Consider the following 72,089-nt stretch of genomic DNA (forward strand, 5'->3'; position numbering starts at 1 on the left):
ATCTTGAGCAAGAAAAGAGAGGAGAAGCAGGACTGTGGACACAGGTTTCCATCAGGTCCGCTTTGGTTAGGAAAACGTGTTTTTGGACAAATGTGTTTTCTAACTCTTTGGCTCGGTCTGTACTCAGCATAGCTGAAGGGAGATCTTGAGCTAGGAAGAGAGGAAAAAGCAGGACTATGGACAAGGTTTCCATCAGGTCCGCTTTGGATAAGAAAACATATTTTGTAGCATGACTCCTGACTGACAGGTTCAGTACAGTAGAAGCATGCGTTGATTGACAGAATGTGAGGTCATCTATCTGCTTGTTCAGTTTAGTATGACCCATGTTTTGTTCCTGCCCACTAATCTCTGGGATTCCATTGAGTGAGTGAGGCGGTCTACCGCGTTCACAAATGTAGAGTGACATTTGGTGTCATTCCATTAGTGGTTGGTAGTGTTTTCACAGGATATTGAGGCACATCTATCTGCTAGTACAGATTAGTATGGCTTCTATTCTGGTGATCTGCCCACTAGTCATTGGCATTGCCATTGGACTAGGTGGGGCGGGTCTTTAACCAATGACGCGGTATATTGTGACGCCCGTAGGGGTTTTTAGTTGCAGTACTGCGGGACTTGGTTGCAGCCATTGCCAGGCCTGACCTTTTCGTTTCGATGGGAAGTGTTAGGTTCGGCAGGGAGTACATTTTGGAGCGCTACGCTCCGCCTTAAACCACTAGGAGCAGAGCTCCACGATATAGAACGATTAGTTACCGGAGTGTAACTCCAGTTCTATGAGTGGAGCGGAGCCCCATAGGACTTAAGGCCCTGCCGACCCTCTCTAGTCTCGCTGAAGATAAATATCTCGGGAGGCTGATTGAGGGGAGGCATCCCCTCTTATAGGGACACCAGTGCTCCTATTGGCTGCAGGTGTGTGCATAATTTTGTCTCAGGCTGTTGCTGCCTTAGGGCAGAGGGTAAACCACTAGGAGCAGAGCTCCCCTATGGGGCTCCGCTCCACTCATAGAACTGGAGTTACACTCCGGTAACTAATCGTTCATTAGAGTTACCAGCCTCAGAAATTGCAGCCCAAATAAATGCTTCAGAGTTCAAGTCACATACACACCTCAACATCAACTGTTCAGAGGGGACTGTGTGAATCAGTCCTTCATGGTTGAATTGCTGCAAAGAAACCACTACTAAAGAACACCAATAAGAAGAAGAGACTTGCTTGGGCCAAGAAACACGAGCAATGGACATTAGACCGGTGGAAATTTGTCCTTTGGTCTGGATTCCAAATTTGAGATTTTTGGTTCCAACCGGCATGTCTTTGTGAGACGTGGTGTGGGTGAACGGATGATCGCATGTGTATTTCCCACCGTAAAGCATGGAGGAGGAGGTATTATGGTGTGGGGGTGCTTTGCTGGTGACACTGTCTGTGATTTATTTAGAATTCAAGGCACACTTAACCAGCATGGCTACCACAGCATTCTGCAGCGATACGCCATCACATCTGGTTTGGGCTTAGTGGAACTATCATTTGTTTTTCCAACAGGACAATGACCCAACACACCTTCAGGCTGTGTAAGGGCTATGTTACCAAGAAGGAGAGTGATGGAGTGCTGCATCAGATGACCTGGCCTCCACAATCCCCTGACCTCAACCAAATTGAGATGGTTTGGGATGAGTAAGACCGCAGAGTGAAGGAAAAGCAGCAACAAGTGTTAAGCATATGTGGGAACCCCTTCAAGACTGTTGGAAAAGTATTCCAGGTGAAGCTGCTTGAGAGAATGCCAAGAGTGTGCAAAGCTGTCATCAAGGCAAAGGGTGGCTATTTGAATCTCAAATATAAAATATATTTTGATTTGTTTAACACTTTTTTGGTTACTACATGAGTCTACAATGTAGAAAATAGTCCAAATAAAGAAAAACCCTTGAATGAGTAGGTGTTCTAAAACCATAGGTGTGAATACTTACACTACCGGTCTGAGTCAATACTTTATAGAAGCACCTTTTAGCAGCGGTTACAGCTGAGTCTTTCTGGGTAAGTCTCTAAGAGCTTTCTAAACCTGGATTGTACAACATTTCCCCATTATTATTTTACAAATTCTTCAAGCTCCGTCAAATTGGTTGTTGATTGTTGCTAGACAACAGTGGCGGTAAGTGCCGTTTATGATGAGGGAGGACACTTTTTTATATTTTTTATGAGAATTGGCCTTATTTCTATTACAGCATGTCGGATGACTGTCATTCATATTCCATTCACCCAGTTCAATGTAACATCGATAGGTTTAGGCTACTACATGATACTCAAATGTTCCCTATTCCCATCATGAGGTTGCTACAACCTAGTCTATGAATGAAAGTTTACAACGTAGGTGCACACAGGTCGAGAGAAACATTTGAGATGACAGACAGTGACACATGGACAGACAATGACACTTTCAATACCACCTTGCACACTCTTGCCTGCATCTAATCTAGGGTGTAATCATTTGTCAAATAGTTGCAAACAAGTTTCTAATGGACAAATTCAGGTATGTTTATCCCCGTTTCGTTTGCTTCCGTTTAAGAAATGTTTTTTCAACAGAAATCGGCGGAATGAATACACCCCTGATCATGCATAAACAGTTTACGTTCATAACAGCTACGTTGTATTCATTCTAGCCTCTATGCACTCTCCTCCTCTCACCTTCTCCCTTCGTTTGTGGACTTCAATGAACAACATCAGCTGTATGTGACCAGGCTAAAAAAAACTTTCCAAGCCAAACCGCTACACACAGCCTACATCAAATTATCAGTCTATAATTTTAATGGTAGGTTTATTTGAACAGTGAGAGACAGAATAACAACAAAAAAATCCAGAAAAACGCATGTCAAAAATGTTATAAATTGATTTGCATTTTAATTAGGGAAATAAGTATTTGACCCCCTCTCAATCAGAAAGATTTCTGGCTCCCAGGTGTCTTTTATACAGGTAACGAGCTGAGATTAGGAGCACACTCTTAAAGGGAGTGCTCCTAATCTGAGCTTGTTACCTGTATAAAAGACACCTGTCCACAGAAACAATCAATCAGATTCCAAACTCTCCACCATGGCCAAGACCAAAGCGCTCTCCAAGGATGTCAGGGACAAGATGTAGACCTACACAAGGCTGGAATGGGCTACAAGACCATCGCCAAGCAGCTTGGTGAGAAGGTGACAACAGTTGGTGCGATTATTCGCAAATGGAAGAAACACAAAATAACTGTCAGTCTCCCTCGGCCTGGGGCTCCATGCAAGATCTCACCTTGTGGAGTTGCAATGATCATGAGAACAGTGAACAGTGAGGAATCAGCCCAGAACTCCAAGCGGGCTGTCGTGTGGAGTTGCAATAATCATGAGAACAGTGAGGAATCAGCCCAGAACTCCAAGCGGGCTGTCGTGCCCTTTACTGAGGAGTGGCTTCCGTCTGGCCACTCTACCATAAAGGCCTGATTGGTGGAGTGCTGCAAAGATGGTTGTCCTTCTGGAAGGTTCTCTGATCTCCACAGAGGAACTCTGCCAGAGTGACCATCGGGTTCTTGGTCACCTCCCTGACCAAGGCCCTTCTCCCCTGATTGCTCAGTTTGGCGGGGCTGCCAGCTCTAGGAAGAGTCTTGGTGGTTCCAAACTTTTTATATTTAAGAATGATGGTGGCCACTGTGTTCATGGGAACCTTCAATGCTGCAGAATTTTTTTGGTACCTTCCCCAGATCTGTACCTCGACACAATCCTGTCTCGGAGCTCTACGGACAACTCCTTCGACCTCATGGCTTGGTTCTTGCTCTGACATGCACTGTCAACTGTGGGACCTTATATACAGTGGGGGAAAAAAGTATTTAGTCAGCCACCAATTGTGCAAGTTCTCCCACTTAAAAATATGAGAGGGGCCTGTAATTTTCATCATAGGTACACGTCATCTATGACAGACAAAATGAGAAAAAATAATCCAGAAAATCACATTGTAGGATTTTTAATGAATTTATTTGCAAATTATGGTGGAAAATAAGTATTTGGTCAATAACAAAAGTTTCTCAATACTTTGTTATATACCCTTTGTTGGCAATGACACAGGTCATACGTTCTCTGTAAGTTTTCACACACTGTTGCTGGTATTTTGGCCCATTCCTCCATGCAGATCTCCTCTAGAGCAGTGATGTTTTGGGGCTGTCGCTGGGCAACACATACTTTCAACTCCCTCCAAAGATGTTCTATGGGGTTGAGATCTGGAGACTGGCTAGGCCACTCCAGGACCTTGAAATGCTTCTTACGAAGCCACTCCTTCGTTGCCCGGGCGGTGTGTTTGGGATCATTGTCATGCTGAAAGACCCAGCCATGTTTCATCTTCAATGCCCTTGATGATGGAAGGAGGTTTTCACTCAAAATCTCACGATACATGGCCCCATTCATTCTTTCCTTTACACGGATCAGTCGTCCTGGTCCCTTTGCAGAAAAACAGCCCCAAAGCATGATGTTTCCACCCCCATGCTTCACAGTAGGTATGGTGTTCTTTGGATGCAACTAAGCATCCTTTGTCCTCCAAACACGACGAGTTGAGTTCTTACCAAAAAGTTATATTTTGGTTTCATCTGACCATATGACATTCTCCCAATCCTCTTCTGGATCATCCAAATGCACTCTAGCAAACTTCAGACGGGCCTGGACATGTACTGGCTTAAGCAGGGGGACACGTCTGATACTGCAGGATTTGAGTCCCTGGTGGCGTAGTGTGTTACTGATGGTAGGCTTTGTTACTTTGGTCCCAGCTCTCTGCAGGTCATTCACTAGGTCCCCCCGTGTGGTTCTGGGATTTTTGCTCACCGTTCTTGTGATCATTTTGACCCCACGGGGTGAGAACTTGCGTGGAGCCCCAGATCGAGGGAGATTATCAGTGGTCTTGTATGTCTTCCATTTCCTAATAATTGCTCCCACAGTTGTTTTCTTCAAACCAAGCTGCTTACCTATTGCAGATTCAGTCTTCCCAGCCTGGTGCAGGTCTACAATTTTGTTTCTGGTGTCCTTTGACAGCTCTTTGGTCTTGGCCATAGTGGAGTTTGGAGTGTGACTGTTTGAGGTTGTGGACAGGTGTCTTTTATACTGATAACAAGTTCAAAAAGGTGCCATTAATACAGGTAACGAGTGGAGGACAGAGGAGCCTTTTAAAGAAGAAGTTACAGGTCTGTGAGAGCCAGAAATCTTGCTTGTTTGTAGGTGACCAAATACTTATTTTCCACCATAATTTGCAAATAAATTCATAAAAAATTCTACAATGTGATTTTCTGGATTTTTTTTCCTAAATTTGTCTGTCATAGTTGACGTGTACCTATGATGAAAATTACAGGCCTCATCTTTTTAAGTGGGAGAACTTGCACAATTGGTGGCTGACTAAATACTTTTTTTCCCCCGCTCTAGACAGGTGTGTGCCTTTCCAAATCATGTCAGGGCGGCAGGTAGCTTAGTGGTTAAGAGCATAGTGCCAGTAACCGAAAGGTCGCTGGTTCTAATCCCCGAGCCGACTAGGTGAAAAATCTGTCGTTGTGCCCTTGAGCAAGGCACTTAACCCTAATTGCTCCTGTAAGTCGCTCTGGATAAGAGCGTCTGCTAAATTACAAAAAAAAAAAAAAAAAAATGTCCAATCAATTGAATTTACCACAGGTGGACTCCAATCAAGTTGTTGAAACGTCTAAAGGATGATCAATGGAAACAGGATGCACCGGAGCTCAATTTTTAGTCTCATAGCAAAGGTTCTGAATACTTATCTTTTTGCTTTGTCATTATGGGGTATTCTGTGTAGATTGATGAGGGGAAAAAATAATTCAACCCATTTTAGAATAAGGCTGTAACATAACAAAATCTGGAAAAAGTCAAGGGGTCTGAATACTTTCCGAATGCATTGTTTACAATAGCTTTCAGCTTGATGAGGCAAACGTGACATTGACTCTGCACATGGCTAAATTGGAGGAGAATTACATTTTAGTACTATTATTAGTTTAACTGAGGGTGTGACATTTTAGTCATATCTTACTCACACATTTCTTTATCAAGTTTGGACTCACCTACTCATTCAAGGGTTTTTCTTTATTTTGAAAATGTTTTACATTGTAGAATAATAGTGAAGACATCAAAACGTCATACACATTTTACTGGTTGAAAAATGTGACGGTTTACTTTCAAAGTTACGTACTACGAAGAAGAAAAAAAACATTCAGGCGCATCTGGATGGAATTTAGCTCATGTTAACAGTTAGGTAGGTAGCTGATAGTATGATGGATATTACAAAGTGGCTTTGACGGGGCACAACGGCAGCATTGTCGTTCTGGATAACAGCATCTACTAAATGACTAAAACATTTTTAAATAAACAACTCGTAGGTATGGAATATTAATTTATGTTATCACACGCAGCGTAGTATGACACTCTTGTGGGAAGACAGCTTGGTAGCTGCGTCCAAGCTGCATTGTACCGATTAGTCGTTGGTAGTGCATTGTACATTATTGTTTGCTTTCCGCGATTGGAAATGCATTGTATTGGCATGAGGAAGTGTTATTACGGTAATTAGCAACTGTTTTGCATTGGATTGTTGGGTATTGTGCATGTAGCTGTGTAGCGTTGTCATAAATTGCTATTAATGAATTGACCATGTTTGTAAAGCAGTGCAGTAGCCTGTATTCTTGCTGCAAGACAGCCGTGCGTGGCTGCAAATACATTGAGTTTAATTGTACTATCGATTATTATCCATCCTGTGTTATTCGCAAGCGAAAATAGTTGAGCCCCCCTTGTCATTTCTGATGCCCCCTTGCCGAGTTAATCCTGCCTCCGGGCCTGGCTACGAGTAACCAGCTAAACTACACAAATTATTTTCCAAAAGTCAAGGACCATTAAATGCGCGCAGTGTAAAAGCAGAAAGTAGGCTACAAAGACCCTTATAAAAATGATTAAATTAATCTAAACTCACCTGATTTATTGTAGAAACGTGTGTTTATGGTCGATTGCAGAGTTCAGGCGAAGTTAACTAGATGTTTATCTCTAGTCTACGGACCTTTTAGATCAGGGAGGTAGAGGACCGAGACGTTATATTTCAACATGTGACTCTCTGCCTAAAGTCAAAAGACAAAATGGAGAATAGAGAACATGTGACTCCACATTCACTTCCGTTCACGTGAAAAATAGGACTTCCGCCAACATACAAATAATACTCCAGCAGTAGTCTGCTTAGCTCATTTTCAAAAGTTACAGTCCGATATCATTTTAACATTCCTCCTTTGTTCAATCATGTTGTCTGGTGTTCTACTCTGCACGGAGCGTAAAGTCACAAGAGAAAAGAGCCAGGCTCCGCCTTCACTTCCGTTCAACTGAAACGTTGGGATTCGGCCAACATACAAATAATACTCCAGTCGTAGGAAGCCTTCTGCTTTTAGTAGCTCATTTTCTAAAGTTAACGCAGTTTCTCTGGACCCCGCAAGGTTGGACTTTGGGCTTCTCCCTAATATTAAAATAAAATCGAATGTTTCAGCCAGATAACCACTCACAAACCGATCGCTGTACATCGTGCTGAAATACCGACATGTCAATGCGGCTGCATGCCTTATTAATCGATGATAGGGTTCCTGTGGTGCAAGAGAATGTAAAGCTTTGCTTTAGCTAATGGATAAAGGTTTATTCGTAGGCCTCTATTTGATCGTCATTTTCTCATGTTTACATTTTAGTAATTTAGCAGACGCTCTTATCCAGAGCGACTTACAGTTACTGAGTGCATTTGTTTTGTATATACTGGCCCCCGTGGGAATCGAACCCACAACCCTGGCGTTGCAAACGCCATGCTCTACCAACTGAACTACACGGGGCTTAATGTTTCACGAAATCTATACACTGTGTCATAATGCTGCAATTTCTTTTGACTGCTGGCTGGTGGCAATAATGTCATTACTTGTTCAGTAATTAAAGCTGGACATTCAAACATTGCAGATTTTTAAATAAATTGTCCATGTTTACTAATCAGCTACCAATTGATGTTTTAAATAATATACAACTGTCCTGTAGCTGCTACCTGAACCTGCATGACATGAACCCTCCTCGTGCTCTCTCCCAGCTTGGATAGAACGCTGTTGTGCGTAAAACTAGTCTATTAATGCCAAATAATACTGTCAGCACGCCCTCGAAACATTAGCTTACTAGGGATTGTTTCATTATTCAGTGTACTATCTATAGCTACTGTGCCTTCAGAATGGATCCATACCCCTTGACTTATTCCACATTTTGTTGTGTCTCTCACAGCTTGGATAGAACACTGTTGTGCATAAATATATTTAAATTAAATACAGAAATATCTAATTTACATACACTACCGGTCAAAAGTTTTAGAACACCTGCTCATTCAAGGGCTTTTCTTCATTTTTACTATGCTCTACATTGTAGAATAATAGTGAAGACATCAAAACTATGAAATAACAGAAATGGAATCATGTAGTAACCAAAAAAAGTGTTTGTATTTGTATTTATTAGGGATCCCCCGTTAGTTCCTGCCAAAGCAGCAGCTACTCTTCCTGGGGTCCACAAATCAAAACAAATCAAAATATATTTTATATTTGAGATTCTTCAAATAGCCACCCTTTGCCTTGATGACAGCTTTGCACACTCTTGGCATTCTCTCAACCAGCTTCATGAGGTAGTCACCTGTAATGCATTTCAATTAACAGGTGTGCCTTCTTAAAACGTAATTTGTAAGGGGGGTACACAGAAGATAGCCCTATTTAGTAAAATACCAAGTCCATATTTAGAACAGCTCAAATAAGCAAAGAGGAACGACAGTCCATCATTACTTTAAGTCAACACGGAACATTTCAAGAACTTTTAAAGTTTCTTAAAGTGCAGTCGCAAAAACCATCAAGCTCTATGATGAAACTGGCTCTCATGAGGACCGCCACAGGAATGGAAGACCCAGTTACCTCTGCTGCAGAGGATAAGTTCTATATCGTGGAGCTCCGCCCCATAGGGGAGCTCTGCTCCTAGTGGTTTACCCTCTGCCCTAAGGCAGCAACAGCCTGAGACAAAATTATGCACACACCTGCAGCCAATAGGAGCACAGGTGTCCCTATAAGAGGGGATGCCTCCCCTCAATCAGCCTCCCTTTATCTTCAGCGACTGGATGACTAGACTGAAGAGCCAAGAAGAGACGAAGCACGAAGACTCAGGACGAAAAAACGGCGATGATATTCCAGTCATCAATGTCGTCTAAATGAGCACACCGGGAGATTTTCCACCCCCAAAAGCTATTTTCAGAGCTCAGTGCAGATGCACTTCCATGGCGGCCGGTGACCACCACGACCTGTGTTTCGTGTGTTTGGGATCCCAGCATGCCAAGGAAGGCGTCTGCAGTCCCCCGATTGCGCCTCCTGCGCCCTCCTTTCTTTAAAGGAGAGGAAGCAGCGTTGGGCGTTTTTCAGGGAGGACATCCCCCTTGAGGACTTGCTGTCGATACTAGCCTCTGCTTCAGAGGCGTCGTCCGACAGTGCAGACTCGGGGGAAGATAGGGACTTTGAGGAAGGGTCTGGCATTCCAATGGAACAGTCGGACCCCATCCCTCATATTTTCAAGCCCCCCTTTCCTTTGGAGAGCGAGAGGGCTTGTAGTCCCTATAGCGAAGGGGATACGAGCTCAGAGATCAGAAGCTCTCTCTTTCGGGTCTCATTGAGAGAGCTGCGCAACGTCTGGAGATAGGGCTGCCCCCTCTTCCCTCCGCACCGGAGATTGATATGATGGAGGGCGGTCCTTATTCCAGGCCAAGGAAGGCGGCAGAGCCAGTGGCTCCTGCCATGCCTTCTTTGGCTAGGTACGTTGAGGGCTCGTGGGAGGCACCTTTAGCGGCGCGTTCACCAGTAAAAGCGTATCTCCCATTCACGAGAGTGGAAGGTTAGAGAGCGCCATATCTCGTACCGGGTTCGAGCCCTTGGCCCTCTTCCAAGAAGGCCACGTTGCCATCCCAGAAGGACCGACTCACAGCGTCGCTGTTAGAGAAGTCCTTTGGGTTGGGAGCCCAAGCTGTAGCAGCAGCTAGCAACATTGCCCTCTTGGCGGCCTCTCTGTCCCGTTTAACCACGGGCAAGACAGAGCTGGCACCGGAGGAGGTGGAGGAGGCGTCCAGAATTTCTGGCGCCATACTCCACCTGACACAGGCGTCCGCAGTCTGCGCGGGGAGGTCCATGGCCACTTTGGTGGTCGGGGAACGACACCTCTGGTTGTCCTTGACATCCATGAAAGAGGCAGACAGGACATCTCTCTTGAACGCCCCCCTCTCTGACGACGGCCTCTTTGGGGTGATAGTCAAAGAGGCGACTGAGCGTTTTTCCAAGCTAGAGGAGGAGAAGAAACAGCTGGCCAAGCACCTGACGTTGGCAGGACGACTCGGCCCCGCTCCATCCCAAAGGCCATCTACCTCCGCCCCTCCAAGTAGACCGGGGGTCTACGGCGATGCGGCGTAATCGGCGTCATCTGGCGGCCAAGGGAACGGGCCCCGCCCTTCCAGCAGCTACGGTAGCCCCACTACAGCCGGCGAGGGAGGTGAAGAGGACGCCGACCTGGCCCTCCAAGGGAGGCAAGAGGAGGCGTACGTGACGGGGGGGAGTGGATAGAGGACGCATCGATGGTGTCGAACGTGCCCACTGTTCCCCCCCATCCTTCGGTTGAAGGGATGGGTGTTGATGTAAATGCCTTTGTTGATGTATTTAATAAAGAGTTGGCTCCACCTGACTTTGTCAAAAAAGAGCCTCTTTTCCATAATACGTCCGAGAGCGTTCAAATCTCACCCTCACTTCCTTACCACTCTAAGAGCCGTTCAGCCCACCGAGGGTGCGTTGCTGAACAGGCACTTAGAGTAGGTATCCATAAGACCTCAATCAGGTCGTCACATCACACTTCACGTATAAGAAATGCTTTACATAGAAGGCAGCAGTCCCGGTCAGATTCTGACATGAGGACGCAGCCGCTATTTGGGGATGGCGCACTAGCACAGACTAAGGTCTCCGCTAGTACATGCTGCGTTCACGGAGGGCCCGAATTACCGCGGTCACGAAGGTGTCCAGAGTATCGGCGCACCCAGGCATTGTAACACAGCAGCTATCTGGGGACGGCGCATTATCGCAGACCAAGGTCTCGGTTAATGCGATTCAGACCCATGCTACGTTCACGGAGGACCGGATTACTAGGGTTATGGGTATAACCAAAGTATCAGCTCCCCTGACAGAACGAGCCAGTACTCACCACACTGAGCGTGAATCAACCCACCAGGGGTGCAGAGTTGAACACACACAGAAGGTGAAAGTTAAGAAGGTATCAAGGCACCGCCTTGTTATACCTCATAGACACCTCATACTACAGACTTCTAGGAGTACTGTAGTGAAGGGCTCTGATAGCGAATGGCAGTCACCTAATATGACGCAATCACTTGCTGGGGATGGCGACCTGCCGCAGGCTGTGACCTCGGTCAGCGCAATTCAGACCCTCGATGCGTTCAAGGAGGGCAGGAATACGACGGTTACGGGTTTAAACGACGTCCCTGCTCCTCTTTCTTTCTCAGAACGCATTGATGGTTCCTCTCCCTTTCACGGGAGGCCCACCTTGGGCTGTTCCACCACTTCAATGTCGGGGAACAGTGGCGGTAAGGGCCATAGAGGAATACAGGTCCTTCCTACTGGATGCACCACAGCTTCGTGCTCAGTCACTTTCTCTGCATTGTTGGCAGTGGCGAAGAAGCTGCACCCTCTCACGCTGGCTAGAACAGACGTTGCAGAAGGGTTATGCCCTCCAATTCCACCGGACCCCACCCCCGTTCAGGGGAGTTTATTTTTTATTTTTTTTATTTCACCTTTATTTAACCAGGTAAGCCAGTTGAGAACAGGTTCTCATTTACAACTGCGACCTGGCCAAGACAAAGCAAAGTAGTGCAACAAAAACAACACAGAGTTACATATGGGGTAAAAAAAAAAAAAAATCAGAGATACAACAGAAAATATATATACAGTGTGTGCAAATGTAGCAAGTTATGGAGGTAAGGCAATAAATAGGCTATAGTGCAGAATAATTACAATAGTATTAACACTGGAATGCTAGATGTGCAAGAGATTATGTGCAAATAGAGATACTGGGGTGCAAAAGAGCAAATTAAATAACAATATAGGGATGAGGTAGTTGGGTGGGCTAATTTCAGATGGGCTGTGTACAGGTGCAGTGATCGGTAAGGTGCTCTGACAACTGATGCTTAAAGTTATTGAGGGAGATAAGAGTCTCCAACTTCAGAGATTTTTGCAATTCGTTCCAGTCATTGGCAGCAGAGAACTGGAAGGAATGGCGGCCAAAGGAGGTGTTGGCTTTGGGAATGACCAGTGAGATATACCTGCTGGAGCGCAGACTACGGGTGGGTGCTGCTATGGTGACCAATGAGCTAAGATAAGGCGGGGATTTGCCTAGCAGTGATTTATAGATGGCCTGGAGCCAGTGGGTTTGACGACGAACATGTAGTGAGGACCAGCCAACAAGAGCGTACAGGTCACAGTGGTGGGTAGTGTATGGGGCTTTGGAGACAAAACGGATGGCACTGTGATATACTACATCCAATTTGCTGAGTAGAGTGTTGGAGGCTATTTTATAAATGACATCGCCGAAGTCAAGGATCGGTAGGATAGTCAGTTTTACAAGGGCATGTTTGGCAGCATGAGTGAAGGAGGCTTTGTTGCGAAATAGGAAGCCGATTCTAGATTTAACTTTGGATTGGAGATTCTTTATGTGAGTCTGGAAGTTGAGTTTACAGTCTAACCAGACACCTAGATATTTGTAGTTGTCCACATACTCTAGGTCAGACCCGTCGAGAGTGGTGATTCTAGTCGGGTGGGCGGGTGCTAGCAGCGTTCGATTGAAAAGCATGCATTTAGTTTTACTAGTGTTTAAGAGCAGTTGAAGGCTACTGAAGGATTGTTGTATGGCATTGAAGCTCGTTTGGAGGTTTGTTAACACAGTGTCCAATGAAGGGCCAGATGTATACAAAATGGTGTCGTCTGCGTAGAGGTGGATCTGAGAGTCACCAGCAGCAAGAGCGACATCATTGATATACACGGAGAAAAGTGTCGGCCCAAGAATTGAACCCTGTGGCACCCCCATAGAGACTGCCATAGGTCCAGACAACAGGCCCTCCGATTTGACACACTGAACTCTATCTGAGAAGTAGTTGGTGAACCAGGCGAGGCAGTCATTTGAGAAACCAAGGCTATTTAGTCTGCCAATAAGAATGCGGTGGTTGACAGAGTCGAAAGCCTTGGCCAGGTCGATGAAGACGGCTGCACAGTACTGTCTATTATCAATCGCGGTTATAATATCGTTTAGCAACGGGAGTGGTGGAGACGGTGATGAAAACGCATGACAAAGTGGCCGCTCTGATGACAGAGATTACGGAACTTTTGGCGAAGGAGGCGGTGACAGTAGTTCCCCGGGAGTAAAGGAACAAAGGGCTATATTCGCCTTATTTCCTAGTGCCCAAAAAGACGGGGGGAGTGAGGCCGATTTTGGACTTACGCATTCTCAACGAGAGCATAACCAAACGGCCCTTCCGAATGCTAACGACAAAACATCTGCTGGAATGTGTCCAGAGAGGGGACTTTTGTACGAGCATAGACCTAAAGGACGCATACTTTCATGTGCCGGTTCAGCCGCGTCACAGGAAGATTCTGCGGTTCGCCTTTCAAGGGGTGGCGTACGAATACACGAGGATGCCATTTGGGTACGCCCTGGCACCTCGCACATTTTCCAAATGTGTGGAGGCGGCATTGGAACCGTTGCGTCGTCAGGGAATACGGCTACTAGCCTACCTGGACGATCTACTGGTTCTCTCCCCTTCAGCAGAGCTGGCGATCACTCACACAACACAGACAGTGATGCATCTCACAAGTCTGGGGTTTGCTGTGAATTGGAAAAAGAGCGCGCCCTGGCCCACTCATCAGATTGTCTACCTGGGGATACAGCTAGACACTGTGAGGATGAGGGCTCGAATTTCGGACCCCCGAAGGGTAGCCTTGTTGCTAGCCCTGAGGAAGTGTCGTCCGAATCACACGGTGACGGCGCTGTCGATCATGTCACTTTTGGGTCTCATGTCGTCAGCCCACTCTGTGGTTCCGCTGGGACTCCTGCATATGCGCAGGATGCAGCGATGGTTCGCCCAACTAAGACTAGACCCATTGCGTCAACGTCATTGGTTGGTGGTGGTTCCCCTCTCGCTCAGTGCAGATCTGAACTATTGGAGAAACCCGCGCGTTCTCACGCACAGAGTCCCAATAGGAAAGGTGACCTCTCACATCCCAGTATTCACGGATGCGTCCCTGACGGGATGGGGAGGGACATGTCAGACCCAAGCGATAGGAGGTGTGTGGCCTCAATCAGGTCGTCATATCAACCTCTTGGAGTTGGAAACGGTTCGACTGGTTCTGACCCACTTCACGTCTACCCTTCGGGGTCGCGATGTGCTGGTCTGGTCAGACAACCGGACCACAGTAGCTCACATAAATCGCCAGGGAGGAGTCAGGTCTCCTGCTCTCCATCGGGCGGCAGAGGAATTGTGGCTGTGGGCTCACGAGCACCTTCGCTCATTGAGAGCAGCACACATTCCGGGCTACTTGAACGTAGGAGCAGACCTCATGTCAAGAGGGGGTCCTCGAGACGACGAGTGGTGTCTGCATCCGGACATTGTTCTCCAGATTTGGGAACAATTCGGGAGAGCCGAGGTGGACCTATTCGCGTCACGCGCCGTGGGTTATCTGACGCAGTGATCAGGACCATACAAGGTTCACGTGCCAGTTTCACTTCTAAGATGTATGCCAGTAGATGGAACGTGTTTTCACGATGGTGTGTTACACAAGGTGTAGACCCCATGAGCTGTCAGGTGGAGAGTATTCTCTCTTTTCTACAGCTCATGTTTGATAAGCAAAAATCGCAGGCCACTATTAGGGTGTTTGCAGCAGCGATTTCAGCTTGTCATGAGGGGTTTGGCAGAGACAATGTCTTTAGCCACCCTTTAGTGAAACGCTTCCTATTAGGAACGCGGAGACTTAGGCCAACACCTAGAGTCACGCTTCCTCAGTGGGATTTGGCTTTGTTACTCGAAGCGCTATGTAAGTCGCCATTCGAGCCATTGAATCAAATACCCCTCAAGATGCTGTCTATTAAGACAGCACTGTTGCTCGCTTTTACTACAGCTAAGCGGATCAGTGATTTGTGTGCTTTTTCGACGAGACCTGACTGCTTGGCCATCAATGGTGACATGAGCAGAGCAGTGTTACGTCTTAACCCGGCATTTGTGCCGAAGGTTATTAAGAGTTCATATAGGTCACAGACCGTGGAGCTGTGGGCTTTTTCTCCTCCTCCTCACAGAGAGAGGAGTGAGGAGAAGCTCCATCGCCTGTGCCCGGTACGCGCTTTGGTGTGTTACGTCAAGCGCACAGCAGCTATTAGGTCATCTCCTCAGTAGTTTGTGTGTCACGGTGCGGCTGCACTAGGTAGACCACTTTCAAAACAGCGGTTGTCTAAAGAGCTTCAATAAGAGCTACCAAGAGCTATATATGGTTTTATGTTGGCTAGCAAGCTACCAAGGCGGCTGAATTGTTGTTGTTGAAAAAGCGTCCCGTCCCGTCCACTAGAATATACGTAACGCAAGAATCATCACCTGAAAGACTCACATCGCCATCTGCTGACTGGAGTGGGAAGAATCATCACCTGAAAGACTCACATCGCCATCTGCTGACTGGAGTGGGAAGAAGCATCACCTGAAAGACTCACATCGCCATCTGCTGACTGGAGTGGGAAGAAGCATCACCTGAAAGACTCAGTAGCTTTCCATTTATGTTGTCAATGCCAGGAGGTTTGTCATTATTGATCGATAAAAATACTTTTTCCACCTCTCCCACACTAACTTTACAAAATTCAAACTTTCAATGCTTTTCTTTCATTATTTGTTTTTTTTATGCATGAATACAATGGCTCACTGTTCCTTGTTGGCATTTCCTGCCTAAGTTTGCCCACTTTGCCAATTAAGTAATCATTCAAATAATTGGCAACATCAAATGGTTTTGTGATGAATAAGCCATCTGATTCGATGAAAGATGGAGTTGAATGTCATTCTACCCATATTTCAGTTAAAGTGCTCCAAATGTGTTTTCCATCATTCTTTATATCATTGATCTTGGCTTCATAATACAGTTTATTCTTCTTTTTGTTGAGTTTAGTCACATAATCTCTCAATTTGCAGTAAATCAGCCAATCAGATGTGCAGCCAGACTTATTAGCCACTCCTTTTGCCCCGTCTCTTTCAACCATACAGTTTTTCAATTCCTCATCAATCCACGGAGCCTTTACAGTTCTAACAGTCAGTTACCAAACAGGTGCATGTTTATCAATAATTAAAATAAACCCTGCTTTAATGAACCCTGTTATAATGAACCCTGTTATGACTTTTCCTTTACAGGGGATCTGCACTTCAAACAATAACAAAGCGGATACCCCACCACTGTTTTGGTAAAAAGCTGAGGCTGGAGAAATACAACCACTCTCAAATTCACAGAACTAGGGATGCAAGATGATATTTTAAATTCTAGTTTATCCATGTTTTCAGGCGAACAGTGTTTACAATGTTTACAAACCAATGGAGTTAAACAGGTTGGTTTCTGATGGGGTATGGCAGTTGAACTAAGCTCATTAGGCATGTATACGTTTATATTCTTAAAGAGTCAATGGGTACATAAATCATTCATTTAAAAGTTTGAAATTGGATGTAGCAAATTGCTTATTTCCCCTTTAAAGTCGCTCAGAAAAAAACAAGCTCTGACTAGGAACAATTTTATTTCAAATGGTGATTCAACTCTTATTTCCAATTCGGAAATCTTTCTACATCTCCGACTTTCCGACCTGAAAATCACTGATGTCACGAAATGACCTCTTTCCCCCCCAGAGTTCCCAGTTTACCTGTTTAATAGACGCAAATCACTGTCACCACGCACTCCTGAGGCTATATGCTATCAATTTCTATGGAGGGCTTCACGTGTTATGGTTAAAAGCAGGTCTTGAACTTGAGGGCGTGTGTGACGATGTAGTTCTAACCCTTGTTATAGCGAATGGCAAAAAGCATCGGCTACCCGTTGTTGGCTTATAAATGGTGATAAAAAAACAAAACAATGATCCACGGTGCAAGTATCATTATCCCACAGAAAATATGGTTGTTTTAAATGCTCCGGAATTGAGTGGTAGGTTATGCCTATAAACACAGTTTTGATGTCCAGGAGTGGGGAATTGCATTGAATCAGGCTATTCGTTTCAGTGCAGTTGCGTTCCTCCCCATAACCTATAGCCTAAACCGAACCCTTACAACTAAATATTGCAGTTTTTGAAACTGCTGTAAAAGTTCAGTAACTTTAGTCGACTGTGGTATTTCGGACGCAGTAATTGCAGTTATACTGCTCTCTGATTGCATTTTTTTTTTTCTGTAAGGGAACCCGAACACGTCCCAGCCTATTTTGATCATAGATCAAGACTGAACAATTCGGCTAGCTTATATTTATTCTGGATTTGACAATTTATAGCCCGACTTCTAGGATCTTTTGACTTCTCCCCGCGGCTGTTTGTTATGTTTCCGATTGGGATAAATGTAGTCATATGAATACGTTCAGAATGTTGTCCTGTTGATTTGAAAAGACTAACCATTGTGATTAATGATATTTACTATCTTCTGCTTTTTATGAATAAACATGAATCGGAAAAAATATATATAATTGGTTTCGATGCTCCGCATTTGTTCTTTGAATGTTCCTTTGTTTTTCATAAATGACTACTGCTTTATACCCGAAGACATTTTTAAAGTTCCCCCGAGGCTTGTTCCTTGCAGATTACAGATTTCCACCAGCCTAATGTCCATTGTTCGTGTTTCGTGGCCCAAGCCTCTTCTTATTGGTGTCCTTTAGTAGTGGTTTCTTTGAAGCAATTCGACCATGAAGGCCTGATTCACGCAGTCTCCTCTGAACAGTTGATGTTGAGATGAATACTGTGGTAGCTCGAGGTGATTACCTAATAAAGCTGGTTGAGAGACGGGATGCCAAGAGTGTGGAAGCTACAATCTATCTGCAACATTAAAGCTGATCTACCCTTTGGGGTAGAGTTTGGGAAACCTTCCTCTAACTGAATTTTTCTTTTCTCAAAAGGAGTGCAGCGGTACGATACGATATACTTTGTCCATTTACATGGAAATTCATTTTGTGAAGTCAGAAAACAAATCCACAAACCCAATCCACCCTTCTGATAACCAGGTGGCGAATCGCATCTCTGCATGTCTGGCAGACATATCAGTATGGATGACGGATCACCACCTCAAGCTGAACCTCGGCAAGACGGAGCTGCTCTTCCTCCCGGGGAAGGACTGCCCGTTCCATGATCTCGCCATCACGGTTGACAACTCCGTTGTGTCCTCCTCCCAGAGTGCGAAGAGCCTTGGCGTGACCCTGGACAACACCCTGTCGTTCTCCGCTAACATCAAGGCGGTGACCCGCTCCTGCAGGTTCATGCTCTACAACATTCGGAGAGTACGACCCTGCCTTACACAGGAAGCGGCACAGGTCCTAATCCAGGCACTTGTCATCTCCCGTCTGGACTACTGCAACTCGCTGTTGGCTGGCCTCCCTGCCTGTGCCATTAAACCCCTACAACTCATCCAGAATGCCGCAGCCCGTCTGGTGTTCAACCTTCCCAAGTTCTCTCACGTCACCCCCCTCCTCCGCACACTCCACTGGCTTCCGGTTGAAGCTCGCATCCGTTACAAGACCATGGTGCTTGCCTATGGAGCAGTGAGGGGAACGGCACCTCTGTACCTTCGGGCTCTGATCAGTCCCTACACCCAAACGAGGGCATTGCGTTCATCCACCTCTGGCCTGCTGGCTCCCCTTCCTCTGCGGAAGCATAGTTCCCGCTCAGCCCAGTCAAAACTGTTCGCTGCTCTGGCACCCCAATGGTGGAACAAGCTCCCTCATGACGCCAGGACAGCGGAGTCACTCACCACCTTCCGGAGACATTTGAAACCCCACCTCTTTAAGGAATACCTGGGATAGGGTAAGTAATCCTTCTACCCACCCCCCCCCCCCACCCCACCCCACCCCCCCAACCCCAAAAAAATTTGTAAAGTGGTTATCCCACTGGCAATAGGGTGAATGCACCAATTTGTGAGTCGCTCTGGTTAAGAGCGTCTGCTAAATGACGTAAATGTGCCCTTGAGCAAGGCACTTTAACCCTAATTGCTCCTGTAAGTCACTCTGGATAAGAGCGTCTGCTAAATGACTAAAAAATAAATGTAAATGTAATGTGTTCTTTGGATGCAACTCAGCATTCTTTGTCCTCCAAACAAAACGAGTTGAGTTACCACCAAAAAGTAATATTTTGGTTTCATCTGACCATATGACATTCTCCTAATCCTCTTCTGGATCATTCATATGCACTATAGCAAACTTCAGACGGGCCTGGACATGTACTGGCTTAAGCAGGGGGACACGTCTGGCACTGCAGGATTTGAGTCCCTGGCGGTGTAGTGTGTTACTGATGGTAGGCTTTGTTACTTTGGTCCCAGCTCTCTGCAGGTCATTCACTAGGTCCCCCCGTGTGGTTCTGGGATTGTTGCTCACTGTTCTTGTGATCATTTTGACCCCACGGGGTGAGATCTTGCGTGGAGCACCAGATCAAGGGAGATTATCAGTGGTCTTGTATGTCTTCCATTTCCTAATAATTGCTCCCACAGTTGATTTCTTCAAACCAAGCTGCTTACCTATTGCAGATTCAGTCTTCCCAGCCTGGTGCAGGTCTACAATTTTGTTTCTGGTGTCCTTTGACAGCTCTTTGGTCTTGGCCATAGTGGAGTTTGGAGTGTGACTGTTTGAGGTTGTGGTCAGGGACAAAGTTGTGGAGAAGTACAGATCAGGGTTGGGTTATAAAAAAATATCAGAAACTTTGAACATCCCATGGAGCACCATTAAATACATTATTAAAAAATTGAAAGAATATGGCACCACAACAAACCTGCCAAGAGAGGGCTGCCCACCAAAACTCACGGACCTGGCAAGGAGGTCATTAATCAAAGAGGCAACAAAGAGACCAAAGATAACCCTGAAGGAGCTGCAAAGCTCCACAGCGGAGATTGGAGTATCTGTCCATAGGACCACTTTAAACCGTACACTCCACAGAGCTGGGCTTTACGGAAGAGTGGCCAGAAAAAAGCCATTGCTTAATGAAAAAAATAAGCAAACACATTTGGTGTTCGCCAAAAGGCATGTGGGAGACTCCCCAAACATATGGAAGAAGGTACTCTGGTCAGATGAGACTAAAATTGAGATTGTGGCCATCAAGGAAAACGCTACGTCTGGCGCAAACCCAACACCTCTCATCACCCCGAGAACACCATCATTGTTCTAACTTTCTGATATAGCCTAGAACTCTGTTAGATTCATTCATTGTTTGATCCTGAAATAGCGCAGCAGCAGAAATCTAACCTGCATTAACCTGAGTGTCTTAATGGGCCAAGTCATATTCATATCAAATAGAGAGGAAATCTAACCTGCATTAACCTGAGTGTCTTAATGGGCCAAGTCATATTCATATCAAATAGAGAGGAAATCTAACCTGCATTAACCTGAGTGTCTTATTGGGCCAATGTCACGGTTTCGGCCGAGGCTGCCTCTCTCCCTTGTTCGGGCAGGTTTCGGCGTTCGTCGTCTCCGGAATTCTAGCTGCCACCGTTGTATGTTCCTTGTTTCCTGTTTGATTAGTTTTGTCTGTTAGCCACACCTGTCTAGTGTTATGTCTCATTAAGCGCCCTATTTAGTTTCCTTGTTGTTAGTATAGTGTTGTGTGTAATTATTTCGTGTCATGTGTTTGTGCGTAGCCTGTATTGTTCAGTACGCCAGTATTAGTAGATTCCTCCTCTGTTAAGGAGAGTTTTGCGCACTGTGTTTCGTGCGTTCGTGTTTTGCGCCTGTGCGCGTCTGTTTGGCCTCCGGCCGCTTTTTGGATTATTTTGAATATAGTAAAGTCTTGTTGGACTGTACCTCTGCTTCTGCGCCTGATTCCACACCACACCACTTCAACACCATTGACAGAATTACACACCCGACATGGAATCAGCAGGAGCCGAAGCAGCCCCGACGAGACTGGAGGTCCAGGTTCGGGAGCAACAGGACCAGATCCAGCAGATGGGAACCGCCCTGCAGGAGGTGATCACCACGCTCCGAGGCTGGGGCGCACCTCCACCACCTCCCTCACTGCCAGCACCATCGGCCAGTCCGCCCATTCCAGCGCCAGAACCCCGAGGGATCCGACTCGCTCTCCCGAGGGCCTACGACGGAACCGCGGCTGGGTGTCAGGGATTCCTCCTCCAGGTGGAGCTGTACCTGGCCACCGTACACCCGGCACCCTCGGGGCATGAGAGCGTGTCCGCCCTGATCTCCTGCCTGTCCGGAAAGGCGTTGGAATGGGCCAACGCGGAGTGGAGGATGATCGACGCCGGGACGGTCACCTACGACGAGTTCTCCCGCCGCTTCAGGGCGGTGTTCGACCATCCCCCGGAGGGGAAAGCGGCGGGGGAGCGTCTGGTCTTCCTCCGGCAGGGGAGGAGGAGTGCCCAGGAATTCGCGCTCGAATTCCGTACCCTAGCGGCAGATGCAGGGTGGAATGAGCGGGCCCTCGTCGATCTATACCGATGTAGCCTACGAGAGGACGTCCGTCGGGAGCTGGCCTGTAGGGACACCAGTCTCTCTTTCGACCAGCTGGTCGACATGTCCATCAGGTTAGACAACCTATTGGCCACCCGCGGACGTCCTGAGGGGGGTCCGTCCATTTCACCCTCCAGCGCCTCCGAGCCGTGTCCTATGGAGCTCGGGGGCACTGGCGCTAGAGAGAGGAGGAGTCGGTTGGTTAGGGGGTCCATCCACTGCACCAACTGTGGTCGGGGAGGACACACCGCGGCTAGGTGCTGGGGATGGCCTCCTAGGGGAGAGGACGACAGGTCCCGCACTGGGGATTCCTTCCAGGTGAGTAGGCGCCCCACTCACCCAGAGCTCTCTGTTGCACATTTCTGTATACCTGTGCGTTTTCCACAGGTAGCACCTCATTCCCAGCATAAGGCGCTGGTAGATTCAGGCGCGGCTGGGAATTTTATTGATAAGAGGTTTTGTTTAGCGTTAGGGATTCCCCTTATTCCTGTTGATGTTCCTTTCCCCGTTCATGCCCTAGATAGTCGTCCGTTGGGTACGGGCTTAATCAGGGAGGTCACGGCGCCACTTAGGATGTGTGCGCAGGGGGATCATCAGGAGATGATTCAGCTGTTCCTGATTGACTCTCCTGCGTATCCGGTGGTGCTGGGCATGCCCTGGTTGAGTACCCATAACCCATCTATTTCGTGGCAGGAGAGGGCTCTGATGGAGTGGTCTGCTCAGTGTGTGGGTAGATGTTTGGGCGTTTCCGTAGGGGCTACCTCGGTGGAGAGTCCAAACCAGGTGCCCGCATTGCACGTTCCCCCCGAGTATGGGGATTTGGCTATTGCGTTTAGTAAGGCGAGGGCGACGCGGTTGCCACCCCATAGGCGGGGAGATTGTGCGATAGACCTCCAGGCAGGAGCTGCGCTCCCACGGAGCCATGTGTATCCTCTGTCTCAGGAGGAGAAGAAAGCTATGGAGATTTACATAGACAAATCTCTGAGACAAGGATACATACGGCCTTCCACTTCCCCCGCGTCCTCGAGTTTCTTTTTCGTGAAGAAGAAGGATGGTGGGTTGCGCCCGTGCATCGATTACCGTGGTCTCAATCAGATCACGGTGAAGTACAGTTATCCACTCCCGCTGATTGCGACCATGACGGAGTCGTTGCATGGGGCGCGTTTCTTCACGAAGTTAGATCTCAGGAGCGCGTACAACTTGGTGCGCATCAGGGAGGGTGATGAATGGAAGACAGCCTTTAGTACCACCTCGGGCCATTACGAGTATCTGGTCATGCCATACGGGTTGATGAACGCTCCGTCAGTTTTCCAATCATTCGTGGATGAGATCTTCAGGGACATGCAGGGGCAGGGGGTGGTTGTGTACATTGATGACATTCTCGTGTACTCGCCTACCCGTGTTGAGCATGTGGCCCTGGTGCGTAGAGTGTTGCGGAGGCTGGTGGAGCACGACCTGTATGTGAAGGCAGAGAAGTGTCTGTTTTTCCAGGAGTCGATCTCCTTTTTGGGTTATCAGTTGTCTGCGTCAGGGGTGAAGATGGAGGTAGACAGGGTGTCGGCCGTGCGTAATTGGCAAACACCAAACACTGTGAAGGAGGTGCAGCAGTTTTTGGGGTTTGCAAATTACTACAGGAGGTTTATCCGGGGTTTTGGACAGGTGGCAGCTCCCATCACGTCTCTGTTAAAGGGGGGTCCGGTGCGTCTGCAGTGGTCGGCCGAGGCGGACAGGGCATTTGGGAGGCTGAAGGACCTGTTTACCTCGGCCCCGGTGCTGGCGCATCCGGATCCCTCTTTGCCGTTCCAGGTAGAGGTGGACGCGTCAGAGGCCGGTTTAGGAGCCGTGCTTTCACAACGGTCTGGCGCGCCACCTAAACTCCGCCCCTGTGCTTTTTATTCTAAGAAGCTCAGTCCGGCGGAGCGGAACTATGACGTAGGGGACAGGGAGCTGTTAGCCGTGGTACAGGCTCTAAAGGTGTGGAGGCACTGGCTAGAGGGGGCTCAACACCCTTTCCTCATTTTGACGGACCACCGTAACCTGGAGTACATCCGGGCGGCGAGGAGACTGAACCCTCGCCAGGCAAGATGGAGTATGTTCTTGACCAGGTTTACTTTTAAGATCACGTACATCCCTGGGTCACAGAATGGCAAGGCAGATGCGCTGTCTCGGCGGTATGACACGGAGGAGAGGTCCGTGGAGCCCACGCCCATACTGCCTGAGTCGTGTCTGGTGGCGCCGGTAGTGTGGGAGGTCGATACTGAACTCGAGCGGGCGTTACGCACCGACCCTAGTCCACCACAGTGCCCGGAGGGTCGGAAGTACGTTCCGCTCGAGGTTCGGGATCGCTTGATCTATTGGGCTCACACGTCACTCTCCTCTGGACATCCGGGTATCGGCCGGACAGTGCACTGTCTTAGTGCCAAGTACTGGTGGCCCACGTTAGCAAGGGATGTGAGGGTTTATGTTTCCTCCTGCTCGGTGTGCGCCCAGTGTAAGGCGCCTAGACATCTGCCTAGGGGTAAGTTGCTACCCCTGCCCGTTCCACAACGACCATGGTCCCACCTATCGGTAGACTTTATAACAGACCTTCCCCTCTCCCAAGGGAATACTACTATCTTGGTCGTTGTGGACCGGTTCTCTAAGGCCTGTCGTTTGCTCCCCATGCCGGGTCTTCCTACTGCCCTACAAACTGCCGAGGCACTGTTCACCCATGTGTTCCGGCACTACGGGGTACCCGAGGACATTGTGGCTGATCGGGGTCCCCAATTCACCTCCAGAGTCTGGAGAGCGTTTATGGAGCGATTGGGGGTCTCGGTGAGCCTCACCTCGGGGTACCACCCGGAGAGTAATGGGCAGGTGGAACGAGTAAACCAGGATGTGGGTAGGTTTCTCAGAACATACTGCCAGGACCGGCCGGAGGAGTGGTCGAGGTACGTTCCCTGGGCCGAGATGGCCCAGAATTCCCTACGCCATTCCTCCACTAACCTAACTCAATTTCAATGTGTGTTAGGTTACCAGCCGGTTCTGGCACCCTGGCAGCAGAGCCAGATCGAGGCTCCTGCGGTGGATGAGTGGGCGCGGCGCTCGGAGGAGACTTGGAACGCTGCACACGTCCACCTGCAGCGGGCCATCCGACGTCAGAAGGCGAGCGCTGATCTCCACCGCAGTGAGGCACCGGTGTACGCACCTGGTGATCGAGTCTGGCTCTCTACCAGAAACCTGCCCCTCCGCCTGCCCTGTCGGAAACTGGGTCGGCGGTTTGTAGGGCCATTTAAAGTCCTGAGAAGGTTGAACGAGGTATGTTATAGATTACAGCTACCTGTGGAGTATAAGTGTATTAACCCCTCGTTCCATGTGTCCCTTCTCAGGCCGGTGGTAGCGGGCCCGCTTCAAGAAAATGAGATAGGGGAGACTCCCCCGCCCCCATTGGACATCGAGGGGGCACCGGCGTACTCCGTGAGGTCCATCTTGGATTCGAGACGTCGGAGGGGGGGTCTCCAGTATCTAGTGGAGTGGGAGGGGTACGGTCCGGAGGAGCGGTGCTGGGTGCCGAGGAGAGACATTTTGGACCCGTCGCTCCTGACGGAATTCCATCGGGGGTATCCGACGCGCCCTGCACCGCGTCCTCCGGGTCGTCCCCAAGGCCGGAGTCGGCGCGCGTCTGGAGCCGCGCGTCAAGGGGGGGGTACTGTCACGGTTTTGGCCGAGGCTGCCTCTCTCCCTTGTTCGGGCAGGTTTCGGCGTTCGTCGTCTCCGGAATTCTAGCTGCCACCGTTGTATGTTCCTTGTTTCCTGTTTGATTAGTTTTGTCTGTTAGCCACACCTGTCTAGTGTTATGTCTCATTAAGCACCCTATTTAGTTTCCTTGTTGTTAGTATAGTGTTGTGTGTAATTATTTCGTGTCATGTGTTTGTGCGTAGCCTGTATTGTTCAGTACGCCAGTATTAGTAGATTCCTCCTCTGTTAAGGAGAGTTTTGCGCACTGTGTTTCGTGCGTTCGTGTGTTGCGCCTGTGCGCGTCTGTTTGGCCTCCGGCCGCTTTTTGGATTATTTTGAATATAGTAAAGTCTTGTTGGACTGTACCTCTGCTTCTGCGCCTGATTCCACACCACACCACTTCAACACCATTGACAGCCAAGTCATATTCATATCAAATAGAGAGGAAATCTAACCTGCATTAACCTGAGTGTCTTAATGGGCCAAGTCATATTCATATCAAATAGAGAGGAAATCTAACCTACATTAACCTGAGTGTCTTAATGGGCCAAGTCATATTCATATCAAATAGAGAGGAAATCTAACCTGCATTAACCTGAGTGTCTTAATGGGCCAAGTCATATTCATATCAAATAGAGAGGAAATCTAACCTGCATTAACCTGAGTGTCTTTAATGGGCCAAGTCATATTCATATCAAATAGAGAGGAAATCTAACCTGCATTAACCTGAGTGTCTTAATGGGCCAAGTCATATTCATATCAAATAGAGAGGAAATCTAACCTGCATTAACCTGAGTGTCTTAATGGGCCAAGTCATATTCATATCAAATAGAGAGGAAATCTAACCTGCATTAACCTGAGTGTCTTAATGGGCCAAGTCATATTCATATCAAATAGAGAGGAAATCTAACCTGCATTAACCTGAGTGTCTTAATGGGCCAAGTCATATTCATATCAAATAGAGAGGATAGAACATGTGGGCAATAAGACACCGGAGTGTCCACTGGAGTGTCCACTATAAAAATACACTTGAGCTACTGGCCCAGATCATCCAATGTTCAAGAGAGAAAATAATCATTTCTAACCGGATATTTTGCACTGCTTTGGTGAGACTCTTAGCTCTGTCTACAGCGCATTCTGAAAGTATTCAGACCCCTTGGCTTTTTCCACATTTTGTTACATTACAGCCTTATTCTAAAATTGATTAAATTGTTTTTTTCTCCTCCTCAATCTACACAAAATACCCCATAATGAAAAAGTGACTCCAAATTGATCTCCAGTGCATCCTGTTTTCATTGATCATACTTGAGTTGTTTCTACAACTTAATTGGAGTCCACCTGGGGTAAATTCAATTGATTGGACATGACTTGGAAAGGCACACACCTGTCTACATAAGGTCCCACAGTTGACAGTGCATGTCAGTGCAAAAGCACAGCCATGAAGGAGGTCGAAGGAGTTGTCTGTAGAGCTTCGAGACAGGATTGTGTCGAGGCACAGATCTGGGGAAGGGTACCAAAAAATGTCTGCAGCATTGAAGTTCCCCAAGAACACAGTGGCTTCCATCATTCTTAAATGGAAAAAGTTTGGAACCACCAAGACTCCTCCTAGAGCTGGCCGCCCGGCCAAACTGAGCAATCAGGGGAGAAGGGCCTTGGTCAGGGAGGTGACCAAGAACCCGATGGTCACTCTGAAAGAGCTCCAGAGTTCCTCTGTGGAGATGGGAGAACATTCCAGAAGGACAACCATCTCTGCAGCACTCCACCAATCAGGCCTTTATGGTAGAGTGGCCAGACCGAAAGCCACTCCTCAGTAAAAGGCAGATGACAGCCCGCTTGGAGATTGCCAAAATGCACCTAAAGACTCTCAGACCTTGAGAAACAAAATTATTTGGTCTGATTAAACCAAGATTGAACTCTTTGGCCTGAATGCCAAGCGTCACATCTGGAAGAAACCTGGCACCATCCCTACGGTGAAGCATGGTTGTGGCAGCATCATGCTGTGGGGATGTTTTTCAGAGGCAGTGACTGGGAGACTTGTCAGGATTGAGGGAAAGATGAACGGAGCAAAGTACAGAGAGATCCTTGATGAAAACCTGCTCCAGAGCGCTCATGACCTCAGACTGGTGCGAATGTTCACCTTCCAACAGGACAATGACCCTAAGCACACAGCCAAGACAACGCAGGAGTGGCATCGGGACAAGTCTCTGAATGTCCTTGAGTGGCCCAGCCTGAGCCCAGAGTTGAACCTGATCGAACATCTATGGAGAGACCTGAAAATAGCTGTGCAGCGACACTCCCCATCCAACCTGACAAAGCTTGAGAGGATCTGCAGAGAAGAATGGGATAAACTCCCCAAATACAGGTGTGCCAAGCTTGTAGCATCATGGCCAAGAAGACTCGAGGCTGTAATCACTGCCAAAGGTACTTCAACAACGTACTGAGTAAAGGGTCTGAATACTTATGTAAATGTGATATTTCAGTATTTTCCTTTATAAATTAGCAAAAACCCTGTTTTTGCTTTGTCATTATGGGGTATTGTGTGTAGATTGATGAGGGGGAAAAAAGATTTAATCCATTTTAGAATAAGGCTTCAACGTAACAAAATGTGTAGAAAGTTAAGGGGTCTGAATCCTTTCCTAATGCCCTGAGCAGTAAACTAGTGTCCCCCCATGTTGAAGCCAGCATAACGCCATGTTAATGAACATGGATTAGTGAAGGACTAGTGACGGACATGACAAAATGTTTACAATCCAATTTTACTTCAAAGTTAACTGTAATATAGAATAAGTAATTATATTAACCCATATTTTAATATGGAGATCGTATGGTAAGCAACGGTCATCACACTGGATTCATGATATACTAAAAACATATCAAGCTCATTTAGATCTTCCTGTGTGTGTATCATGACCGTAAACACATCTTGCTTTGACAATTTAACATTTCCTAAACATTTTTTAAATTTTTAGTCATTTAGCAGACGCTCTTATCCAGAGCGACTTACAGTTAGTGAATACATATATATATATATATATTTTTTTTTTTTACTGCCCCCCCCCGTGGGAAACGAACCCACAACCCTGGCGTTGCAAACGCCATGCTCTATCAACTGAGCTACAGAGGACCAACGTTAGGCTACTGCAACCTCTGCAGCATCACTCTAGCAACCTCACTCTACCCGTGATATCAAAGTAATTTTTATAAGGTGCGAAAATAAAATTAACGATTTGGTATCATTTTGATTATGAAAGATTGAATAAGTTTGGCTCAAACTGTTTGCATGGAATGATTTGTAGCTATCGTTTCTGTCGGAGCATTAGAGAGCATCCGACTCAGTTTCCCTCCCAGAAAACACGCGGTACAGTTAAATGGTATCTATTCGGTAAGAAAATTCAGGCGGAAACAGAAGGGTGGGTGGCGTGACCACGTTTTGCGAATGACGGATCACTTGACCGCAGTCTTTAAGACGACACATTAGTTCAATAGTTCAACAACTACAGAGTTTGTGCCACTGTTTTTAAAATACTACTTACTGGTGTTAATCAGCTCTCCAGTCTCCTCTTCCTCCTCCAATGTGACAGTAATCTCCCCCTCCTCCTTCACTCCAAAAACTGCATCCTCCTCTTTCACTCTGAAAGCTTCTTCCTCTTCTTTCACTGTAACTTCTTCCTCTTCTTTCACGGTAACAGCTTCACCCTTTACTTGTTGTTTAACTGTAACAGCCTCCTCTTCCTCCTCTTCTTTCATGAGAGCTTCTTTCTCCGTCCAGCAGACCTCTTCTTTAGCAGGAGGAGAGTAGCTTAGTGAGCTCATGGTCGGGGATGTTATCTAGCTAGTTAGCATTAGCCTAGTGTTACTTAGCCAGATAGCTAATAACGTAAAGATGAAATCAAATGGAGTAACTGGTAAATACACAGACAGTGTGTTTAAAACACTGATGTTAATATACACAAAAATGGTCTAAAGAGCTTCAATGTTTTGGTTTTATGTTGGCTAGCAAGCTACCAAGGCGGCTGAATTGTTGTTGTTGAAAAAGCATCCCGTCCCGTCCACTAGAATATACGTCACGCAAGAATCATCACCTGAAAGACTCACATCGCCATCTGCTGACTGGAGTGGGTAACACAGTTGAACAAAAACTATATTCTGGCAAACAATGTAAACAAATAATTGGTAAATAACCAGTTCTCTTACTTCTTACAGATAATAATTTCCTCTACGCAGATGTAGAAGCTGAATAGGGATTTGTACATTATGAATCAACCCTGTTATGAATAGGCCATATGTATATTATAAATAAATCCTGTCATAATCAAATCAAATTTTATTGGCCACATGCGCCGAATACAACAGGTGCAGACATTACAGTGAAATGCTTACTTACAGCCCTTAACCAACAGTACATTTATTTTTTATAAAAAAGTAAAATAAAACAACAAAAAAGTGTTGAGAAAAAAAGAGCAGAAGTAAAATAAAATAACAGTAAGGAGGCTATATATACAGGGGGGTACCGGTGCAGATTCAATGTGCGGGGGCACCGGCTAGTTGAGTTAGTTGAAGTAATATGTACATGTGGTAGAGTTAAAGTGACTATACATAAATAATTAACAGAGTAGCGGCAGCGTAAAAAGATGGGGTGGGGGGGGGGGGGGGGCAGTGCAAATAGTCCGGGTAGCCATGATTAGCTGTTCAGGAGTCTTATGGCTTGGGGGTAGAAGCTGTTGAGAAGTATTTTGGACCTAGACTTGGCGCTCCGGTACTGCTTGCCATGCGGTAGCAGAGAGAACAGCCTATGACTTGGGTGGCTGGAGTCTTTGACAAATTTGAGGGCCTTCCTCTGACACCGCCTGGTATAGAGGTCCTGGATGGCAGGAAGCTTGGCCCCAGTGATGTACTGGGCCGTACGCACTACCCTCTGTCGTGCCTTGCGGTCGTAGGCCAAGCAGTTGCCATACCAGGCCGTGATGCAACCAGTCAGGATGCTTTCGATGGTGCAGCTGTAGAATTTTTTGAGGATCTGATAGTAAACCCTGTTATGAATAAACCCTGGTATGACACAGTTGAAGTCGGAAGTTTACATATACTTAGGTTGGAGTCATTCAAACTCGTTTTTCAACCACTCCACAAATTTCTTGTTAACAAACTATAATTTTGGCAAGTCGGTTAGGACATCTACTTTGACATGCATGACACAAGTAATTTTTCCAACAATTGTTTACAGACAGATTATTTCACTTATAATTCACTGTATCACAATTCCAGTGGGTCAGAAGTTTACATACACTGAGTTGACTGTGCTTTTAAACGGCTTGGAAAATTCCAGAAATTGATGTCATGGCTTTAGAAGCTTCTGATGGGCTAATTGACATAATTTGAGTCATTAGCATAGTCCCCTGTAGCTCAGTTGGTAGAGCATGGCGCTTGCAATGCCAGGGTTGTGGGTTCGTTTCCCACGGGGGGCCAGTATGAAAAATGTATGCACTCACTAACTGTAAGTCGCTCTGGATAAAAGCGTCTGCTAAGTGATTAAAATGTAAATGTAAATGAGTCAATTGGAGGTGTTCCTGTGGATGTATTTCAAGGCCTACCTTCAAACTCAGTGCCTCTTTGCATGACATCATGGGAAAATCAAAAGAAATCAGCAAAGACCTCAGAATTTTTTTTTGTAGACCTCCACATGTCTGGTTCATCCTTGGGAGCAATTTCCAAACGCCTGAAGGTACCACATTCATCTGTACAAACAATAGTATGCAAGTATAAACACCATGGGACCAGGCAGCCGTCATACCGCTCAGGAAGGAGACGCGTTCTGTCTCCTAGAGATGAACGTACTTTGGTGCGAAAAGTGCAAATCAATCAAAGAACAACAGCAAAGGACCTTGTGAAGATGCTGGAGGAAACAGGTACAAAAGTATCTATCTATCTATATCCACAGTAAAACTAGTCCTATATCGACATAACCTGAAAGGCCGCTCAGCAAGGAAGAAGCCACTGCTCCAAAACAGCCATAAAAAAGCCAGACTACGATTTGCAACTGCACATGGGGACAAAGATCTTACTTTTTGGAGAAAGGTCCTCTGGTCTGATGAAACAAAAAAAAACTATTTTGCCATAATGACCATCGTTATGTTTGGAGGAGGAAAAAAAAGGGGGTCATTGCAAGCCGAAGAACACCATCCCAACCGTGAAGCACGGGGGTGGCAGCATCATGCTGTGGGGGTGCTTTGCTGCAGGAGGGACTGGTGCACTTCACAAAATAGATGGCATCATGAGGAAGGAAAATTGTTTGGATATATTGAAGCAACATCTCAAGACAAAGAACACCATCCCAACCGTGAAGCACGGGGGTGCCAGCATCATGCTGTGGGGGTGCTTTGCTGCAGGAGGGACTGGTGCACTTCACAAAATAGATGGCATCATGAGGACGGAAAATTGTTTGGATATATTGAAGCAACATCTCAAGACATCAGTCAGAAAGTTAAAGCTTGGTTCCCAATCGGTCTTCTAAATGGACAATGACCCCAAGCATACTTCCAAAGTTGTGGCAAAATGGCTTAAGGACAACAAAGTCAAGGTATTGGAGTGGCCATCACAAAGCCCTGACCTCAATCCTATAGAAAATGTGTGAGTAGAACTGAAAAAGTGTGTGCGAGCAAGGAGGCCTACAAACCTGACTCAGTTACACCAGCTCTGTCAAGAGGAATGGGCCAAAATTCACCCAACTTATTGTAGGAAGCTTGTGGAAGGCTACCCGAAACGTTTGACCCAAGTTAAAACAATTTAAAGGCAATGCTACCAAATACTAATTTAGTGCATGTAAACTTCTGACCCACTGGGAATGTGATTAAATAAATAAAAGCTTAAATAAATCACTCTCTACTATTATTCTGACATTTCACATTCTTAAAATAAAGTGGTGATCCTAACTGACCTAAAACAGGGAATTTTTACAAGGATTAAATGTCAGGAGTTGTGAAAAACTGAGTTTAAATATATTTGGCTAAGGTGTATGTAAACTTCCGACTTCAACTACATTATTAATAAAAGGAATCCTCTGTTTGTTCTTTTTTCACATGAATAGTTACACTGTTACCTGTTATAATGAACCATGTATGGAGAATAAACCTATTTTTTTTGACAAAATGTTTTAAACAGAACAAATAATGCAACAAATATTGTGGTTAAATTCAAATATACTAATTGACAAAAAAACATTATGTTTTGACAGAATGTTTAAAAAAGGTATAATCTTCGTAAATGATATCATCGGTAGGACTGATGGAGTTATGTCGCACATGCAGCTAACAAAAAACATATGGAAATGTCTGCTCTACCCAAAATTACAACCAAATAATTGCAGCCTTAACGCAAAAAAATGGAAGAGGAAAGTGGAAGGGGGAGAAAGTAAGGAACTTGTCTGTCGGCCTTTCATTAAAGAACATAATTGGTTAAAGAAAACTGTGATAAATAAAAAAAAGTATACCAGTTTCATTTAAGGACCAAAGGATTGACAGCCATCCCATATAGATTGCAAAATAGTTGGGAAGAGATTTTTGACGTACCGATCCCATGGCAGAGTGTTTATGAAGTGATACGCAAAATGACACCGGATTCAGGAATGGCTAAAGGATTGCAATATTTACCTGGAGCTAACCTTGCAGATACAGTGGGGGAAATCCTACAATGTGATTTTCTGGATGATTTTTTCTCATTTTGTCTGTCATAGTTGACGTGTACCTATGATGAAAATTACAGGCCTCTCTCATCTTTTTAAGTGGGAGAACTTGCACAATTGGTGGCTGACTAAATACTTTTTTCCCCCCACTGTAGCATTACTGGGTGATCTGAAAAGTCATAGTCAATCGATCAATAATATAATAATACTTTTAGCAAAAATGTTTATTTTCAATTTACAATCTGTAGAAACAATGAGAATAGAAAGGTTCAAAACATTTGTAAAACATCACAGTACAGTTGAAAAATATATGGCAAATAGAAATCCTATATGGACGGTGTTAAGTGATAGATGGGTGGTGTTGAATGGAGTTTGAATGCAGAGTTTGGTTTTCGCCAGGCATTACTGGAACCATGTCGTCCAAAAAGTTATACTTTTGAATCTGTCCATAGAATGTTCTTCCAAGAGTCTTGATGATCATCCAGGTGCTTTTTGGCAAACTTGAGTCAACTTTTCGGACGAGATGGGTCCCATTATGCCTGGCAAAAACCAAACACTGCATTCCACAGTGAGAACATCATACCAAAGGTCAAGCATGGTGGTGGTGGTGTGGTGTGATGGTTTGGGGATGCTTTGCTGCCTCAGGACCTGGACGACTTGCCTTAATAGAAGGAACCATGAATTCTGCTCTGTATCAGATAATTCTACAGGAGAATGTCAGACCATCCGAAGTGCAATCTGAAGTGCAGCTGGGTCATGCAGCAAGACAATGATCCAAAACACACAATCAAGTCTACATGAAAATAGCTAAAAAGCAACAAATTGGAAGTTTTGGAATGGCCTAGTCAAAGTCCAGACCTAATCCCAATTGAGATGTTGTGGCAGGACTTGAAACGAGCAGTTCATGCTTGAAAACCCAAATGTCACTGAGATAAAGCAGTTCCGCATGGAAGAGTGGGCCAAAATTCCTCCACAGCGACGTGAGAGACTGATCAACAACTACAGGAAGCATTTGGTTGGAGTCATTGCAGCTAAAGGTGGCACAACCAGTTATTGAGTGTAAGGGGGCAATTACTTTTTCACACAGGGGAATTGGGTGTTGCATAACTTTGTTTATGAAATAAATATGTAATTGTTGTGTTATTTGTTCACTTATGTTCCCTTTATCTAATATTAGATTTTGGTTGAAGATCTGATAACATTCAGTATCACAAATTTGCAAAACATTTACGTCATTTAGCAGACGCTCTTATCCAGAGCGACTTACAAATTGGTGCATTCACCTTATAGCCAGTGGGATAACCACTTTACAATGTTTTTTTTTTTTTTTGGGGGGGGGGGGGGGGGGGGGGGGGGGGTAGAAGGATTACTTTATCCTATCCCAGGTATTCCTTAAAGAGGTGGGGATTCAAATGTCTCCGGAAGGTGGTGAGTGACTCCGCTGTCTTGGCGTCGTGAGGGAGCTTGTTCCACCATTGGGGTGCCAGAGCAGCAAACAGTTTTGACTGGGCTGAGCGGGAACTGTGCTTCCGCAGAGGAAGGGGAGCCAGCAGGCCAGAGGTGGATGAACGCAATGCCCTCGTTTGGGTGTAGGGATTGAGAAAATTAGAAAGGGGGCAAATACTTTTTCATATCCGTTTACAAACAATGGAGTTAAACAGGTTGGTTTCTGATGGGGTAAGACAGATGATCTAAGCTCATTAGGCATGTATACGTTTATATTCTTAAAGAGTCAATTAGTATATAAATCATTAATTTAAAAGTTTGAAATTGGATGTAGAAGTCACTTATTTCCCCTTTAAAGTCGCTCAGAAAAAAACAAGCTCTGACTAAGTTGTCATCAAGGCAAAGGGTGGCTCATTTGAAGAATCTAGAATATAAATTAGAAATAGAAAATAGTAAAACATTTGACTGGTACTGTATGTGTCTAATTGAGAGAAAGTAGTGATCGCTAAGTAAGCAGCGTGACGTTCTTTACTCGGATACATTCAAACTGACATAGCCTGCTTCATATTCAGGTGATGTCTTTTTTGAGTCTGCTTTATACAATTCGATTTCATGTGGCATGAACAAAATCACAATTTCACAGTCAAAAAGTGGGCGCAGTATTCTACGCTTTAAGAGTAGTGGTAAGGCTTCTCTCCTGTGTGCATTCTCGCATGCATTTTCAGGTTCCCTAACTGGGTAAAACTCTTCTCACACAGGGAGCAGTGGTAAGGCTTTTCTCCTGTGTGTATTCTCACATGCATTTTCAGGTTCCATAAGCTGGTAAAACTATTTCCGCACTGGGAGCAGTAGTAAGGCTTTTCTCCTGTGTATATTCTCTCATGCATTTTCAGGTTCCATAACTGGGTAAAACTCGTTCCGCACAGGGAGCAGTGATGAGACTTCTCTCCTGTGTGTATTCTCTCATGCATTTTCAGCTTCCCTAACTGGGTAAAACTCGTTCCACACAGGGAGCAGTGGTAAGGCTTCTCTCCTTTGTGTTTCTGCTGGTGTGTTTTCAGACTACTTGAATGGGCAAAACTCATCCCACAGTCAGTGCAGTGAAAAGGTTTTTCTCCTGTGTGTATTCGTTGGTGAACTGTCAGGGCTCCTGACACAGTGAATCTCCTCCCACATTGTTCACAGCTAAAAGGTTTCTCTCCTGTGTCTCTCAGCTGGTGTTTTTTCAGGGTCCCTAACTGAGCAAAACTCTTCCCACAGTCAGAGCAGTGGTAAGGTTTCTCTCCAGTATGAATTCTCTGGTGTGTTTTAAGATTTGCTGAAGAGGTGAAACTCTTTCCACAGTCAAAGCAGCGGTGAGGTTTCTTCCCTGTAAGTCTCTGCTGGTGTTTCTTGAGGTGTTCTGATCTGGAGAGACTCTTCTCTGCCTCGTCAGCATCATGATGTTGGTTAGCCTCCCCAGATGATAAGCCCCTTCTACTGAGAGAGTGACGGTTAGGGCTGTCCCCTGTGAAACAAAGACAGACAGTTAGGGTTCCTTCTTCATATCAAAGTTAGTTCAAGGCCCAGCTTTCCAAACTCTTGTGATCAGATTTGAGCATTTTGGATGGGTTAAAATCATCAATGTAACCAATGGGGTAGGAGTGCTTCTAATGAGTCTACATTTTAAGAAGGTTAGTGCTTGTATTTAATGGTAATTAAGGACATCTAGGGAGTGTCCCAAAATAAATGTATGTAAGAGCATAAACCCACTCTGTCCCGGTGTTTTCCTGCAGTCGACCAGCAGCACAGACACCCTCTTCAGACCCAGCAGTAAGTTACCAGGAGAGGCACGACCTGGGGACCCCAAGAGGGGGAGGGGGGAGGAGGGTTGGAGGGAGAGGGAGGAGGGGGGTGGGATAGGTGTTTCCTGAAAATCCCAAAAAGAGGGTAGTGGAGTTCTCATGTTAGTACACTGAGGGTAAAACAACACAACAATGGTCTGATGAGGTCTTGCATTAAATGGGGAAGGCCACAACGGAGTGGAAACAATGCCCCCTTGCTGTTTAAGACTTAATGGACACTAAAAAATTGTTTTCCAAACTCTGCTTCTTCATTCCGGTCCGTTGAACAACAGGAAGTCACCAAACCACAGAAGATGAAAAATGTGGTTTTCAACGATGGGTTTATGATATAGCTTGCAACTTGTAAACGATTACCCGTTCCTAAAAGTGAGTACCACTTTCACAGCATGTTAATAATAATACACATTGTCTGTTTGCTTGCTACGCAGATTTGCAGCGCTCAAATATTGTAACTGTATGTAACACGCACGATATGAACCCGGGGCTCCCACGGGAGAAACCAATATCTTACACTTCAGACCAATAGGACATTCCCTATCGGGAAAAAGGGCAAATTGATTTAGCTTATTTTTATATTAGACCCCAATTACGTTTCTATGTGAGAATTCCAAGAATATTTTTGGGCATTGCTGGCGATGGAATCAGCCAATAACAAAAGGGATGGAAGTATAGACAGCGTTCCTTGATCTGATCTACAGGATATTTGATCTGATCTACAGGCTATTTGATCTGATCTACAGGCTATTTGAACTGATTTTCAGGCTATTTGATCTGATCTACAGGCTATTTGATCTGATCTACAGGCTATTTGATCCGATCTACAGGCTATTTGATCCGATCTACAGGCTATTTGATCTGATCTACAGGATATTTGATCTGATCTTCAGGCTATTTGATCTGATCTACAGGCTATTTGATCTGATCTACAGGCTATTTGATCTGATCTACAGGATATTTGATCTGATCTTCAGGCTATTTGATCTGATCTACAGGATATGCATCAGACTATTTTGAAATGTTAACCTAATATAAAACATTGCCTTTAGAACGTCTGCACTCCCTTGAACCTTTTTCACATTTTGTTAAGTTACGAAGTGGGATTAATTTCAAATTGTCAATGTGGCTTTGATTGGATAGTTGATGTTACGTTGGAAAGCTTCATGTTGATGACAGTTTGCGATAGAACATATGAAAAAAAGGGTGGGTGTCTTGTTTTGGCTGACAAATGTACTAAAATGTAATAACATCCAAACTATGAAATAATACATATGGAATAATGTTGTAACCAACAAAGTGTATACAGTACCAGTCAAAAGTTTGGAAGACATCAAAACTATGAAATAACACATATGGAATAATGTTGTAACCAACAAATTAAACAAATCAAAATATATTCCAGGTGACTACCTCATGAAGCTGATTGAGAGAATGCCAAGAGAGTGCAAAGCTGTCATCAAGGCAAAGGGTAGCTATTTGAAGAATCTCAAACATCATATTTTGATTTGTTTAACACTTTCTTGGTTACTACATGATTCCATATGTGTTATTTCATAGTTTTGATGTCTTCACTATTATTCTACAACGTAAAAATAAAGAAAAACCCATGAATGAGTAGGTGTGTCCAAACTTTTGACTGGAACTGTATATATTTCTTTCCACTTTCAAATGGTACAACAAAGACGTTTGGAGGTAGAGGGCTGCGGGCTCTGACAGAGATCATTGCAGCGTGGTCCGTATTTTTCATGTTGCGGGCGGTCAGACAGAAAACGTTGTGATAAATATAATTGTCCCGCAGATTATTTGGAAACGGTGTCTTTCTGCTGTGTATGCGTTAGCCTAGCTATTGTAATAAAAGCACCTCTGTCAAATTATTCACACACTAGCCTACCAAACTACCTATGAATTGGGCGAATAAATCACGTGGCAGTTATCTTTCCAAGGAAATTCACTTAAATATAATGAGGCTATAGTTTACTACAGTGTGTGTTAAAAGAAATAAGTTGGGGACGCTCAACCAACGTGAGTCGAGGTGAAATCCCAAAATGTGATTATCAATATAAAGCAAAAGGCGCAACATGGGGATCGAGCGTTGAGTCTTCTCCTTCTCAATATATATCAATTATCAATTTATTTGTCTCTGACTGAAAATATTCCCGCTCCTAAAAGACAGTCTATATCCTACGTGCAAAACATAGGTCAAGAGAAAGTGCAACGGACCGCTCATCTTTCTTGCTGTTTCAAGTTCAGCAGCCATACCTCTCCTTTCCTAGTTCAGCAGGCATACCTCTCCTGTCCTGTCCTAGTTCAGCAGGCATACCTCTCCTGTCCTGTCCTGTCCTAGTTCAGCAGCCATACCTCTCCTCTCCTAGTTCAGCAGCCATACCTCTCCTCTCCTAGTTCAGCAGCCATACCTCTCCTCTCCTAGTTCAGCAGCCATACCTCTCCTCTCCTAGTTCAGCAGCCATACCTCTCCTCTCCTAGTTCAGCAGCCATACCTCTCCTCTCCTAGTTCAGCAGCCATACCTCTCCTCTCCTAGTTCAGCAGCCATACCTCTCCTCTCCTAGTTCAGCAGCCATACCTCTCCTCTCCTAGTTCAGCAGCCATACCTCTCCTCTCCTAGTTCAGCAGCCATACCTCTCCTCTCCTAGTTCAGCAGCCATACCTCTCCTCTCCTAGTTCAGCAGCCATACCTCTCCTCTCCTAGTTCAGCAGCCATACCTCTCCTGTCCTAGTTCAGCAGCCATACCTCTCCTCTCCTAGTTCAGCAGGCATACCTCTCCTCTCCTAGTTCAGCAGCCATACCTCTCCTCTCCTAGTTCAGCAGCCATACCTCTCCTCTCCTAGTTCAGCAGCCATACCTCTCCTCTCCTAGTTCAGCAGCCATACCTCTCCTCTCCTAGTTCAGCAGCCATACCTCTCCTCTCCTAGTTCAGCAGCCATACCTCTCCTCTCCTAGTTCAGCAGCCATACCTCTCCTCTCCTAGTTCAGCAGCCATACCTCTCCTCTCCTAGTTCAGCAGCCATACCTCTCCTCTCCTAGTTCAGCAGCCATACCTCTCCTGTCCTAGTTCAGCAGCCATACCTCTCCTCTCCTAGTTCAGCAGCCATACCTCTCCTCTCCTAGTTCAGCAGGCATACCTCTCCTCTCCTAGTTCAGCAGCCATACCTCTCCTCTCCTAGTTCAGCAGCCATACCTCTCCTCTCCTAGTTCAGCAGCCATACCTCTCCTCTCCTAGTTCAGCAGCCATACCTCTCCTCTACTCTCCTAGTTCAGCAGCCATACCTCTCCTCTCCTCATTCAGCAGCCATACCTCTCCTCTCCTAGTTCAGCAGCCATACCTCTCCTGTCCTAGTTCAGCAGCCATACCTCTCCTGTCCTAGTTCAGCAGCCATACCTCTCCTGTCCTAGTTCAGCAGCCATACCTCTCCTGTCCTAGTTCAGCAGCCATACCTCTCCTCTCCTAGTTCAGCAGCCATACCTCTCCTCTCCTAGTTCAGCAGCCATACCTCTCCTGTCTTAGTTCAGCAGCCATACCTCTCCTCTCCTGTCCTAGTTCAGCAGCCATACCTCTCCTCTCCTGTCCTAGTTCAGCAGCCATACCTCTCCTCTCTGTCACGATCGCTTAAGGAGGAGGACCAAGGCGCAGCGTTGAAAGTGAACATGTTTAATAATAATAATGATGATGATCAACCGATCAGAACAACAAACGAATAACGTGACGTCTACGGTTTAACACAAACCGAAATGAACAAGAAACCACAAACACAACGTGAAAGACAGACAGTTAAATATGGCTCCCAATCAGAGACACCCAGCTGACACTCGTTGCCTCTGATTGGGAGTCACTCAGCCCAACATAGAAAATTAAACATAGAATACCCACCCTGGCTCAACATAACATTGTCCCCAGAGCCAGGGCGTGACAGTACCCCCCCCTAAAAGCGCGGACTCTGACCGCGCCAAGTAAATCCCACAGGGGAGGGACCGGGTGGGCACTCCGCCTAGGCGGCGGATCCGGCTCCGGACCTGACCCAGGCACGGGTTGTGCTGGACTGCCGACGCACACCGTAGGCTTGGTGCGTGGAGCAGAGGCATGCCGGACTGGGCTGATGAAGCACACCACTGGCTTGGTGTGGGGAGCAGGAGCGGGCCGAGCCGGGCCGTCGAAGCGCACCCCTGACCTGATGCGGGGAACAGGCACGGGCCGTGCCAGACTGACGAAGCACACCACTGGCTTGGTGTGGGGAGCAGGAGCGGGCCGAGCCGGGCCGTCGAAGCGCACCCCTGACCTGGTGCGGGGAACAGGCACGGGCAGTGCCAGGCTGTCGAAACGCACCACAGACTTGGTGCGGGGAGCAGGAATGGGCAGGACTGGATCGGCGACGCGCACCACAGACTTGGTGCGGAGAGCAGGAATGGGCCGGACAGGGCTGACGAAACGCACCACAGACTTGGTGCGGGATGCAGGAATGGGCCGGACTGGGCTGGCGACGCACACCATAGGCTTTGTGCGTGGAGCAGGAATGGGCAGGACTGGATCGGCGACGCGCACCACAGGCTCGATGCGGGAAGCAGGAACAGGCCAGACCGTACTGGGGACACACACCACTGGCCCTACACCGGGATCTGGAACGGGCCGGACCGGACTGGCAACACACGCCAGTACCTCTCGCCGTGCCTCTACCTCCTCCATCCCCTCTTCGACCAGTGGCCCCCTTAACCCGGCGGCCTCCTCCGGCAACCCACTGGGCCGCTCTATCGCGGCCTCCTGCTGGTCCGACGTCGTGAGCCCCCCCCTAAAAATTCTCTGGGGTTCTCTCCTCCCCGTGGGCCAGGCCTCCATCATTCTCGCCAGACTCTCCATCCTCTGCTCCCAAGTCCAACCTCTCTCCTCCTCACGCGGCTTGACCCAGTCGAAGTGGATATCCGCTAGAGTTGCTCCTGGCGTTGGCTCCTGGACACGCTGCTTGGTCTCGTTGTGGTGGTTTCTTCTGTCACGATCGCTTAAGGAGGAGGACCAAGGCGCAGCGTTGAAAGTGAACATGTTTAATAATAATAATGATGATGATCAACCGATCAGAACAACAAACGAATAACGTGACGTCTACGGTTTAACACAAACCGAAATGAACAAGAAACCACAAACACAACGTGAAAGACAGACAGTTAAATATGGCTCCCAATCAGAGACACCCAGCTGACACTCGTTGCCTCTGATTGGGAGTCACTCAGCCCAACATAGAAAATTAAACATAGAATACCCACCCTGGCTCAACATAACATTGTCCCCAGAGCCAGGGCGTGACACTCTCCTGTCCTAGTTCAGCAGCCATACCTCTCCTCTCCTGTCCTAGTTCGGCAGCCATACCTCTCCTCTCCTAGTTCAGCAGCCATACCTCTCCTCTCCTAGTTCAGCAGCCATACCTCTCCTCTCCTAGTTCAGCAGCCATACCTCTCCTAGTCCAGTAGCCATACCTCTCCTCTCCTAGTCCAGTAGCCATACCTCTCCTCTCCTAGTTCAGCAGCCATACCTCTCCTCTCCTAGTTGGGCGTGCCAGATTAGGTGAGCGTATGGTCTCAATTAAATAGAGTAGTCTATATATGAATGGATGGAGAAGCACAGGCAGTTATCTTCCCAAGGAAATTAACTTCCTAAATATTATTAGGCTATACAGTTCCTATGGAAAGTCTACACCCACTATAATTTTTTTTCACATTTTGTTGCTTTAAAAAGTGGGATTGAAATAGATTTGATTATAATTTTTCGTAATTCATCTACACAAAATAATGTGAAAGTAAAAACAAAATTCTACAAATGTGTACAAACAAATACAAAACAATAACTAAAATAGTCAGTAAAGTTGGTGTTAAGAAATCACATAATAAGTGATATGGACTGTAAACTAATAGCGGTTAACATGATTTATTTGAATGACTAACCCTTCCTCTGTTAATAATGATGTTGTGTATGGGGTATTAAGCCACCCAGACACATCAAAGATGTTCACAATAATCCACAATAATGACCACCTTTAACCCTGTACATTTGACTATTCACAATAATGACTACCTGCAACCCTGTACACGTGACTATTCACAACAATGACCACTTGCAACCCTGTACACGTGACTATTCACAATAATGACTACCTGCAACCCTGTACATTTGACTATTGACAATAATCCACAATAATGACCTGCAACCCTGTACATGTGACTAGTTTTTCATACTGGCCCCCCATGGGAATCGAACCCACAACCCTGCCGTTGCAAACGACATGCTCTACCAACTGAGCTACATCCCTGCCGGCCATTCCCTCCCCTACCCTGGACGACGCAGTGCAATGCAGTGCCTTAGACCACAGTGACCACCTGCAACCCTGTACATGTGACTATTCACAATAATGACAAAGTGAAAGGAGAATATAAATATTCCAGATCTTGTTTGCAACAAGGCACTAAAGTAATACTGCTAAAGAATTAACAGGGCAAATGAATTCACTTTTTGGGCCTAAATGCAAAGCCTTAAGTTTGGGTAAAATCCAACATAACATCACTGAGTAACTGCCTCCTTATTTGCAAGCATGGTGATGGCTGCATCATGGTAAGGAAATGCTTGACATCGTCAAAGACTGGGGAGTTTTACAGGATGAAACGAAACGGGAGATCCTAGAGGAAAGACTGCTTCAGTCTGCTTTACACCAGACACCGGGAGAGGAACTCACCTTTCAGCAAGACCGTAACCTACAACACTAAGCCACATCTAAATCTGTGGGAAGCTAAAAGGCTAGCTTGCTTACAGTTTTTAGCAAGCTGCTAGTGGAGTAGCCTACAGCCAACTGGCAAGCTGCTAGTGGAGTAGCCTACAATCAACTGGTAAGCTGCTAGTGGAGTAGCCTACAGCCAACTGGTAAGCTGCTAGTGGAGTAGCCTACAGCCAACTGGCAAGCTGCTAGTGGAGTAGCCTACAGCCAACTGGCAAGCTGCTAGAGGAGTAGCCTATAGCCAACTGGCAAGCTGCTAGTGGAGTAGCCTACAGCCAACTGGCAAGCTGCTAGTGGAGTAGCCTACAGCCAACTGGTAAGCTGCTAGTGGAGTAGCCTACAGCCAACTGGCAAGATGCTAGTGGAGTAGCCTACAGCCAACTGGCAAGCTGCTAGTGGAGTAGCCTACAGTCAACTGGCGAGCTGCTAGTGGAGTAGCCTACAGCCAACTGGCAAGCTGCTAGTGGAGTAGCCTACAGCCAACTGGCAAGCTCCAACTAGCTGCATTGTACCGATAAGTCATTGGTAGTGCATTATTGTTTGCTTTCCGCGATTGGAAATGCATTGTATTGGCATGAGGAAGTGTTATTACGGTAATTAGCAACTGTTTTGCATTGGATTGTTGGGTATTGTGCATGTAGCTGTGTAGCGTTGTCATGACTTGCTATTTATGAATTGACCATGTTTGTAAAGCGGTGCAGTAGCCTGTATTCTTGCTGCAAGACAGCCGTGCGTGGCTGCAAATACATTGTGTGTAATTGTACTATCGGTTATTATCGATCCTGTGTTATCAGCAAGCGAAAATAGTTGTGCCCCCTTAGTCATTTCTGATGCCCCCTTGCCGAGTTCATCCTGCCGCCGGGCCTGGCTACGAGTAACCAGCTAAACTACACAAATGATTTTCCAAAAGTCAAGGACCATTAAATGCGCGCAGTGTAAAAGCAGGAAGTAGGCCACAAAGACCCGTTATAAAAATGATTAAATTAATCTAAACTCACCTGATTCATTGTAGAAACGTGTGTTTATGGTCGTTTGCAGAGTTCAGGCGAAGTTAACTAGATGTTTATCTCTAGTCTACGGACCTTTTAGATCAGGGAGGTAGAGGACCGAGACGTTATATTTCAACATGCGACTCTCTGCCTAAAGACAAAATGGAGAATAGAGAACATGTAACTCCACCTTCACTTCCGTTCGAATGAAAAATAGGACTTCCGCCAACATACAAATAATAATACAGCAGTAGTCTGCTTAGCTCATTTTCAAAAGTTACAGTCCGATATCATTTTAACATTCCTCCTTTGTTCAATCATGTTGTCTGGTGTTCTACTCTGCACGGAGCGTAAAGTCACAAGAAAAAAGAGCCAGGCTCCGCCTTCATTTCCGTTCAACTTAAACGTTGGGATTCGGCCAACATACAAATAATACTCCAGTCTTAGGAAGCCTTCTGCTTTTAGTAACTCATTTTCTAAAGTTAACGCAGTTTCTCTGGACCCAGCAAGGTTGGACTTTGGGCCTCTATATATAAAATAACATTGAATGTTTCAGCCAGATATCCACTCACAAACCGATCGCTGTACATCGTGCTGAAATAGAGACATGTCTATGTGGCTGCATGCCTAATTAATCGATGATAGTGTTCCTGTGGTGCAAGAGAATGTAAAGCTTTGCTTTAGCTAATGGATAAAGGTTTATTGGTAGGCCTCTATTTGGTCGTCATTTTATCATGTTTACATTTTAGTCATTTAGCAGATGCTCTTATCCAGAGCGACTTACTGTTAGTTGGTGTATATATATATATTTTTTTTCATACTGCTATGACAGACGCTATTTATTTTTTCATACTGGCCCCGTGGGAATCGAACCCACAACCCTGGTGTTGCAAACGACATGCTCTACCAACTGAACTACACGGGGCCTAACATTTCACGAAATCTATACACGGTGTCGTAATGCTGCAATTTTATAGCCTGCTGGCTGGTGGTAATAATGTCATTTATTGTTCAGTAATTAAAACTGGACATTCAAACATTGCAGATTTTAAAATAAATGTCCCATGCATACCAATCAGCTACTAATAGATTTAAAAAAATAATATACAACTGTCCTGTAGCTGCTACCTGAACCTGCATGACATGAACCCTCCTCGTGCTCTCTCCAAGCTTGGATAGAATGCTGTTGTGCATAAATCTATTTAAATTAAATAAAGAAAAATCTCATTTACATACACTACCGGTCAAAAGTTTTAGAACATCTACTCATTCAAGGGTTTTTCTTAATTTTTTATATGCTCTACATTGTAGAATAATAGTGAAGACATCAAAACTATGAAATAACACATATGGAATCATGTATTAACCAAAAAAGTATTTGTATTCATTAGGGATCCCCATTAGCTGCTCGCAAGGCAGCAGCTACTCTTCCTGAGGTCGAAAAAATATTTGTGATTCTTCAAATAGCCACCCTTTGCCTTGAAGACAGCTTTGCACACTCTTGACATTCTCTCAACCAGCTTCATGAGGTAGTCACCTGGAATGCATTTCAATAAACAGGTGTGCCTTCTTAATAGTTAATTTGTGGAATTTCTTTCCTTCTTAATGCGTTTGATTCAAACAGTTGTGTTGTGACAAGTAAGGGGGGGGGGGGGTTATACAGAAGACAGCCCTATTTGGTAAAAGACCAAGTCCATATTATGGCAAGAACAGCTCACATAAGCAAAGCGAAACGACAGTCCATCATTACTTTAAGACATGAAGATCAGTCACTCATTTCAAGAACTTTGAAAGCTTCTTAAAGTGCAGTCACAAAAACCATCAAGCTCTATGATGAAACTGGCTCTCATGAGGACCGCCACAGGAATGGAAAACCCAGTTACCTCTGCTGCAGAGGATAAGTTCATTAGAGTTACCAGCCTCAGAAATTGCAGCCCAAATAAATGCTTCAGAGTTCAAGTCACAGACACACCTCAACATCAACTGTTCAGAGGGGACTGTGTGAATCAGTCCTTCATGGTCGAACTTCTGCAAAGAAACCACTACTAAAGGCCACCAATAAGAAGAAGAGACTTGCTTGGGCCAAGAAACACAAGAAATGGACATTAGACCGGTGGAAATTTGTCCTTTGGTCTGGAGTCCAAATTGGAGATTTTTGGTTCCAGCCGCCGTCTCTTTGTGAGACGCGTTGTGGGTGAACGGATGATCGCATGTTTATTTCCCACCGTAAAGCATGGAGGAGGAGGTGTTATGGTGTGGGGGTGCTTTGCTGGTGACACTGTCTGTGATTTATTTAGAATTCAAGGCACACTTAACCAGCATGGCTACCACATCATTCTGCAGCGATACGCCATCCCATCTGGTTTGAACTTAGTGGGAGTATCATTTGTTTTTCAACAGGACAATGACCCAACACACCTCCAGGCTATGTAAGGGCTATGTTACCAAGAAGGAGTCTCCCGAGTGGCGCAGTGGTCTAAGTGCTAGCAGTGCCACTAGAGATCCTGGTTCGAATCCAGGCTCTGTCGTAGCCGGCCGTGACCGGGAGACCCATGAGGCGGCGCACAATTGGCCCAGGGTAGGGGAGGGAATGGCCGGCAGGGATTTATACAATTGGCCCAGTATAAAAACATAACAAAAAAATAAAAAATACATTGTAACTCTGGATAAGATGACTGAAATGTAAAGGAGAGTGATGTAGTGCTGCATCAGATGACCTGGCCTCCACAATCCCCCGACCTAAACCAAATTGAGATGGTTTTGGATGAGTTGGACCGCAGAGTGAAGGAAAAGCAGCCAACAAGTGCTCAGCATATGTGGGAACTCCTTCAAGACTGTTGGAAAAGCATTCCAGGTGAAGCTGGTAGAGAGAATGGCAAGAGTGTGCAAAGCTGTCATCAAGGCAAAGGGTGGCTATTTTGAAGAATCTCAAATATAAAACATGTTTTGAATTGTTTAACACTTTTTTGGTTACTACATGATTCCATGTGTTATTTCAAAGTTTAGATTTGACAGCATGTTGGATGACTGTCATTCATATTCCATTCACCAAGTTCAATGTAACATCGATAGGTTTAGGCTACTACATGATACTTAAATTTTCCCTATACCCATCATGAGGTTGCTACAACCTAGTCTATGAATGAAAGTTTACAACGTAGGTGACATATGGACAGTGACACATTCAATACCACCTTGCACACTCTTGCCTGCAATTAGCTTATCTACGGTGTAATCATTTGTCCAACAGTTGCAAACAAGAGTTTCTAATGGACAAATTCAGATATGTTTATATGTTTGAGCCGGGTGTTTGAGTAACTAAACTAGCCAGCTAGCTAACATAGCATCCCTCTGTTTGAGCAGGGTGTTTGAGTAACTAAACTAGCCAGCTAGCTAACATAGCATCCCTCTGTTGGAGCAGGGTGTCTGAGTAACTAAACTAGCCAGCTAGCTAACATAGCATCCCTCTGTTTGAGCCGGGTGTTTGAGTAACTAAACTAGCCAGCTAGCTAACATAGCATCCCTCTGTTTGAGCAGGGTGTTTGAGTAACTAAACTAGCCAGCTAGCTAACATAGCATCCCTCTGTTGGAGCAGGGTGTTTGAGTAACTAAACTAGCCAGCTAGCTAACATTGCATCCCTCTCTTAGAGCAGGGTGTTTGAGTAACTAAACTAGCCATCTAGCTAACATAGCATCCCTCTGTTTGAGCAGGGTGTTTGAGTAACTAAACTAGCCAGCTAGCTAACATAGCATCCCTCTGTTGGAGCAGGGTGTTTGAGTAACTAAACTAGCCAGCTAGCTAACATAGCATCCCTCTGTTGGAGCAGGGTGTTTGAGTAATTAAACTAGCCAGATAGCTAACATAGCATCCCTCTGTTGGAGCAGGGTGTTTGAGTAACTAAACTAGCCAGCTGCATTTGCTAGTTAAGTAAGTGATTCTGAAAGTGAAAAGAAATGATGAATTCTCTCTCTCTTCCTTCTCCTTCATTTTTGAATAAATTAGTTTGTTGAGAACTGCTAAACTATTGTCTTTCTCTCTCTTTGAGTCAACTACTCACCACATTTTATGCACTGCAGTGCTAGCTGTAGCTTGTGCTTTCAGTACTAGATGAATTCTCTGATCCTTTGATTGGGTGGACAACATGTCAGTTCATGCTGCAAGAGCTCTGATAGCCTGGAGGACTTCCTCCGGAAGTTGTCAAAATTACTGTGTAGTCTATGGAAGGGAGTTGTGCTATCGTAAAAGAGTGCTGTTGAGGTTACTGTAGACCTTCATTGCAAAACAGTGTGTTTTAATCATTTATTTGGTGACAGGTGGATATATTTAGCATAGTTTTATCTAAAAAGGATAACTTCTTCAATGTTTTACCATTTTTATTTTTATGAAATTCTCTGAGGATGGTTCTCATCCCTTTCCTACTCAGAGGAGCCTCCACTGCTAGACAACCATTCTCAGGTCTTGCCATAGATTATCAAGTAGATTTAAGTCAAAACTGTAACTCGGCCACTCAGGAACATTCATTATCTTCTTGGTAACTCCAGCGTAAATGTGGCCTTGTGTTTTAGGTTATTGTCCTGCTGAAAGGTGAATGCATCTCCCAGTGTCTGGTGGAAGCAGACTGAACCAGGTTTTCCTCTAGGATTTCTGCCTGTGCTTAGCTCCATTCCATTTATTTTTATCCTGAAAAACTCCCCAGTCCTTAACGATTACAAGCATACCCATAACATGATGCAGCCACCCCTAAGCTTGAACATTTGAAGAGTGGTACTCAGTAAATTGTTGGATTGGAATTGTCCCTAACATAACACTTTGTATTCAGGACAAAATGTTAATTGCTTTGCCACATTTCTTTTGCATTATTACTTTAGTTCCTTGTTGCAAACAGGATGCATGTTTTGGAATATTTTTTATTCTGTACAGGCTTCCTTCTTTTCACTCTGTCATTTAGGTTAGTATTGTGGAGTAACTACAATGTTGTTGATCCATTCTCAGTTTTCTCCAATCACAGCCATTAAACTCTGTAACTATTTAAAAGTCAGCATTCGCCTCATGGTGAAATCCCTGAGCTGTTTCCTTCCTCTCCGGCAACTGAGTTAGGAAGGATGTCTCTATCTTTGTAGAGGCTGGGTATATTGATACACCATCCAAAGTGTAATGAATGAAGGAATATTCAATGTCGTCTACCCATAGGTGCCCTTCTTTGCGAGGCATTGGAAAACCTCCCTGGTCTTTGTGGTTGAATCTGTGTTTGAAATTCACTGCTCGACTGAAAGACCTTACAGAGAATTGTAAGTCTGGGGTACGGAGATGAGGTAGTCATTCAAAAATCATGTTAAACACTATTATTGCACACAGACTGAGTCCATGCAACTTATTATGTGAGTTGTTGAGAAGATTTTTACTCCTGAACTTTCTTAGGCTTGTAATAACAAATACAGTGGGGAAAAAAAGTATTTAGTCAGCCACCAATTGTGCAAGTTCTCCCACTTAAAAAGATGAGAGAGGCCTGTAATTTTCATCATAGGTACACGTCAACTATGACAGACAAAATGAGAAAAAAAATCCAGAAAATCACATTGTAGGATTTTTAATACATTTATTTGCAAATGATGGTGGAAAATAAGTATTTGGTCAATAAAAAAAGTTTCTCAATACTTTGTTATATACCCTTTGTTGGCAATGACACAGGTCAAACGTTTTCTGTAAGTCTTCACAAGGTTTTCACACACTGTTGCTGGTATTTTGGCCCATTCCTCCATGCAGATCTCCTCTAGAGCAGTGATGTTTTGGGGCTGTCGCTGGGCAACACAGACTTTCAACTCCCTCCAAATATTTTCTATGGGGTTGAGATCTGGAGACTGGCTAGGCCACTCCAGGACCTTGAAATGCTTCTTACGAAGCCACTCCTTCGTTGCCCGGGCGGTGTGTTTGGGATCATTGTCATGCTGAAAGACCCAGTCACGTTTCATCTTCAATGCCCTTGCTGATGGAAGGAGGTTTTCACTCAAAATCTCACGATACATGGCCCCATTCATTCTTTCCTTTACACGAATCAGTCGTCCTGGTCCCTTTGCAGAAAAACAGCCCCAAAGCATGATGTTTCCACCCCCATGCTTCACAGTAGGTATGGTGTTCTTTGGATGCAACTCAGCATTCTTTGTCCTCCAAACACGACGAGTTGAGTTTTTACCAAAAAGTTATATTTTGGTTTCATCTGACCATATGACATTCTCCCAATCCTCTTCTGGATCATCCAAATGCACTCTAGCAAACTTCAGACGGGCATGGACATGTACTGGCTTAAGCAGGGGGACACGTCTGGCACTGCAGGATTTGAGTCCCTGGCGGCGTAGTGTGTTACTGATGTTAGGTTTTGTTACTTTGGTCCCAGCTCTCTGCAGGTCATTCACTAGGTCCCACCGTGTGGTTCTGGGATTTTTGCTCACCGTTCTTGTGATCATTTTGACCCCACGGGGTGAGATCTTGCGTGGAGCCCCAGATCGAGGGAGATTATCAGTGGTCTTGTATGTCTTCCATTTCCTAATAATTGCTCCCACAGTTGATTTCTTCAAACCAAGCTGCTTACCTATTGCAGATTCAGTCTTCCCAGCCTGGTGCAGGTCTACAATTTTGTTTCTGCTGTCCTTTGACAGCTCTTTGGTCTTGGCCATAGTGGAGTTTGGAGTGTGACTGTTTGAGGTTGTGGACAGGTGTCTTTTATACTGATAACAAGTTCAAACAGGTGCCATTAACACAGGTAACGAGTGGAGGACAGAGGAGCCTCTTAAAGAAGAAGTTACAGGTCTGTGAGAGCCTAAATCTTGCTTGTTTGTAGGTGACCAAATACTTATTTTCCACCATAATTTGCAAATAAATTCATAAAAAATCCTACAATGTGATTTTCTGGATTTTTTTTCTCAATTTGTCTGTCATAGTTGACATGTACCTATGATGAAAATTACAAGCCTCTCTCATCTTTTTAAGTGGGAGAACTTGCACAGTGGCTGACTAAATACTTTTTTCCCCCACTGTATGTCTGGGGTACGGAGATGAGGTAGTCATTTAAAAATCATGTTAAACACTATTATTGCACACAGAGTGAGTCCATGCAACTTATTATGTAACTTGTTGAGAAAAATGTTACTCCTGAAATTTCTTAGGCTTGTAATAACAAATAGGTTGAATTCTTATTAACTCAAGACATTTCAGCTTTTCATTTTTAATTAATTTGTTCGAAAAACATGATTCCACTGACATTTTGGGGTATTGTGTGTATGCCAGTGACAAAATTAATCTCAATTTAATCCATTTTAAATTCAGGGTTGTAACAAAAAAAATTGAAAAAGTAGAAGGGGTATAAATACTTTCTGAAGGCATACAGTATTTCGCGGCTATTTAGCTGCTATTGTTGTAGTACATTATCCCTATACTTATTAAAACAAACAAACTACTTTCAGAGTTTTTGTAGAATCAAGATAGACATTATTACACAAGCAATAGAGCCGAGCTGGTCTGCAGAGCAACTGCCGTCCCAGACTTGGAGCTCTCTTTTTATACAGCTTCATCATTTCATATCATATCGGAGCCACTATGGTTTCTTTGTCTAGCTTCTTTCCTGTCTATCCCCATGTCTGCTTGGTCTCCTTTTCATATCATATCGGAACCCCCTCTTTATCCAAACAGCCACCCTCCCTTGACCTTGAGCCACTATGGTTTCTTCTTGTGGCTATGTGTATCGGGTCATAGCGCACAAACAAGTGATAACGTTAGTTCCGTTACTACAATACAGGTGTATCTGTTCCTGAAGTTTATCTACATCCCATGTCCTTGACTACAGGCCCAGACCAGATGCAGGGAGCTAGAGGGAACCATCATTTATCAGAAGCACAGCATTTGCACTAAAGAAATGTCTCTACTATTGCTAAGCATATTATAATATATGTAATGGAAAAATACCTATAGAGCCATTTCATCATGGCTCTTTTTAAACCCTTTAATTGGTTCTTAATCCATAGGCATATAGGGCATATAGGCGTTTCATTCTACAACATTTTATAAATCATATAATTGGTTTGTTACGTTGTCTAAGTAGTTAACTAAAAATCTCCATTACAAACAGCTCTTAGTTGTGTTATTCGCTCTTCACGTCATGTTAGAGAACAGCTCTTAGTTGTTCACAATAATCCACGGGGTTGAGTGCCTTGTTGTTTAAATTCAATAACACCATAGAGATTTCAATCATATCAGTCTATCTTACCTTACAGGCCCAACTAAAATATTAGGGATCTAATATCACCATAGAGAATCAAATCAAGCTTTATTTATACAGCACATTTCAGACATGGAATGGAACACAATGTGCTTCACAGGAAAAAAAACTAATAAAAACAATTAAAATACAACTAAATATTTACTACACAAATATAAGAGGATAAAAAACAAAAGAATTACAATAAAAAATGCACGACTAAAAAGTTTACATACACCTTAGCCAAATGCATTTAAACTCACTTTTTCACAATTCCTGACATATAATCCTAGTAAAAATTCCCTGTTTTAGGTCAGTTAGGATCACCACTTTATTTTAAGAATGTGAAATGTCAGAATAATAGTAGAGAGAATGATTTATTTCAGCTTTTATTTCTTTCATCACATTCCCAGTGGGTCAGAAGTTTACATACACTCAATTAGTATTTGGTAGCATTGCCTTTAAATTGTTTAACCTGGGTCAAACGTTACGGGTAGCCTTCCACAAGCTTCCCACAATAAGTTGGGTGAATTTTGGCCCATTCCTCCTGACAGAGCTAGTGTAACTGAGTCAGGTTTGTAGGCCTCCTTGCTCTAACATTCTTTTTCAGTTCTGCCCACAAAAGTTCTATAGGATTGAGGTCAGGGCTTTGTGATGGCCACTCCAATACCTTCACTTTGTTGTCCTTAAGCCATTTTGCCACAACTTTGGTAGTATGCTTGGGGTCATTGTCCATTTGGAAGACCTATTTGCGACCAAGCTTTAACTTCCTGACTGATGTCTTGAGATGTTGCTTCAATATATCTACATAATTTTCCTTCCTCATAATGCCATCTATTTTGTGAAGTGCACCAGTCCCTCCTGCAGCAAATCACCCCCACAGCATGATGCTGCCAACCCCATGCTTCACGGTTGGGATGGTGTTCTTCGGGTTGCAAGCGACCCTCCCCTCCTTCAAAAAGAACGATCTTTGTCCCCATGTGCAGTTACAAACCGTAGTCTGGCTTTTTTATGGCGGTTTTGGAGCAGTGGCTTCTTCCTTGCTGAGCGGCTTTTCAGGTTATGTTGATATAGGACTCGTTTTACTGTGGATATAGATACTTTTGTACCTGTTTCCTCCAGCATCTTCACAAGGTCCTTTGCTGTTTTTCTGGGATTGATTTGCGCTTTTCGCACCAAAGTACGTTCATCTCTAGGAGACAGAACGCGTCTCCTTCCTGAGCGGTATGACGGCTGCGTGGTCCCATGGTGTTTATACTTGCGTACTATTGTTTGTACAGAGGAATGTGGTACCTTCAGGTGTTTGGAAATTGCTCCTAAGGATGAACCAGACTTGTGGAGGTCTACAATTATTTTTCTAGGTCTTGGCTGATTTCTTTTAATTTTCCCATGATGTCAAGCAAAGAGGCACTGAGTTTGAAGGTAGGCCTGGAAATACATCCACAGGTACACCTCCAATTGACTCAAATGATGTCAATTAGCCTATCAGAAGCTTCTAAAGCCATGACATCATTTTCTGGAATTTTCCAAGCTGTTTAAATGCACAGTCAACTAAATGTATGTAAACTTCTGACCCACTGGAATTGTGATATAGTGAATTATAAGTGAAATAATCTGTTTGTAAACAATTGTTGTCATGCACAAAGTAGGTGTCCTAACCGACTTGCCAAAACTATAGTTTGTTAACAAGAACTTTGTGGAGTGGTTGAAAAAACGACTTTTAATGACTCCAACCTAAGTGTATGTAAACTTCCGACTTCAACTGTATATATGACATGTAATAACTAGTAAGCACACAGACTGTGTTTAAAACCCTGCTGTTAATATACAGTCTTGGTTCAAAGTTGAGAATGATCCAAATATTAATTTTCACAAAGTCTGCTGCCTCAGTTTTTATGATGGCAATGTGCATACACTCCAGGCTGTTATGAAGAGTGATTAGATGAATTGCAATTAATTGCATTTTGCCATGAAAATGAACTTAATCCCCAAAAAACATTTCCACTGCATTTCAGCCCTGCCACAAAAGGACCAGCTGACATCATGTCAGTGATTCTCTCGTTAACACAGGTGAGTGTTGACGAGGACAAGACTGGAGATCACCCTGTCATGCTGATTGAGTTAGAATAACAGACTGGAAGATTTAAAAGGAGGGTGGTGCTTGAAATCATTGTTCTTCCTCTTAACCATGGTTACCTGCAAGGAAACACGTGCCGTCATCATTGCTTTGCACAAAAAGGGCTTCACAGGCAAATATATTGCTGCTATTAAGATTGCACCTAAATCAACCATTTACCGGATCATCAAGAACTTCAAGGAGAGAGGTTCAATTGTTGTGAAGAAGGCTTCAGGGCGCCCAAGAACGTCCAGCAAGCGCCAGGACCGTCTCCTAAAGTTGATTCAGCTGCGGGATCGGGGCACCACCAGTGCAGAGCTTGCTCAGGAATGGCAGCAGGCAGGTGTGAGTGCATCTGCACGCACAGTGAGGCAAAGACTTTTGGAGGATGGCCTGGTGTCAAGAAGAGCAGCGAGGAAGCCACTACTCTCCAGGAGAAACATCAGGGACAGACTGATATTCTGCAAAAGGTACAGGGATTGAACTGCTGAGGACTGGGGTAAAGTAATTTTCTCTGATGAATCCCCTTTCCGATTGTTTGGGGCATCCGGAAAAAAGCTTGTCCGGAGAAGACAAGGTGAGCGCTACCATCAGTCCTGTGTCATGCCAACAGTAAAGGATCCTGAGACCATTCATGTGTGGGGTTGCTTCTCAGCCAAGGGAGTGGGCTCACTCACAATTTTGCCTAAGAACACAGCCATGAATAAAGAATGGTACCAACACATCCTCAGAGAACAACTTCTCCCAACCATCCAAGAACAGTTTGGTGACAAACAATGCCTTTTCCAGCATTATGGAGCACCTTGCCATAAGGCAAAAGTGATAACTAAGTGGCTCGGGGAACAAAACATCGAAATGTTGGGTCCATGGCCAGGAAACTCCCCAGACCTTAATCCCATTGAGAACTTATGGTCAATCCTCAAGAGGCGGGTGGACAAACAAAAACCCACCAATTCTGACAAACTCCAAGCATTGATTAGGCAAGAATGGGCTGCCATCAGTCAGGATGTGGCCCAGAAGTTAATTGACAGCATGCCATTGCAGAGGTCTTGAAATAGAAGGGTCAACACTGCAAATATTGACTATTTGCATAAACAATGTAATTGTCAATAAAAGCCTTTGACACTTATGGAATGCTTGTAATTATACTTCAGTATACCATAGTAACATCTGAGAAAAATATCTAAAAACACTGAAGCAGCAAACTTTGTGAAGACCAATACTTGTGTCATTCTCAAAACCTTTGACCACGACTGTACATGAAATGGTCAAAAGAGCGCCGATGTTTTGGTTTCTATGTTTGCTAGCAAGATACCGAGGAGGCTGATGAGTCTGTGTTGTTGAAAAAGCTTCCTGTCCACTGGACTATACGTCATGCAAGAAACAGCTCTTGAAAGACTCACATCGTCATCTGCTGACTGGAGTGGGTAACGCAGTTTGGGGAAATATTCACTATACTGTGTTCATTCTGCCAAACAATATCATGTCATTTCAAAATATGGTGAGCTGGATGGTAGACAGGGTTGATCATGGTGAGTTGGATGGTAGACGGGGTTGATCATGGTGATGGCGAGTTGGCTGGTAGACAGGGTTGATCATGGTGATGCTGAATTGTCCTCAGACATTGTTATCAGTCTTCAGATCCCTCTAGCTTGCTTGCTAAGCAAACCAAAGAAATCTACCTGCCAACATTTCTGTAATCTCTGGTGAACAGACTTAACTGGTATCATAGCATCTGTCAACAGACTGTGGGACGGCAGCGACTTAAGGGACTTTTCTGACCACATCCCAACTAGTCAACATGTTAAACGGACCCTTGCCTTACCCTAACGATAGACTTGCAGAGAGAGGGGGAGGAGCTACCGCCCTGCTTTCTCTGAGCTGACCAATCCTGTTGTTGGGAAACACCCACACCATTCTGTTGTTGGGGTACGTACGCCCACACCATTCAAACACAGACTATTTCACTCACATTGCAATTAATAGAAATCTGGAAATAATGGATAGTTAAAGTTTTCAGAGGGTGGACCCCTTGTTGACAGTACATCAAATTACACTAAGGAAGGCCACATTAAGAACGCTTGAGGTGGCAAAACTCACCCTGTAGGGCTTCTCCCCGGTGCGTGTACACTAGTCTACCATTAACTGGATTGAGCTAACAAAAGTAGAAAGGTTACCCAACAGTGTGGTCTTTTCTCTTGTGTTCAGCCAGGTGTCCTGACTGAGTGAATCTCTTCCCACATTGATCACAGCTATAAGATTTATCTCCTGTGTGTATTCTCTTGTGTCTAGCCAGGTTTCCTGATTGCATGAATCTCTTCCCACATTGATCACAGCTATAAGATTTCTCTCCTGTGTGTGTTCTCTGGTGTATTACCAGCTGGTCCGATCTAGGAAAACTTTTCCCACACTGATCACAACCAAAAGGCTTCTCTCCTGTGTGTATTATTTTGTGTAAAGCCAGGTTTCCTGAGTGAGTGAATCTCTTCCCACACTGATCACAACCAAAAGGCTTCTCTCCTGTGTGTGTTCTCTGGTGTACTAGAAGTCCGTTTGAAGTGGTCAAGCTCACTCCACAGTCAGAGCAGTGGTAAGGTTTCTCTCCTGTGTGTGTTCTCTTGTATCCAGCCAGGCTTCCTAAATTAGTGAATCTCTTCCCACATTGATCACAGCTATAAGGTTTCTCTCCTGTGTGTATTCTCTTGTGTCCAGCCAGGTGTCCTGAATGAGTGAATCTCTTCCCACATTGATCACAAACAAAAGGCTTCTCTCCTGTGTGTATTCTCTTGTGTCTAGCCAGGTTTCCTGATTGCATGAATCTCTTCCCACATTGATCACAACCAAAAGGCTTCTCTCCTGTGTGTATTCTCTTGTGTCCAGCCAGGTGTCCTGACTGAGTGAATCTCTTCCCACATTGATCACAACCAAAAGGCTTCTCTCCTGTGTGTATTCTCTTGTGTCCAGACAGGTGTCCTGACTGAGTGAATCTCTTCCCACACTGGTCACAACCAAAAGGCTTTTCTCCTGTGTGTATTCTCTTGTGTAGTAGAAGTCCTTGTGAAGTGGCTAAGCTCATTCCACAGTCAGAACAGTGGTAAGACTTCTCTCCAGTGTGTGTTCTCTGGTGTATTACCAGCTGGTCTGATCTAGGAAAACTCTTCCCACATTGATCACAGATGTAAGGCTTCTCTCCTGTGTGTATTCTCTGGTGTGTTTTAAGTTTTGCTGAAGAGGTGAAACTCTTTCCACAGTCAAAGCAGCGGTGAGTTTTCTTCCCAGTAAGTCTCTGCTGGTGTTTCTTGATGTGTTCTGATCTGGAGAGACTCTTCTCTGCCTCGTCAGCATCATGATGTTGGTTAGCCTCCCCAGATGATAAACCCCTTCTACTGAGAGAGCGGCGTTTAGGGCTGTCCCCTGTGAAACAAAGACAGACAGTTAGGGTTCCTTCTTCATATCGAAGTTAGTTCAAGGCCCAGCTTTCCAAACTCTTGTGATTGGATTTGAGCATATTGGATGGGTTAAAATCATCAATGTAACCAATGGGGTAGGAGTGCTTCTAATGATTCTACATTTTAAGAAGGTATTTAATGGTAATTAAGGACATCTAGGGAGTGTCCTAAAATAAATGTATGTAAGAGCATAAACTCACTCAGTCCCGGTGTTTTCCTGCAGTCGACCAGCAGCACAGACACCCTCTTCAGACCCATCAGTAAGTTACCAGGAGAGGCACGACCTGGGGACCCCAAGAGGGGGAGGGGGGAGGAGGGTTGGAGGGAGAGGGAGGAGGGGGGTGGAATAGGTGTTTCCTGTAAATCCCAAAAAGAGGGTAGTGGAGTTCAAGTTAGTACACTAAGGGTAAAACAACACAACAATGGTATGATGAGGTCTTGCATTTAAATGGGGACGGCCACAACGGAGTGGAAACAATGCCCCCTTGCTGTTTAAGACTTAATGGACACCAAATAATTTTTTTCCAAACTGCTTCTTCATTCCGGTCCGTTGAACAACAGGAGTTACCAAACCACAGAAAATGAAAAATGTGGTTTTCAACGATGGGTTTATGATATAGTTTGCAACTTGTAAATGATTACCCATTCCTAAAAGAGAGTATCACTTTCACAGCATGTTAAAAATAATACACATTGTCTGTTTGCTTGCTACGCAGATTTGCAGCACTCAAATATTGTAACTGTATGTAACACGCACGATATGAACCCGGGGCTCCCACGGGAGAAACCAATATCTTACACTTCAGACCAATAGGACATTCCCTATCGGGAAAAAGGGCAAATTGATTTAGCTTATTTTTATTTTAGACCCCAATTACGTTTCTATGTGAGAATTCCAAGAATATTTTTGGGCATTGCTGGCGATGGAATCAGCCAATAACAAAAGGGATGGAAGTATAGACAGCGTTCCTTGATCTGATCTACAGGCTATTTGATCTGATCTACAGGCTATATGATCTGATCTACAGGCTATATGATCTGATCTACAGGATATTGGATCTGATCTACAGGATATGCATCAGACTATTGTGAAATGTTAACCTAATATAATAAATTGCCTTTAGAACGTCTACACTCCCTTGAACCTTTTTCACATTTTGTTACGTTACAAAGTGGGATTGAATTACACCGCTCAAAAAAATTAAGGGAACACTAAAATAACACATCCTAGATCTGAATGAATGACATAATCTTATTAAATACTTTTTTCTTTACATAGTTGAATGTGCTGACAACAAAATCACACCAAAATTATCAATGGAAATCAAATTTATCAACCCATGGAGGTCTGGATTTGGAGTCACACTCAAAATTAAAGTGGAAAACCACACTACAGGCTGATCCAACTTTGATGTAATGTCCTTAAAACAAGTCAAAATGAGGCTCAGTAGTGTGTGGCCTCCACGTGCCTGTATGACCTCCCTACAACGCCTGGGCATGCTCCTGATGAGGTGGCGGATGGTCCCCTGAGGGATCTCCTACCAGACCTGGACTAAAGCATCCGCCAACTCCTGGACAGTCTGTGGTGCAACGTGGCGTTGGTGGATGGCGCGAGACATGATGTCCCAGATGTGCTCAATTGGATTCAGGTCTTGGGAACGGGCGGGCCAGTCCATAGCATCAATGCCTTCCTCTTGCAGGAACTGCTGACACACTCCAGCCACATGAGGTCTAGCATTGTCTTGCATTAGGAGGAACCCAGGGCCAACCACACCAGCATATGGTCTCACAAGAGGTCTGAGGATCTCATCTCGGTACCTAATGGCAGTAAGGCTACCTCTGGCGAGCACATGGAGGGCTGTGCGGCCCCCCAAAGAAATGCCACCCCACACCATGACTGACCCACCTCCAAACCGGTCATGCTGGAGGATGTTGCAGGCAGCAGAACGTTCTCCACGGCATCTCCAGACTCTGTCACGTGCTCAGTGTGAACCTGCTTTCATCTGTGAAGAGCACAGGGCGCCAGTGGTGAATTTGCCAATCTTTGTGTTCTCTGGCAAATGCCAAACGGCCTGCACGGTGTTGGGCTGTAAGCACAACCCCCACCTGTGGACGTCGGGCCCTCATACCACCCTCATGGAGTCTGTTTCTGACCGTTTGAGCAGACACATGCACATTTGTGGCCTGCTGGAGGTCATTTTGCAGGGCTCTGGCAGTGCTCCTCCTGCTCCTCCTTGCACAAAGGCGGAGGTAGCGGTCCTGCTACTGGGTTGTTGCCCTCCTACGGCCTCCTCCACGTCTCCTGATGTACTGGCCTGTCTCCTGGTAGCGCCTCCATGCTCTGGACACTACGCTGACAGACACAGCAAACCGTCTTGCCACAGCTCGCATTGATGTGCCATCCTGGATGAGCTGCACTACCTGAGCCACTTGTGTGGGTTGTAGACTCCGTCTCATGCTACCACTAGAGTGAAAGCACCGCCAGCATTCAAAAGTGACCAAAACATCAGCCAGGAAGCATTGGAACTGAGAAGTGGTCTGTGGTCACCACCTGCAGAACCACTCCTTTATTGGGAGTGTCTTGCTAATTGCCTATAATTTCCACCTTTTGTCTATTCCATTTGCACAACAGCATGTGACATTTGTCAATCAGTGTTGCTTCCTAAGTGGACAGTTTGATTTAACAGAAGTGTGATTGACTTGGAGTTACATTGTGTTGTTTAAGTGTTCCCTTTATTTTTTTGAGCAGTGTATATTCAATTATACTTTTTTGTAATTGAGGTGCTAATTTCAAATTGTCAATGTGGCTTTGATTGGATAGTTGATGTTACGTTGGAAAGCTTTATGTTTGACAGTTTGCGATAGAACACATTTAAAAAAGAGTGGGTGTCATGTTTTGGCAGACAAATGTACTAAAATGTAATAACATACAGTACCAGTCAAAAGTTTGGACACCTACTCATTCAAGGGTTTTATTTTATTTTTTACATTGTAGAATAATAATCATGTTGTAACCAACAAAGTGTTAAACAAATCCAAATATATTCCAGGTGACTACCTCATGAAGCTGGTTGAGAGAATGCCAAGAGTATGCAAAGCTTTCATCAAGGCAAAGGGTGGCTATTGAAGAATCTCAAATATAACATGTTTTTGATTTGTTTAACACTTTTTTGGTTACTACACGATTCCATCGGTGTTATTTCATAGCTATAATGTCTTCAATACTATTCTAAAATGTAAAAAATAGTAAAAATAAAGAAAAACTCTCCTCGTTCGGCAGCCATACCTCTCCTCTCCTAGTTAAGCAGCCATACCTCTCCTCTCCTAGTTCGGCAGCCATACCTCTCCTGTCCTAGTTCAGCAGCCATACCTCTCCTCTCCTAGTTCAGCAGCCATACCTCTCCTCTCCTAGTTCGGCAGCCATACCTCTCCTCTCCTAGTTCAGCAGCCATACCTCTCCTCTCCTAGTTCAGCAGCCATACCTCTCCTCTGCTAGTTCAGCAGCCATACCTCTCCTGTCCTAGTTCAGCAGCCATACCTCTCCTCTCCTAGTTCAGCAGCCATACCTCTCCTCTCCTAGTTCAGCAGCCATACCTCTCCTCTGCTAGTTCAGCAGCCATACCTCTCCTGTCCTAGTTCAGCAGCCATACCTCTCCTGTCCTAGTTCGGCAGCCATACCTCTCCTGTCCTAGTTCGGCAGCCATACCTCTCCTAGTTCAGAAGCCATACCTCTCCTCTCCTAGTTCAGAAGCCATACCTCTCCTAGTTCAGAAGCCATACCTCTCCTAGTTCAGCAGCCATACCTCTCCTGTCCTAGTTCGGCAGCCATACCCCTCCTCTCCTGGTTCGGCAGCCATACCTCTCCTCTCCTGGTTCGGCAGCCATACCTCTCCTGTCCTAGTTCAGAAGCCATACCTCTCCTGTCCTAGTTCAGAAGCCATACCTCTCATTTTACATTTTAGTCATTTAGCAGATGCTCCAGAGCGATTTACAGTTAGTGAGTGCATACTTTTTTTTTTTTTTTCATACTGGCCCCCCGTGGGAATCAAACCCACAACCCTGGCGTTGCAAACGCCATGCTCTACCAACTGAGCTACACGGGCTCTCCTCTCCTAGTTGGGCGTGCCAGATCAGGTGAGCGTTTGGTCTTAAATAGAGTAGTCTATATTTGAATGGATGGAGAAGCACGGGCAGTTATCTTCCCAATGAAATTAACTTCCTTAATATTATTAGGCTATACAGTTCCTATGGAAAGTCTACACCCACTATAACTTTTTTCACATTTTGTTGCTTTACAAAGTGGGATTGAAATAGATTTGATTATAATTTTCGTAATTCATCTACACAAAATAATGTGAAAGTTAAAACAAAATTCTACAAATTTGTACAAACAAATACAAATCAATAACTAAAATATAGTCATTACATGAGTATTCACCCCCTTTGTTTAGGTAAGCCTAAATTAGTCCATAAGTAAAGTTGGTGTTAAAAAAATCACATAAGTGACATGGACTGTAAAATAATGTTAACATGATTTTTTTGAATGACTAACCCTTCCTATGTTAATAATGATCAAAGATGTTCACAATAATCCCCAATAATGACCACCTGCAACCCTGTACATGTGACTATTCACAATAATCCACAATAATGACCAACTGCAACCCTGTACATGTGACTATTCACAGTACTCCCCAATAATGACCACCTGCAACCCTGTACATGTGACTATTCCCAATCATGATCACCTGCAACCCTGTACATGTGACTATTCCTAATAATCCACAATAATGACAACCTGCACATTTGGCTATTCACAGTAATCCCCAATAATGACCACCTGCAACCCTGTATATGTGACTATTCCCAACAATGATCACCCGCAACCCTGTACATGTGACTATTCCCAACAATGATCACCCGCAACCATGTACATGTGACTATTCCCAATAATAACCACCCGCAACCCTGAACATGTGACTATTCACAATAATGACCACCTGCAACCCTGTACATGTTACTATCCACAATAATGACCACCTGCAACCCTGTACATGTGACTATTCACAAGAATCCACAATGACTACCTGCAACCCTATACATGTAACTATTCACAATACTGACCACCTGCAACCCTGTACATATGACTATTCACAATACTGACCACCTGCAACCCTGTACATTTGACTATTCACAATAATCCACAATAATGACCACCTGCAACCCTGTACATGTGACTATTCACAATAATGACCTGCAATCCTGTACTCAGTAAGCTGCTAGTGGAGTAGCCTACAGCCAACTGGTAAACTGCTAGTGGAGTAGCCTACAGCCAACTGGTAAGCTGCTAGTGGAGTAGCCTACAGCCAACTGGTAAGCTGCTAGTGGAGTAGCCTACAGCCAACTGGCAAGCTGCTAGTGGAGTAGCCTACAGCCAACTGGTAAGCTGCTAGTGGTGTAGCCTACAGCCAACTGGTAAGCTGCTAGCGGAGTAGCCTACAGCCAACTGGCAAGCTGCTAGTGGAGTAGCCTACAGCCAACTGGCAAGCTGCTAGTGGAGTAGCCTACAGCCAACTGCTAAGCTACTAGTGGAGTAGCCTACACACCTACTCATTCTCAGTTTTTCTTTATTTTTACTATTTTTTACATTGTAGAGTAATAGTGAAGACATCAAAACTATATTTGTTTAACTTGATTTGTTTAACACTTTCTTGGTTACTACATTATTCCATATGTGTTATTTCATAGTTTTGATGTCTTCACTATTATTCTACAACGTAAAAATAAAGAAAAACCCTTGAATGAGTAGGTGTGTCCAAACTTTTGACTGGAACTGTATATATTTCTTTCCACTTTAAAATGGTACAACAAAGACGTTTAGAGGTAGAGGGCTGCGGGCTCCGACAGAGATCATTGCAGCGCGGTCCGTATTTTTCATGTTGAGGGCGGTCAGACAGAAAACGTTGTGATAAATATACTTGTTCCGCAGATTATTTGGAAACGGTGTCTTTCTGCTGTGTATGCGTTAGCCTAGCTATTGTACTAAAAGCACCTCTGTCATATTATTCACACACTAGCCTACCAGGCTACCTATGAATGGGCGAATAAATCACGTGGCAGTTATCTTTCCAAGGAAATTCACTTAAATATAATTAGGCTATAGTTTACTACAGTGTCTGTTAATAGAAAGAAGTTGGGGACGCTCAACAAACGTGAGTCGAGGTGAAATCCCAAAATGTGATTATCAATATAAAGCAAAAGGCGCAACATGGGGATCGAGCGTTGAGTCTTCTCCTTCTCAATATATATTAATTATCCATTTATTTGTCTCTGACTGAAAATATTCCCGCTCCTAAAAGACAGGCTATATCCTACGTGCAAAACGTAGGTCAAGAGAAAGTGCAACGGACCGCTCATCTTTCTTGCCGTTTCAAGTTCAGCAGCCATACCTCTCCTCGTTCAGCAGCCATACCTCTCCTCTCCTAGTTCAGAGTCCTCTCCTCTCCTCTCCTAGTTCAGCAGCCATACCTCTCCTCTCCTAGTTAAGCAGCCATACCTCTCCTCTCCTAGTTCAGAGTCCTCTCCTCTCCTAGTTGGGCATGCCAGATCAGGTGAGCGTTTGGTCTCAATTAAATAGAGTAGTCTATATATGAATGGATGGAGAAGCACGGCAGTTATCTTCCCAAGGAAATTAACTTCCTAAATATTATTAGGCTATACAGTTCCTATGGAAAGTCTACACCCAATATAACTTCTTTCACATTTTGTTGCTTTAAAAAGTGGGATTGAAATAGATTTGATTATAATTTTTTGTAATTGATCTACACAAAATACTCCATAATGTGAAAGTGAAAACAAAATTCTACAAATTTGTACAAACAAAAAACTAAAATATAGTCATTGGATAAGTATTCACCCCCTTTGTTTAGGTAACCTTAAATTAGTTCATAAGTAAAGTTGGTGTTAAGAAATCACATAATAAGTGATATGGTCTGTAAAATAATAGCAGTTAACATAATTTTTTTGAATGACTAACCCATCTTCTGTTAATAATGATATTGTGTATGGTGTATTAAGCCACCCAGACACAGATTTTCACAATAATCCCCAATAATGACCACCTGCAACCCTGTACATGCGACTATTTACAATAATGACCACCTGCAACCCTGTACATGTGACTATTTACAATAATGACCACCTGCAACCCTATACAAGTGACTATTTACAATAATGACCACCTGCAACCCTGTACATGTGACTATTTACAATAATGACCACCTACAACCCTGTACTTGTGACTATTCATAATAATCCCCAATAATGACCAACTGCAACCCTGTAAATGTGACTATTCACAATAATCCCCAATAATGACCACCTGCAACCCTGTACATGTGACTATTCACAATAATCCACAATAATGACCTAAATGACAGAGAGAAAGGAGAATATAAATATTCCAGAACATACATCTTAGTAATACTCTTAAAACATTTACACGCAAATGAACACACTTATTGGGCCTAAATGCAAAGCCTTAAGTTTGGGTCAAATCCAACATCATATCACTGAGTAACTGCCTCCTTATTTCCAAGCATGGTGATGGCTGCATCATGGTAAAGGAATGCTTGACGTCGTCAGAGACTGGGGAGTTTTACAGGATGAAACGAAACGGGAGATCCTAGAGGAAAGACTGCTTCAGTCTGCTTTACACCAGACACCGGGAGAGGAATTCACCTTTCAGCAAGACCGTAACATACAACACTAAGCCACATCTAAATCTGTGGGAAGCTAAAAGGCTAGCTTGATTACAGTTTTTAGCAAGCTGCTAGTGGAGTAGCCTACAGCCAACTGGCAAGCTGCTAGTGGAGTAGCCTACAGCCAACTGGTAAGATGCTAGTGGAGTAGCCTACAGCCAACTGGCAAAAAACAATGTAAATTTAATACAAACCTAAACTTGTATTACATGTAGCTATTATTCAAATATGCCATATCTTTTAAATGAGCTAACAGTGGTGTTACCACTGTTTAACAGGATTATTTTTTGCTTTTATCCCAAATGGAGAGTCACTGCTATCCCCATTGTGAATATTGCTATTCGGGGGTCTAGGCACACATGGAACGGTGAGGGTATCATGTTACCAACAGGTGCATATTGCTCCAAAAGATCAGAGTCCGCCCAAGCGCATGCCCACACCAACAAAAAACCCCAGTGATCTCTGGATTGGCCTTAACCCCCCACTTTACCCAGACCACGTGCTGTTTCCCTAGGTCAGGGATGTCAGAGACTAATTATAATATGCTTTACCCAGACCATATTCCACTCCTGCGTTGTCTTGGCTGTGTGCTTAGGGTCGTTGTCCTGTTGGAAGGTAAAACCTTCGCCACAGTCGGAGGTCCTGAGCGCTCTGGAGCAGGTTTCATCAAGGATCTCTGTACTTTGCGGTGTTCATCTTTCCCCTCAATCCTGACTAGTCTCCCATTCCCTGACGCTGAAAAGGATCCCCACAGCATGATGCTGCCACCACCATGCTTCACCGTAGGGATGGTGCCAGGTTTCCTCCAGACGTGACGCTTGGCATTCAGCCAAAATAGTTTAATTTTGGTTTCATTAGACCAGAGAATCTTGTTTCTCATTGTCTGAGAGTCATTTAGGTGCCTTTTGGCAAACTCCAAGCGGGCTGTCGTGCCCTTTACTGAGGAGTGGCTTCCGTCTGGCCACTCTACCATAAAGGCCTGATTGGTGGAGTGCTGCAGAGATGGTTGTCCTTCTGGAAGGTTCTCTGATCCCCACAGAGGAACTCTGGAGCTCTGCCAGAGTGACCATCGGGTTCTTGGTCACCTCCCTGACCAAGGCCCTTCTCCCCTGATTGCTCAGTTTGGCGGGGCTGCCAGCTCTAGGAAGAGTCTTGGTGGTTTCAAACTTTTTATATTTAAGAATGATGGAGGCCACTGTGTTCATGGGAACCTTCAATGCTGCAGAATTTTTTTGGTACCTTCCCCAGATCTGTACCTCGACACAATCCTGTCTCGGAGCTCTACGGACAACTCCTTCGACCTCATGGCTTGGTTCTTGCTCTGACATGCACTGTCAACTGTGGGAACTTATATAGACAGGTGTGTGCCTTTCCAAATCATGTCCAATCAATTGAATTTACCACAGGTGGACTCCAATCAAGTTGTTGAAACATCTAAAGGATGATCAATGGAAACAGGATGCACCTGAGCTCAATTTTTAGTCTCATAGCAAAGGTTCTGAATACTTATGTTTTCGCTTTGTCATTATGGGGTATTCTGTGTAGATTGATGAGGGAAAAAAATAATTCAATCAATTTTAGAATAAGGCTGTAACATAACAAAATCTGGAAAAAGTCAAGGGGTCTGAATACTTTCCGAATGCATTGTTTACAATAGCTTTCAGCTTGACGAGGCAAACGTGACATTGACTCTGCACATGGCTAAATTGGAGGAGTATTACATTTTAGTACTATTATTAGTTTAACTGAGGGTGTGACATTTTAGTCATATCTTACTCACACATTTCTTTATCAAGTTTGGACTCCCCTACTCATTCAAGGGTTTTTCTTTATTTTGAAAATGTTTTACATTGTAGAATAATAGTGAAGACATCAAAACGTCATACACATTTTACTGGTTGAAAAATGTGACGGTTTAGGTTTACTTTCAAAGTTACATACTACGAAGAAGAAAAAAACATTCAGGCGTATCTGGATGGAATTTAGCTAATGTTAACAGTTAGGTAGGTAGCTGATAGTATGATGGATATTACAAAGTGGCTTTGACGGGGCACAACGGCAGCATTGTCGTTCTGGATAACAGCATCTACTAAATGACTAAAACATTTTTAAATAAACAACTCGTAGCTATGGAATACTAATGTATATGTTATCACACGCAGCGTAGGACGGCACTCTTGTGGGAAGACAGCTTGGTAGCTGCGTCCAAGCTGCATTGTACCGATAAGTCGTTGGTAGTGCATTGTCCATTATTGTTTGCTTTCCGCGATTGGAAATGCATTGTATTGGCATGAGGAAGTGTTATTACGGTAATTAGCAACTGTTTTGCATTGGATTGTTGGGTGTTGTGCGTGTAGCGTTGTCATGACTTGCTATTTATGAATTGTCCATGTTTGTAAAGCAGTGCAGTAGCCTGTATTCTTGCTGCAAGACAGCTGTGCGTGGCTGCAAATACATTGTGTGTAATTGTATTATCGATTATTATTTAACCTGTGTTATCAGCAAGCGAAAATAGTTGTGCCCCCTTAGTCATTTCTGATGCCCCCTTGCCGAGTTCATCCTGCCGCCGGGCCTGGCTACGAGTAACCAGCTAAACTACACAAATTATTTTCCAAAAGTCAAGGACCATTAAATGCGCGCAGTGTAAAAGCAGGAAGTAGGCCACAAAGACCCGTTATAAAAATGATTAAATTAATCTAAACTCACCTGATTCATTGTAGAAACGTGTGTTTATGGTCGATTGCAGAGTTCAGGCGAAGTTAACTAGATGTTTATCTCTAGTCTACGGACCTTTTAGATCAGGGAGGTAGAGGACCGAGACGTTATATTTCAACATGTGACTCTCTGCCTAAAGTCACAAGACAAAATGGAGAATAGAGAACATGTGACTCCACCTTCACTTCCGTTCGAATGAAAAATAGGACTTCCGCCAACATACAAATAATACTCCAGCAGTAGGCTTCTGTTTAGCTCATTTTCAAAAGTGACCGTCCGATATCATTTTACCATTCCTCCTTTGTTCAATCATGTTGTCTGGTGTTCTACTCTGCACGGAGCGTAAAGTAACAAGAGAAAAGAGCCAGGCTCCGCCTTCACTTCCGTTCAACAAAAACGTTGGGATTCGGCCAACATTCAAATAATACTCCAGTCGTAGGAAGCCTTCTGCTTTTAGTAGCTCATTTTCTAAAGTTAACGCAGTTTCTCTGGACCCCGCAAGGTTGGACTTTGGGCTTCTCCCTAATATAAAAATAAAATCGAATGTTTCAGCCAGATATCCACTCACAAACCGATCGCTGTACATCGTGCTGAAATAGAGACATGTCTATGCGGCTTCATGCCTAATTAATCGATGATAGGGTTCCTGTGGTGCAAGAGAATGTAAAGCTTTGCTTTAGCTAATGGATAAAGGTTTATTGGTAGGCCTCTATTTGGTCGTCATTTTCTCATGTTTACATTTTAGTAATTTAGCAGACGCTCTTATCCAGAGCGGTTACAGTTACTGAGTGCATTTTTTTTTGTATATACTGGCCCCCGTGGGAATCGAACCCACAACCCTGGCGTTGCAAACGCCATGCTCTACCAACTGAACTACACAGGGCCTAACGTTTCACGAAATCTATACACGGTGTCATAATGCTGCAATTTCTTTAGACTGCTGGCTGGTGGCAATAATGTCATTACTTGTTCAGTAATTAAAGCTGGACATTCAAACATTGCAGATTTTAAAATAAATTATCCATGTATACTAATCAGCTAGCAATTGATGTTTTAAATAATATACAACTGTCCTGTAGCTGCTACCTGAACCTGCATGACATGAACCCTCCTCGTGCTCTCTCCCAGCTTGAATAGAACGCTGTTGTGCATAAATATATTTAAATTAAATACAGAAATATCTAATTTACATACACTACCGGTCAAAAGTTTTAGAACACCTGCTCATTCAAGGGTTTTTCTTCATTTTTACTATGTTCTACATTGTAGACTAATAGTGAAGACATCAAAACTATGAAATAACAGAAATGGAATCATGTAGTAACCAAAAAAGTGTTTGTATTTGTATTTATTAGGGATCCCCCGTTAGTTCCTGCCAAAGCAGAAGCTACTTTTCCTGGGGTCCAAAAATCAAAACAAATCAAAATATATTTTATATTTGAGATTCTTCAAATAGCCACCCTTTGCCTTGATGACAGCTTTGCACACTCTTGGCATTCTCTCAACCAGCTTCATGAGGTAGTCACCTGTAATGCATTTCAATTAACAGGTGTGCCTTCTTAAAAGATAATTTGTAAGGGGAGTATACAGAAGATAGCCCTATTTAGTAAAATACCAAGTCCATATTAAGAACAGCTCAAATAAGCAAAGAGGAACGACAGTCCATCATTACTTTAAGTCAATACGGAACATTTCAAGAACTTTTAAAGTTTCTTAAAGTGCAGTCGCAAAAACCATCAAGCTCTGATGAAACTGGCTCTCATGAGGACCGCCACAGTAATGGAAGACCCAGTTACCTCTGCTGCAGAGGATAAGTTCTATATCGTGGAGCTCCGCCCCATAGGGGAGCTCTGCTCCTAGTGGTTTACCCTCTGCCCTAAGGCAGCAACAGCCTGAGACAAAATTATGCACACACCTGCAGCCAATAGGAGCACAGGTGTCCCTATAAGAGGGGATGCCTCCCCTCAATCAGCCTCCCTTTATCTTCAGCGACTGGATGACTAGACTGAAGAGCCAAGAAGAGACGAAGCACGAAGACTCAGGACGAAAAAACGCTGTTGATATTCCAGTCATCAATGTAGTCTAATTGAGCACACCGGGAGATTTTCCACCCCCAAAAGCTCTTTTCAGAGCTCAGTGCAGATGCACTTCCATGGCGACCGGTGACCACCATGACCTGTGTTTCGTGTGTTTGGGATCCCAGCATGCCAAGGAAGGCGTCTGCAGTCCCCCGAATTGCGCCTCCTGCGCCCTCCTTTCTTTAAAGGAGAGGAAGCAGCGTTGGGCGTTTTTCAGGGAGGACATCCCCCTTGAGGACGTGCTGTCGATACTAGCCTCTGCTTCAGAGGCGTCGTCCGACGGTGCAGACTCGGGGGAAGATAGGGACTTTGAGGAGGGGTCTGGCATTCCAATGGAACAGTCGGACCCCATCCCTCATATTTTCAAGCCCCCCTTTCCCTTGGAGAGCGAGAGGGCTTGTAGTCCCTATAGCGAAGGGGATACGAGCTCTGAGAGATCAGAAGCTCTCTCTTTCGCTGCAGCCTCTCTGAGAGCGGATTTTCCGGGTCTCATTAAGAGAGCTGCGCAACGTCTGGAGATAGGGCTGCCCCCTCTTCCCTCCGCACCGGAGGTTGATATGATGGAGGGCGATCCTTATTCCAGGCCAAGGAAGGCGGCAGAGCCAGTGGCTCCTGCCATGCCTTCTTTGGCTAGGTACGTTGAGGGCTCGTGGGAGGCACCTTTAGCGGCGCGTTCGCCAGTAAAAGCGTATCTCCCATTCACGAGAGTGGAAGGAAGATTCCAGGGTCAGGGAATCCCCAGGTTAGAGAGCGCCATGGCGGCGTATCTCGTACCGGGTTCGAGCCCTTGGCCCTGTTCCAAGAAGGCCACGTTGCCATCCCAGAAGGACCGACTCACAGCGTCGCTGTTAGAGAAGTCCTTTGGGTTGGGAGCCCAAGCTGTAGCAGCAGCTAACAACATTGCCCTCTTGGCGGCCTCTCTGTCCCGTTTAACCACGGGCAAGACAGAGCTGGCACCGGAGGAGGTGGAGGAGGCGTCCAGAATTTCTGGAGCCATACTCCACCTGACACAGGCGTCCGCAGTCTGCGCGGGGAGGTCCATGGCCACTTCGGTGGTCGGGGAACGACACCTCTGGTTGTCCTTGACAGCCATGAAAGAGGCAGACAGGACGTCTCTCTTGAACGCCCCCCTCTCTGACGACGGCCTCTTTGGGGTCGCAGTCAAAGAGGCGACGGAGCGTTTTTCCAAGCTAGAGGAGGAGAAGAAACAGCTGGCCAAGCACCTGCCGTTGGCAGGACGACTTGGCCCCGCTCCATCCCAAAGGCCATCTACCTCCGCCCCTCCAAGTAGACCGGGGTCAACGGCAAGGCGGCGTAATCGGCGTCATCCGGCGGCCACGAGCAGCAAGGGAACGGGCCCCGCTCTTCCAGCAGCTACGGTAGCCCCACTACAGCCAGCGAGGGAGGTGAAGAGGACGCCGACCTGGCCCTCCAAGGGAGGCAAGAGGAGGCGTACGTGACGGGACGCGGGGGAGTGGATAGAGGACGCATCGATGGTGTCGAACGTGCCCACTGTTC

This window comes from Coregonus lavaretus (assembly GCF_964263955.1).
Source record: "Coregonus lavaretus genome assembly, contig: HAP1_SCAFFOLD_214, whole genome shotgun sequence".
In the NCBI taxonomy this organism is placed as follows: domain Eukaryota; kingdom Metazoa; phylum Chordata; class Actinopteri; order Salmoniformes; family Salmonidae; genus Coregonus; species Coregonus lavaretus.